Source organism: Polyodon spathula, chromosome 23, assembly GCF_017654505.1.
Source record: "Polyodon spathula isolate WHYD16114869_AA chromosome 23, ASM1765450v1, whole genome shotgun sequence".
Classification (NCBI taxonomy): Eukaryota; Metazoa; Chordata; class Actinopteri; order Acipenseriformes; family Polyodontidae; genus Polyodon; species Polyodon spathula.
The window spans coordinates 23,590,298-23,651,245 of NC_054556.1; the positions used below are offsets into that span (position 1 = coordinate 23,590,298).

Below are 60,948 nucleotides of genomic sequence, written 5' to 3' on the forward strand. Positions count from 1 at the left end.
TATATATATATATATATATATATATATATATATATATATATATATTTGCTAATGATTCTGGTGTTTTATTTTTGCAGAGATGTGTGATCACTTTTGGCTGTAGTGTTTTCATATTTTAATTTGTTATTTGGAATTCATTTTGTCTTTCGTGAAAGCATTGGGAGCTTGGGAGATCATCCAGGACTATTAAACACTCAATCGAATTTAGGCTTCTTTTAGTATATATGTAATGAGCAATGGGATAAAAATCCTTTGCCTTTAAAGGAACGACAATCTGAAAGTCCCCACATGTTCTCTTCCCTGGCTTCAGTCTCCATGCTGTCTGTCCTTGGCTTTGTATTTCTAAAACTGCCTGTCCAAGTGTGCCAAATCGTGCTGTGATAAGGGCTCACTCGAGGGTAAACTGAGACCACCAGATTGTGACTAAAAAACTAAATTCGAATCAACATAAAAAATAATAGGCATAGCAAAGGGAAAGTAAAGTGCCCAAGTACAACAAAGGTAGATTTGTATTGTGTTTTATAGAGCCTTCTTATTACTGACTTATTGACAGGATACCATCAATCACTGTGTCACAGAGTACCTGAGTCTGTGCACTAAGGCAGACATCAGCACTCCTTTATGAGTTTTTAACAGTCATGCAAACCCACACATACCCCCACACACACTTTCACTGTTTCAATGGTAAAATTAAACAGAACAGAAGAGCTTTACAAATTTGAACCCACACTGATGCAGAATAATTCTGAACCAGACTGAACACATGTTATTCTTGTGGCTGCTGTAGCCACCAATGCAGAATTATTGCAGGTGGCAAGAGAAGGCAGAGGCACAGGACTGATTACGCCTTACAGAAGTGTACATGCTTTAACCATGTCTCACTGTTTCTATCATAAATCTTTAGTCTCTAGAGATTCAAAAAATTGGGTTAATTTGCAAAAAAAGTGGCTATCATTTCCAAACACTGGGCTGCTTTCCTGAAAGGAAATAAAACAGCTGTGTTTGTGTTTGTTCCTAGATCTTCATTTGGTGTCATTTTCCCATCAGATATACTTGAGAAAGTGTCTCCATGCAGCAGGAAGCCTGTCCACTATCACAGGGCTCTTGTTACTATCTAGGGGTAGTATTAGGATCTTGATAGTGCATCTGAGCCTGAGAATTCATGTAAGATTTAAACACAAAAGCACCGCAGAGAAGGTGGTTTAGGGGCAATTCAGCCAGTCTTTAAAATGGGGCTTTTTCCTTTTAAATAACTGAATGGAAAACCACAAAGGACAGACAGAGCTGCAGTGTGAGGGGAGAGACTGCTGAGCAGTACTGTTAGAATCAGCAGAGTAAGGGACTGGCGCAGCTTTGTAGTTCACGTTGGTGTCGTATTAACAGTCCATTTAGGTTAACTGGATTGTGAATGGACAGGACAAGGACAGGTGGCAGCTGTATGCCTGATATGTATCACATTACCCAGATATCTTGTTTAAACCATATTAGATCACTGTGCAATCATCAACTGAAAGCAATCAACCCTTATTTGGCTTGCCTTTACCATAGTTAACCATAAACGGATGGTTCCTGAGACTGTATATGGCACCAGAGCCAAAACTAGGTTGAAGCATTTTCATTGTCGGACAAGACTTTCAGTAAATGCTGGTAGAACACAACCAGTTAAGTGACTTTCGTAGTCCGATTTCGTGGTACCGTTTGGCTATTGTCATAGACCCAGGGCTGATATGAAAAGCACAGCAGAGGCTTGACATGCCTGCCTTTCAAATGAGCTCTTGTTGAGTAAGTGGAATATTTTCTTAGTAATATTATCCCACTACAGCGGAAGGGGATCTCATCCCAAGGATCCAAGCCAGCCCTGCAGACTTTCTCCTGTTTCAGCTGGAAAATCAAAACATTACTCACCTGCCATCTAGTGCTTTACACAGAACTGCTGCTCAACCAGAAAGGTTATCATTTAAAAGCATGCGTATTGATTTGCCAGTAGGACAAACAGAAAACATGGTGGTTTGCACAAAAAAATAAATAACCTGAGCTTCATTACACCTTAAACTGTCCTGTCAAAGAAAAAGCAGGGGCTGCAGAAAGCCTTCCCTGCAATGTTCAATGTGGCATCTAAACGAAACTGAGGTCTCATGGGAGGAACGTGGCTGTATCTCAAATCAAGGCAACCCCAGACTACTGCTATCTTGTGTTAAGGCAGAATATGTTAAACTGGTGCACTTCAATTTTTGCACACACAGAAATCCTGACTAGAGGGCACATAAGCTAATCACAGATTGATTGTGATTATTATTCCCGCTATAAACTCTTATCAAAGTTCCACAGTGCCATGTGACCTTTAATTAAGCTTTGTCATTGGTGATGTTTGTTTGTTTGTTTTAGTAGCTTTAGTGCCACTTTCTCTGCTCCTCTCAAGTATTTGTTACCAGCAGTTAGTTTTATTATTTTCTTTCATGTCTCTTTCTTTAACCTGGCAACTAAATGTTTTGGCTGGGTCTTTTTTTTACAACACATTAGTCGCTGTTGGCTCTTTTAATTGATGATAGGATCCCACTTAGTAAATCCAGCTCCTGTATCCTCTTCTAGACAGAATCTGTGTACGCCTGGCACATCAATTGCAGAAGCCAAGGTCAGGCGGAGAGGTTTCAGAATTAGGTGTCAGAGCTGTTTTGAGCGGGGGTACAATTATGTGAGGGCCGGGTTTCAGCGGCCATTCATTTGTGGCGAGGACGGGAGGGGGTGAGGGATCAGCGTTAGCAGCTCTGAACCGCGTGGAGGGATTAAGTGCTGAGCAAGAGGGGGAAGCCACAAGTGCTCCGAAATGTAATTCCCTCCACAGCCTCCCTTCTCCACTTCCTGCATTTCCCCTGGTCTGGAGTTAAATGCTGCTCTCAGAAACCCGATACACCAGGCCACTTACTTGAGACGCACACACATCAACAAAATTCAAATCTGTCACCCTACACTCGCTCCCTGACAGGCTGCCCCTTTGATTAAGATGATATTATTATTATTATTATTATTATTATTATTATTATTATTATTATTATTATTATTATTATTGCTTTAAAGTGTCCATCTCAAATACAATTTGCAGCACTACGAAGATATAATTGAATTTTTAACCTAGAAGTAAAATTGAAATCAGTGCTTTTGTTATACCATAATATTTTTGATATACTAATAACAAAAGTAATTGGATCTAAATATTCAACTCATCCATAATAACACTGAAATTTTTTGTTTTTTTGTTTTTTTTCTAAACTGACCATATGAGGCACTGCAACTGAAATCCAGCTGTGTTTTGCTTCTGTTTGTGGATTCGGGGATCAGTGTTACTTATTGCTATTAAACGCATGGCAAGTATTGCAAATGTTCTTTTGCCAGCTTCCAAGCTTGTGTATCTCTTTAAAGACAATAAAAAAAATCTATTGTATTAGAGTCTTGCTGGTACCACCAGCAGAGCCAATACAAACACCCATTGCAATCTAAAAAAAGCCTCAAGCATCTAAACTGACTGGTAGAGGGAAATACGGGTAATGTTTGAATTGCCCCACTAGGTTTGTAGACATATAAAGAGAAATATAAATGTTTAAAAAATGGTTATTTTTATTAGATGAATTGCATCATTAAATAACATTATAAAAACTAAAAATGCCCCATTAATTTCCCCAAAACAGCAGTAAATACATCTCTCTCTCCCCGTCCCTGCCTTCAATTTAATTTTTGCCCCGGGGGCTGATATTTCCAAACCCATTGGATCCCATTATGCAAACGACGCAATTGAGAAAGATAGATGTATCCATATATATTGGGGGCTTGCACATTTGTAATGCGAAAATAAATGGGTTTCTAATTGTCTATAGCAAAATAAAATGTTAGACTCAAATCGACCAAGCAAGAATACACATGGTGTCCTGTAAATTTGAATAAAAAATTTAAACCCTGTCAACTGGATTCTTTTCTCTTTTTCTTTTTTTTTTTCTGCGCTGAATAATTTTGTTTGTGCTGAAGAATTATCGGATCCTCACCAAAATCGAAGGCGTATCTACAGTATCTATCGCCCGGACTTTACTTCCCTTTAATGACACAATAACACTGTGGCACCACATTGATTAATAATTACAAGGGGTGGGATTTGCACTAATAAATAAAACATAAAATAAATAGATGTAATATAATAGTACAATATAACATGCAATATGAATAATTAAAAAAGGAAAGTTTGACCTGAGCTGAAAATTCTTGAATTGTATGCCTTGATTTATTTTTGGAATGGGAAATCAGTATTAATTACCCAACTGCAGAGTGGAAATGGTTTTTCCTGTACCTGTCCTATCAGGGTGATCCCCTTATGAAGGTGCATACCTCGTGGAATAGTCTGGGTTAGGTAAAGCACAATAAATGCATAGATTAAGCATGTATCACTGCTAGGGCTTTTATGTTTGCCACTATAGAAGTGTAATGATTAAGTGATCTGGGTGTTTCACTGTATGTGATAAAGGTATATGAAGTGCACCCCAGCATGAAGTTTATACAGCATGCAAGTGTCGCTGCTTAGTCAAGTCATTAACACAATCAGGAAATAATAGCACAGAGGTTAGTCCTTCCATAGCCCTTTGTTCTGCCCCTCTCCTGCGGACTGACAGGGACCTGATTTGATAAAAAAAGAAAATGTGTCCGCTAACATGTAGATATGTAGTGAAAGCAGCATGAACTTAACGTGCTGTGAAAATGAATGCTAATGCAGGAGCTCTCAGTGCTGTAATTGCTCTGGGAATTTAAAGAGACACACTTATTTACTGGCGACGGGGGAAATGCAGGTAATAAATGATTGCTATTATTGCCCTAAGTAAGTGTCTGACAGTGACAGACTGGGAGCACAGTTCATGGGTTCCTGTGTTTTGTGATTCTGTATAGTCAAGACAGGAGACGGCACCTTGAGAAGGGGATATTATTATTATTATTATTATTATTATTATTATTATTATTATTATTATTACTGCTGCCGCTATTTTAAAGTATTATTAGTTTAACTGTTGTATTTATGATTTACAGTTGTATAATTCTAAGTATTTGTCGTTTTTTGATTCTCTGCCTTTGTAACTACCTGGAATCTTCTGGCATTCCCTTGCACCAGAGGTTTACGTCAATTATGTATTTATTTATTTTGCTCTGTGTTTGTTTTTATGGAAAGCATTTGAAACAATTTGTTAAATGATACTCACGTTAACTACATTTATAATAGCCCTGCCTGGAAAACAAAGGTCAAAGGTCATCAACATGGGCATTTTCGCAAACTGCAGATATATTTGCACATCCCTCCTTTTGCATGCACACGACACCTGGCCTGGATCCCTTTTAACATCAGTTAAACGCATGAATTTGGTTCACTTGAGTAGGAATGATAAATACTATCAAACTTTGTTCTGTCTAAAAGGAGAGACTGCATTTATTTATTTGGACCTTGAATTCGACATCACCGTAGTTCATTTTAAAAATGCATCTCTACCAGTAGTCAAACACGCTCACTTACTTGTTTGTCAAATCAGCCATTACAGGGCGTCGCAAAGACAAAGTCAAAGATGGTCAGTTAAGAAGCTATAGCCTGCACACTCTGTGACTATCACTGTCTCAGCAGGATTTAGGATCCTTTTCAGACCATTACCAAACACAAGCCAATGACTGTCATGATGAGCAGATTTATTGCATTGACCTTTTGCTCCTGGTTCTTCACCAGATTGTGGTGCTTAACTTGCTTGAGCTATGCTGCTGGGATTACTGCACTGATATGGTGTGGAGTGGCTTTCTGAAATATATATATTCTCATGGCGGTCACTTGCTAAGTGTACTGCTGTGTCCACTTTCGGAATGACCCTGTGCTGACCGCTACAGAAAATGTCTGTCTTTAAATTAGGGTAACTTGGGCTTGACTATTGAACTGAATTTATCCCTGGGCTTCCATTGCTTGTTGTAAACAGTTTATTATATAAAAAAAAGTAACAAAGCATTTAATTCCAACATCATTTTTTGTTTTTGCTTTGCTTGTATGTATGTAAACCGCATTTATGTGTAAACTGAAAATGAATAACCACTTTCATTCATCTTGTGGTCTTCCTATTGTTATAGTCAAAGTACAAAAAAAAAAAAGAAAAAACGCTTTTGGAATTTCGATATATTTCTATTCACAGTGTATGACATCAGGACCACAGTACAGAAAAGCTGTATTTAAAACCTGTGCTGGTCCACTGCAGAGCAACAAGGAGAAAACACCAGTGAAACTTATTGCTCCCAGATTCTAAACTTAACTTGAGCTAATCAGTCTGATCTCAGAGCCAGATCTCTGAAGGCTGAGTTGTACCATCTGTAGGTGACTTGAAAGGGGTGCTCTGTCCTCCAGGCTAGTATGCAGTCAGTATCCCTGCACTGGGGGGCACTTCTCTCTCTTGGAGCAGAAGCCACACTAAGGTCCTGTCTGACATTAAAGATACCATTGCCCTGGTGAGTAGTAGAGGAGTGCTGTTGATTCCTGAATACATTAAATTCATGCTAAGAAAAAATATCCTTCCTTCCTTCATACTGCCCTGACTCTTCCAGGTGTTCAAAAGCCTTTTGCCAGCCAGGACCTTGTTACCTTGTTGAGATGAATCCAGTAACCAACCATGCAAGGCATCCTGCACCCAGACTCTCCTACCTACTCCTGTCCCTGAATAGCATCTCTTCATTCTTTTGACAGCTCCCTCATTTCTCAGTTACAAATTGCCGGAGACTCCCCTCGGCATGCATCACGGTGCGAGGCACTGGCCCCATCACCGCATCCCTGTCGCTCTCATTTATTACCCAGTTTGTTTGCACTCTTATCCATGGCCTTGTGCAGCCTCCTCATCCATCATTGGCACATCTGCTGCCTGGGCACGCTCTCTCCACTGTCCCAGCTTGTCTTGACTGCTCCCCCAACAACCAGGTCTGTAAGGACCCCTTCCTTCACTCCACCAGCATGCCATTGTGCAAACCCTCAAAATAAGCAAAACATATAAGTATTCCATTTTTTAATGGAACATTTTTCACAGTAATTAGGGAAGGAAAATGTATTGCTTATCCATACATATATATTATAGTACCCATACTGTAGTTTGTATGCTGGGCTTTCTATACAAATCTGATCAGGTTATAAAATTGATCCATTGCAGATACATTGAAAGAAGGCGAGTCATAGGGATAGCAGGTATTGGTTATTGATTCATGGAGGAATTTCAATAGCTGCTCAGATCTTAAATTCTTGTAAATTGCTGCTTTCCCATGGCTCAAGGGCTTCCAGCATCTTTACAATGGGTAAGATCATTTGTGCAGTCACCTCAAGCATAAAATAAACAAGACAGGCACATCTTTGACTCCTTAGATTAACCTTACACCTTTTACTTGTTTTATAAGTTTTTGTTTTACTGTAAAAAAAAAAAAAAAAAAAAATTGAAATGAAATGAAAGAAATTTCATTTTGGTGTAAAGACCTTGAGGAATCTGTCCCACTGCATTCTGAATGTTTGCTACCCCTTGTATAACCACAGTCCGTTCAGCCAATCAGAGGTTTACATGGTAGCATTTTCAATGAACAGCTTTTTTTTACCCCAGTATGTTTTCTAATGTATTTATCCACCTGCAGGCAATCACATTAGTGCTGTCACCTCACAAGATATTCTCACAATGGTGTTCAATATCCCTAACATTGTCATTTGTATAGCATGTTGTCCTTTACTTTGAGATCCAGAACCAGGATTAATATAAATAACTAATTGTGTATCAATAATGAATATTAACATACAGCTTTAATTGTAATTACGATGTTGTTACTTTGTAATTACACAAAATTACACGTAAATAATAACCAGAATTTCTAAATTCATCTGTAGATGTCCTACCTAGAATTATTTATTAGATTTTTTTTTTCAAGTCTGTACTAAATAATACATATTCTTAAAGACAACAGTGGTAGACGTGCATTGCTTTTTATTGAACTGAGCCTATTGTGTTTATGGTTCTGCCTTGGGCTACAGCTGAACCTGGATTGTAAGAGCGATGAAAAACCCTCCCTCCAGATTCAATTGTTATAGTGCTGTCTGAGTGACAAGTATACCGATAGAGTAAGTATTTATTTCCGGACTGGTTTGTTCTGTTTTCCTGCGATGACGTATGTTTCTCTTATAAATCCATCTCCGGCCTTTAAACCATAAACAATATTTCTTTTGCTGAAGACTCCTTGTGCAGCAGTCTTGAGGAACCTTGAAATTTCCTCCCCTTGATTTAATAGCCCATAATTCTTGAAAGGCAATCCTTCTTCAGGCCTGGCCTGCACACCCTGGGGCCATTTAGAGCCTAAAGTGTGCAACACTGCCCTGAGGAGTCTGAGCCCAAACTCACTGGCAAAACAACACTAAGCATCGTCTTTACAAATACCTTTAAAAAGGTTTGCACATTCATTAGCTCAAGATTCAGTGTGTGTTGCATTGAGGAGTTCTTATTTGTTTTGACAGCTCTAAATAATTGCGTAACGATGTAACATTAAAACAAAACATTACTAGGGACCCCATTTAGTAATGTTTTAAATGAGTAATGTTTAAAGTAAATTTGACATTAGTGTAATATTTTTCTTGTGCGACCATCCTGAGATTTTCCTTATGACTGGCTTGCCTAATTTTCTTGTAGTACTCCTCTCCGTGCGGTCTATAAATTATTAAAAGTGCATAATCTTAGTATTCAAGAATGCTGTACTGTATATATCACCTGCCACATCTCCTCTCATTATCTACAACAATCCGTTTGGATTTGAAAACTGTTCTGTTTGTTGTTGGACAAAAATACATTAAAGAACTAAAATGTTGGCTGTAAGTGGTAGTGATTCTCAAAAAAATGTTAATTTTGTTAGACAACAAGGTGACTAATCCATCGAGTTTAGCTTCAACACATTTTTCATGCAAGAGGGTCAGTTCACTTTCCCAGGGTTCCACATTGGCTCAGTTGGGGTTCAGACCTGAGATCTCCTGGTTCTTGGTAGTCTACTGCAGCACAATTGATTCCATTGCTTCCAATTAAGAGAAATTGGGTAGTGGGTGCATGCAAATATATAATCCCTCACTTCCAATTTGTAAGCTCTCCAAAGATAACTGCAGCAAATGAAGCTAAACAGCATTTATTTATTTATGTATCTAATGGTGTTTTAGCAGGATAAAGTCCTGTGAAGCTGTAAGAGCAGATCTCCTAGGAGAGGCACTAAAGTAGAGGGATTACAGACAGACACAGATACAGTCAATAAGATAGGAACAGTTGAAAAGGAATGCGTACAGATAAGAGACTTAAGTAATCAGACAATGGCTTGCTCTTCAAAACACTGACAGGAGATTATATGTCACCTCGGCTAAACAATGGTTTTGTTTGTTTTTTTCGCCTGACAAAAATGCTTGTGGTCATAACAGCGTAACAACACAGATTTAAATGATGTATTTATTTAAACTAGGTGCAGTGCTTGATTCCAGATTTACACACAAATATTCATTTACAGAGGGGCTCTTTTGGTAGCTTTTAATGTCTCCTGATTTATGTGTGATTTCATCCTAATGTCTCATTAAACCTCTGGATCGACAACATAACAGAGAACAAAAAGAGACTGGCTTGCAAAGGTTTCCAGAATCTCACAACTGGCCCTGATGGTTGTAAAAAGTCTACTGGGTCAGGAACCCACTCACCAATAGACAATAAGCAACATTTATGTTCACACTGCCCCCCCCCCAACATTTAAATGAGTTTAACAGCACATTTTGCTGTACACACAAGTGATTGCACAGTATCTCCTTAACCAGCGTGGCCATCTGCTTTGTTCTGATCATCGCTGGAATTTCTACAGTACTAGGGGTAAAGTGTGTTCATCTCATTACTTTGAGAACCTGAACCACTGAAACCACCTACTCAAACCATGCTGGCATAAGACTCTGCAGACAGTGGTACTTTAACACAATCAGAAAACAAAAAACATTCCCAGATCAAGTGATATTTTCATCATCCTCTATTGCGTATCTAGATGTGAATCTCCAATTGATACTAAGTGCATCAAGCCTGTAGTTTAGTAAGAATGCATATTGTTATTGGCTGAAGGTATTAGTAATGTCAGTAGTGGATCCAGACTTTCTAATAATGCTCTCTGCTTGGAAAGTAGTGCAAGGTTGTGATGTGCTCTATAGCAGTGCTCTGAAGGTGCTTCTCAGTGAGCATCACGCTTTTGCTAATTTTAAATAGGCAATAAATACATCCAGTGGCCAAAGAAAAACTAAATCGTTAGCTCTGTATCTCTAATTGTTTTCTTTTCCCCTGCATAAGCGGGAGTCTTTTACACTTGCACTCATTAACAATGCATGAATTAATTAGTAGCTCTATAGGATTTCTGCAAGCTGAAGCCATGAGATAAAAAGCATCCCGCTAATTACATAGAACAACAAAACCTGATTGCAATGTAATCTACTCAATGGGTTTTCCAATAGGACAGAGACATATTTAAATTGCCTTTCTTACATAATCTATCACTCAACATACAGGTATGCAAGGGAAACATCTTTTACCTAACTACCAGTAAACACAATTGTTTGTCATCAGTGTAATTATGTCATTTCTAATTCTTAAATCAGAACTGATCTGCTTGGCATCTCCTTACATTGTGACAGCCCTTTATAAGCGCAAGGTAACACGAGTGAGTCAGTACTATTTCCAGCTTCTTTTTTAATGTATAACTGTAGTTATGTGGTAATGAGTTGGTGTTAGACAGATATCTCACACTTTTAAGATGACATGGGCTGCTGGAGATAAAGGCTGAGCATGGCGTTCTACATGAGATAATGGGGATTAGCACTCTTCTAGTGCATCAGAGAGTGTGTGCAGTGTTGTGTGTTTCACTCCAAGATGTCGGTGAAGTTGATCACACTAATCCTCAAATGGATTTGGGCAACTGGTTCAGTTGTTATAAACAAAACAGTCCCTTTAGAATTAACGTGACTAACCGCTCTCTGACACAACCTAAAGCCCTGCACACTATGTGTAAAGCTTTGGAAAATGGTCTCCAATCTTCTCAGAACTTCCAACATTTTGTAGACTCAGTGCCCAGGCATGGACAAGGCCCTAGGGGGCCCAACTTGCTACCAGTAATGACTACTGGGGTGCTGATAAATGCTGTTAAGCAGATAGGGATCATGGTAGAGAGACAGAATACAGTCCAGGCGTGTCCACGTCTCTCCCAGTCAAAGCTCTCGTCAACCAAGTATCTTACAAAGCAAATCTATCAAGTCTCATTCCTTCTCTGTATCCCCCCCTCCTCCATCCAGCTCCCTAACGCACCGAAAGGTCTAACCGCTAATAAAACTATTAGCAGAAATTAATCTCTCCGATGTGTTAATGTGCTTTTAATTCCTGTTAGCAAATTTCATCCCCCAGCAGTTTGCTGCAGCTAATGAGAAATAAAACTGTGAGTGTTCAGCGGGGGCACGTCGGGAGGCTGCCAGGCCCCTTCTCTCTCCCAGTCACTGGTGCTGTTATTCACGGGCGCAATTTCATTTCCAGTCGTGTGCTTCTGATGGGTTAATTAGAAAGTGAACTTCCATCTGTTCTCCTGGGCGGCAGTTATAAACGCTTTTCTCTTCTTCTTTAATTCATCTCCATGGGAGTGTGTTAGAACTTAGCAGGGCTGAGCGGCACAGCTGGTTTGCAAACAGGCAAGTCTAGTTCATCTTTATTGTTCCCAGGTAAAACAAATAATTGAAACAACGGGGCAGGTTTACTCAGCTTTTCATGTAGTGCAAATCCAACACCTCTTTTTATCCATGACTTGTACCCCAAATCACAAAATGAGAAAAAGTGTTTGTCAAAATTTGGCACAATAAATATTGGTCTAGTGGAAGAGTCCGACAAAATATGAAGGGCTTGAAGGGAGTCCAATATTTCATAAGAAAGAGAATTATTTATTTCGTCATCAGCCAAATTCACGCCCCCCTCACCCTTATGTCTGAACAATCTCAATATATGTGGCTCCAGTATATTGAAACGGTAGCAGCAGAGAGACCTGCCGATGTACTCCGACACCCCCCCATTACCTATAGCTGTTTTGCTGGCCTGCACTAAGTACCGTGCATGGAGAGCAACATTCTATTACCAAACTGAGCCTTTTAATCAATAAAGAGATAAAAGATATTTTAATCAAAGACATGTGCACTTGTTTGTGTGATGGCTGCATGCACGCAATCTTTAAACCCTGAAAACGATGCATAATGCACTCCCAAAGAGCCACTCATCCATATAAACAAAAAAATAAGGCAGTCAGCAGAAAATAACACCCGGAGCACAGACACGCCGCAGCCACCAAATTGCATTAGGACGTTTATATTAAAGAAAACTGCATCCTGTAAACTCGGATAATATCCTCTATTTGCCTCCGCTGATTAGGTCCCGGGCTATTTGTCCAATACACAAGCAGCCGCTTGGAACAGCGATGGTTCGCAATGAGATTAGCTCGAAACCTGACCTGCTTTGGCTCTGGGCTGCAGAGTTCACTCACTTGATAACGAGCTGTATATCGGGGAGGATAAGGTTTCCTTCTTTGGTTTAAAAGGCTCTTGACACCAGGAGGCAAGGAGAGTTGTTTTGTTGTTTTTATATTGTTGTTGTTCTTGTTAGATATATAGTAATGAGATACTATACACAACCAGTACAGGGACAGAAGAACGAATGCAGAATAAGTGGTATTCAGATATGCAAAAGATTTGAATGATCAAGCCATCTCACAGCTACTGCTGTTGTCTGTAGGCTTGGCACACTTTGAGAGGGAGGCACAGTCTTCCAGTTTAGTTTATTGGAAGCACATTCTGAGTGGAGATGCTCTTTTTTCAGATCACCAGGGGCCAAGGAAGTTGGGAAGAAAGGCATAGAAGCCAGGTTTTACAAAAATAGTCAGGGAGGATGGAATCAACTGAGAAAAGGGTGCTATTTCTGAGAACCTGGTCCTAGAATCCTATTTTATTTTAATTAGACCTTTCTACTACGGTGCAATCTGGCACCTATGTCAGTCACTCTTCGATTGAGGTCTTAGATTGAATAACATCATGTTGGCACAGCTTTAGAGTGAATCATATATTGCTCCAAATATAAAAAATAAAATAAAAAATAAAAACTCATAAAACAGCACAATGCTTGTGCCCTGTAAGTTAACACTGCATCACAGAGAGCTCTATCCATAAGCTTGCTCCTTGGTAACTTGCAGATTGTTTGCGGTTAACAGGCCAGCCTTTTATTAATGCAGAGGAAGCGTGAGCGAGCGAGCATCACGCCTCAGAAAGGAAACAGCAGGCCTCTAATAGTGATTCATGCTCTTCGTCAGCCTCTGGGACAGACCGGGTTCGATCCCTGTTCACAGCGCTGTAACGCGATCCCGGAGAACATCATAATTGCATGTTGGTGGTGTTTGGGCGCTGACATATTGATCTGCTCTCAGTTAAGAGATTTGATAGATTATGCTGTGCGAGGGATTGAAAAACAAAAACTTAAGGGAAGAAGCAGCGGGAACTCCATTCCGGAGTCTGCCACAGACACAGTGAAAGTAGAGCAGTGGCTCCTATACTTGACTCGCAGGAGCATGGTGACAAGATTAAATTTTGAATAGGGGTTAACCATGACCTGCTTGATTGACTAGGACTATAGTACAGTAAGGGGCAGGGGTGGTGTTTAGTTCTGTTTTGTATCTGAACACAGATCTGTTCCATCACCCATGGTGTAGCAATGGTATGTTCAGGCATAGTCTATTTGTCTAGCAATGTCATTTATGTATTACTTGCTACTAATGGACAAAGTGTGTCTTTTTTTGGTATATCACGGTTTATAAAGGCATACTTATATGGTCCAAGGCTGTCGATTAATGGACTTAAAAGACCCCAGTGTAACCCTCAAATGCTCTTTTTATAGTTTTCCTTTTGCATTGGAGCTAAAGCCTAGAAGCTTGGTGCCAGTAGAAAAGCCTCCGTTGTGTGTTCTTTGACCACTGCTTCTCAGCTGTAAGGCAGTAGCTAGTTAAGGCTTTTTGGGGGCTGCTGGGACGTCCCAATGGGGAAAGCCTGGGAGCGAGGGAAACGCTCGCACTAACTATGGAAGAAACGGCAGCGATCAGGGCTTAGCTATTGTTCTGCCAGCCCCTGACAGGAGATGATTTAGCACCAGAGGGGCACAACGCTTGGGTCACAGTCCTGCTGTGGGCCCTGAACTACCCGTCCGTAAGAAAGCAGTAGTATGAATCATGCCCGACTGGGCACCAGCGATCCCGCGCAGATGTGACAAATCAGGTATTTATTTATTTACATTTAAAAGCTGAGAGAGGTGTTGTTTGTAAGAAAAAAAAAAAGTCAGCAAAATCAATAGGAAGAGCAATGGCTTGTACATTTTTACGGTGCTTTTTTTTTTCTTTTTTTTTTTTTTTTAAAAGGATTACAGCTCAGCAAATGTACAGCACCTGATCTTTCCCCTGCAGGGAATTCAAACAGTCCAGGGTTAGCTGGGTTTTCTGGTGGTGCAATAGCTGTGAATTGAAGGACATATTTGCTGGTCACATATCAGTGCTGAGTTGGTTTATTTAACAGGGCAGAGGCTGGGCACAAACCAGACATCCACACCATCTTAACCACAAGAGCCGACCTCGTGTGCATTCGTGTTTTTTAAGAGTTTAAACCACATCTCATCTCACCGACAGGGGGCAGTGCATCACACAACACTGCACGTTACACTTGCCTTCCCGTGTAGGTGTATTATTGAAGACTTCATGCGCGTGGAAGTCACAGCCTAGCCTTGCTCTGCTTTGAAAGAACACTATGGCATCAGCATTTACTTCTATTGCTGTAAACCTGCATCAAGGAAGGTAGGCCCTCGACTTGAAGTCATTGATGCCATGAAGACCTGCACTGAGCTGTCTCCAAAGCCTCTAAATATACATCTTTCACTAGAGAAACCTCTAAATAGGTCGCACAACAAAGTACTGGCATATTTTGTATTTCATGAAATTTAGCCTCTGAATAGGGCTCTACAGAAGGGGCAAGGTGGGCACAGAAAGTCTGGGGACATAGGTGAACTATTAACCCTGTCAGAAGGACCAGATATTGTTGGTAACTTAAATGAGTTATAGGGAGGTGAGAAAAGCACATGTGTAGATCGTTAAGGTGTTTCTCAGCACCCTTGTCCCTCGCTCTTGCTTGGCACCGGAGATTGCTATCAGCAACAATCTAAGAATAGAAAAAAGTGTTAACGGAGATGAGGAGGACAAAGGGGCACTTTTCATTTTATATCACTGCAAGCAAGGGGCCGAGGATAAAAAAAAAAATGCTGGAAAATTGAAGCAATGCTAAACCATTTTCCGCCCAAGAGCCCCCAGCATCAGGAAGACAAATGGGTCCCTGGCGATGACAGAGTGCCTGGCCCACAAATCACTGCCCGCTGCCCCATCCAGTCCTCCCCCTGTTTGCCCCTCTCCATTAGTCATCAGCTGGGACAGAGCGCCAGCCGGGATCAGTAATTAGACAAGGACAAATAGCCAGGCACAGATACGAATGGCTCTCTCCGCTAAATAAAGGGCTGTTACCATACCGACCAGTGGGCAGCGCACTGGGATGGGAGAGAGAAGCATTGCCCGTGCGCTGGCAACTCATTTGTTATCCGGCCTCTGGCTCACCCGCTCGGACATGCCGATTCCACGCCTAGAGATGAGCAGCCATGACAAGTTTTATTTCTAGTTGTGTCCGTCCACATGTGAGGTCACTATGCATGAAAGTGTTCAATAAGGAGTGACGTCCACTCTACCTTTTATAATTAAAAAAAAGCTAGGGGGACTTTCCAAAGTGGTATATGGAGCAGGACTGGAGGACTCCGACATATTGATTCTTTTCATTTATAATTATCTTTATTGGATTTCATAATAAAAAAAAAACACTAACCGGGCAAGAATTTCATTCACATAAATAGATTTTAAAACGTATAGGAATAGGTATTAAAAATAATGAAACAAATACACAGAAACCACATTGAGAAGCTAGGCATTGCAGAAGAGTATATCTCTATTGTACTACTCGATATTGTAGTTTTTCCCCGTTTATCCAAAGGACACTTTTTTCAGAGAGGACTTTAACATAAGCAATGGTATAAAACTAGCAAGTTGTAGGAAAGAAGTCGCTTTATCTTGTTATATACAGTAACAATGACTATTCTGAGCTGATGGAAACCCATTCGGCCTCTGCTTGACATCACAAGCGTCCTCCTATTTGTGGTATTGTGCGTATTATTGCTGCCTTTAAAATATCTTCTGGAGAACAGCCAGGGAGACTAATTTACTGGTTGTATTTGCAGTCAGGCAATCTCTATAGAGCCCCTTCCAAGCTCTTGGAAATCTTTGCTACAGTAAACTAACAGCTAACTTCTTCAGGTTCTAATAGACTGTCCTGTTCCTAATAGTTCCTAATAAAGTGTACGTTTAAGCCGTCACAGGCATTCATCAACAGAGGCAGCGTGTCAGGGGCTAACCAGATGATCTGGGTTCAATTGCAGCGTTGTAGTGCTGACCCCAGAGCAGAATTCCCTTCACCTTCGTTTCACACCTGATCAAGAGCTGGATTTAATCTCGAGAAGCCTGTGCAATTCCTCACTGTCAGCCCGACGAAAGTCTTGCTCTTTTTTTTTTGTTTGCTGAAAATCTTTAACAGTCGTGTGTGTGTGTGTGTGTGTGTGTGTGTGTGTGTGTGTGTGTGTGCGTGCGTGCGTGCGTGCGTGCGTGCGTGTCACTGCCTTGAATGGCTTTGCTGGCAAATGTGTGTTGAGTGATTTCAGCAGGTGCAGGGTTGAAGCTCAGTCGAACTGCTTGTATTTTCTTCCATTACAGACAGAGAGTAGGGGATCACAGCAAATTAGGCATCAGTTCAAGGGAAAAGAAGATCAACGGACCATTAAGGCACTAAAGCTTAGCAGCCGGGAAAATAAAACAAGCTCACACATCTTTAAGAGGCTGGCTAGGTATGAAAGATGGAACTGAAGAAAGTGAGAGAGACAACACAATGGGCTGCATGCACAATTATTAAACTGAGCTGATTCACCAAGAAGAGCCATTGAGGTTGAAACCATACGGAACATGGAACCTGTTACTTACTGTTCCTTGTGCTTTTTTATTTTCTTTGTTCAAGATATTTTGGCTTTGGGATATTTCTATGTTGCAGGCCTGTGGAAACGCTCACATCTGAGGGGGAAGGGAGGGGCTGCATGGCATGGCATTGCCCTGGTCTGAATTTGACCCAAAGTAACTTCTAAATTGCTGACGTTTAACTGGGCTGAATGAAAAGCCTTATACAGTGTGGCCAATGGCCCTGAAAGCTGGCAGGAACACTATAGCATTTGAAATGTGAGGAACCAGTGAAGATGTTTTGGCCTTGATCGTGGACTGGATCGATCTGGCTGATTCTCTCTCAGATGCGTCTTAGTTTATTAGTAGCTTCAGCCTTGCGCGGACCCATTCCAGTGTGATCAATACTGCCACTCGGACGCGCAGTATTTCTCTCACTTTTAGTGCCTTAACACTGTTTAACCGTGTCACCTGATAAACGGCGCGCCCTTACGAAACGCTGATTTCTTATCGATTTCTGCTTGGCTTCACCATTTCTTGCCTTGTCAGACTCGCACTGTTTTATCTCCACTTACTCCCCTCCAGCAGCTTAAAGAGATAGGGCGCCCCCCTCCTCCCTCCCAGTCCCTGCCTCACCAGGGACCATCTCTTCTGTAGCAGGGCTGTGTAGCTGAACCCACAACCTCTTCAAATCAAGGTATGTGTGGTAGAGGCTTTGGACTGATTCCAAATGCAACTACCCTCAAGCAGCAGCACCAGCCATATGGAGCATCCTCTACTTAAGTCTTACATCACAGCACAAGACCACTGTATAATATTACGCAAGTTGGTTTCTGTTCAAAATCACAGAATCTTATGATTAGACTTCCATGATTTGTGACTCAACGGCCCAAACTCAAGCAACTGTATTTTTTGTAATACAGAATTAAACTGGCTACCTCTTCAACTTCAGCTTGAGTACATAATCACTTATTGATCGTTTTTCTCGTTAACATAAGTTTTTCATCTTGCTACCTTAATGGCATTGTATCCTGTGCCTTATCATGGCGTGATTTAAGAAGTGTCCACCTCAAATTGCAGTTTCTCCAATCCCAGAATTAGCTGTCACCAAGGGGCTGTGTCTCTTCTGTGGAATCAGCGGCCAGACCTTAACAACTTCAATGCAGGAACCACAGCTTTTTTAAAGACAATCTTTTTGCCAGGTGGCTGGTGATAAATGACTGGATCCTAACAGATAATGATCCGAAGTGAGAAGGAGAAAGGGAAAGTTGGCAGCTGTGTTAAAGTGAGGTATGGAGTGGTATAGAATGAGGGAGAGTTCATGATATTATATATATATATACACACACACACACACACACACACACACACACACACACACACACACACACACACACACACACACACACACACACACTCTAGCCGGTCAAAAGTTTTAGAACACCTCCATTTTTCCAGTTTTTATTGAAATTATTTAATGTCTCAATGTACTTTGAAATTAAAGCATAGAACAGATAAAAAAGAAATCATGGAATCGTTTTGTTTAACAAATTTAATCAAAATTTTTGACTCAAAGTAGCCACCTTTTGCAGATATAACAGCCGAACACACTCGTGGCATTCTTTCTGCAATGGAAATCAAATATTGTTCAGAAAGTTCTTCCCAACACTGTTGCAGAAGTTCCCACAAATGTGTTGCACTTGTAGGTTGCTTTGCTTTCACCCTTCTGTCCAGTTCATCCCAAACCAGCTCGATGGGGTTTAAGTCTGGAGACTGTGCTGGCCATTCCATGATTTGAAGCCTACCGTCTTGTTCTTTTCTTCTAAGGTAGTTCTGACATAGCCTGGAGGTATGTTTTGGGTCATTATCTTGCTGTAGGATGAACCCCTGACCAACTAGGCGTATACCAGAGGGCATTGCATTGCGCTGCAAAATGCTGTGGTAGCCGTTTTGGTTCAGGGTGCCACTCACTCTGTGCAAGTCGCCGACTCTGGATCCAGCAAAAGAGCCCCAGACAATCACGCTTCCTCCTCCATGTTTGATAGTTGGTGTCACACACCGAGAAACCATCCTTTCGCCTACTCAACGGCGTACAAAAACCCTGCGTGATGAACCGAACATTTCAAATTTTGATTCATCGGTCCATAAGACCTTCTTCCAGTCTTCAGTAGTCCACTGGTGGTGCTTCATGGCCCAGGCAAGCCTCTTTTTCTTATTTTGCCATCTTAGCAATGGCTTTCTTACTGCCACTCGACCTGTCAAACCTGCAGCTCGAAGTCTTCTCTTCACAGTTGAAACTGAGACTTGCTTACTTCGTCCAGTGTTAAGCTGTGCTTGAAGCTGTTGTCCTGTGAGCCGCCTATCACGCAAGCTGTTGACTCTCAGAAACTTGTCTTCTGGTTTTGTTGTGGCTTTGGATCTGCTAGACCTCTTCCTGTCAGTTTCCTCCAGTTTCCAAGTGCCTTTTGATGTTGTAGGAAACTGTACTCACTGACACCTTGGCTTTCTTTGCAATTTCTCTAAAGGAAAGACCTACACTTTTAAGGGTTATAATGGTCTGTCTGTCTTCCTTTAATTGCCTTTTTCTCGCCATTATGATAGCAATATACTACTTCCTGCAGTACAATACTGTCCAAATAATCAGGGTGTAGTAACACAGTCTATTCCAACACTGCTTTTATACAGACAGAGGGTTTGTAAGTACTCAACAAAAGTTGGGACACCTGTAGGAATTGTTAGCATCAACTTCAAGGCTTAACTTGCTTCCATTGCTGCAGAACAGCTGTAAGTTGTTAACCCATTACTTGTTCCCTGAAAAAGGCCTTTTTGTGTGAAATGTACATTATTTTTCACTTTTTGATAACCTAAACTTTTTTTTTTAAACCTCTGGCAGTTTACCGCTTACCTTTGTACAATTTCAGGTTATTCATTGGACTTGCTTAAATTTCAATAAAAACTGGAAAAATTGGGGTGTTCTAAAACTTTTGACCAGTAGTGTGTGTGTGCGTATACAGCAATGGCCAGCATTTCGTGTTAGATTTCAAAATGTCACATTTTTCAATTTGTCAGTTTTTTGTTAAGTATATGGAAAACTACAAAGCGGTTTGTAATTTAATTAGTTAACCTAATATTATTCAGCAGGTTTTTATAAAGCAAAATATATTTCGCCAATATAGATATCTATTCCCGAGTCACGTTGACATATGGATTGCTGGCGCCACCTTGTGGAGGGGTCCTGCATTCACATAGCCAGACGCATTAATCAAAGCCAAGGGAGTGTAAAATACAATCAGGTTCTTTTATCCATTTCAAGTCGCAGTCTGAAGGCCGGCCTTGTGAGCCTGAAAAAAAGCACCCTCCACTTCATCAGAACCCCTACTTATAACAAATGGAGTGTCTCTTTCATGGAGTTCTGCCATCAGAAAAGAGCGTTGTCTCTATCCATTTAATTCCAGCACCAATGGAAGGGTCAGGGCAGGTGCACCTAGCTACATTGACTCCCCGGCGCTTCCCAGTCGTGCAGTAAACTACCTTTTAGGAATTGTTTCTCAATAAGAAATGATCAGTCCATTTATCTGAACCTGCTGGGCTGTCTCTGGCAAGACCTCCAATATTTTTCGTTTGACCTGATCTGGGTTATAAACTAGACTGAGGCACCTTCAATTTGTCACCCGCGCAGGGAGCGTCAACAACTGATTGCATCTCCAAATGTAAAAATTCCTCCCGCTTCAATTTCTATTCTTTAGTACTTATCGTTTCCACTCCTCCCTGCAAACTGTTTTTCAATCTGCTTGAAACACCCAGCCTGCAAAGAAGTGCCATGCGGCACAGCGAAGGCACCCGGCCATGGCTACTAAGAAAGGAATGTGGTGTTTACTCAGATTTAGTACTAGTATGTGCCCAGGATTTAAAGTGGTCAGTGTATATTGAGTGAGGCTCACACAAGTGTATTTCCTGATAATATAACCAGTCCAAACTGTGGCTCTAGTAGGGATGTTTAAGTACTTGTGAAAAGTAACTTAAAACTCAAGTCCTGTTTGTTTCCAGAGCCATAGTCCTGCCCTAAAGGGGCCATGTCCACCTAACTCTAGCCTCTCTCAGAAATGACCATCCGAAATTACTTGAAATCCACAGTTAATTACTGCAGGTATCGTTCATTTTGGTGCCTTGTTTTTGTAGTTCAAAATGTGTTCCCACGGCTTGTATTTTGAAATGGTGCATCTTTGGATTTTAGACTTGTACTTTTACTAATTAGCATCCTTCGCTGTCTTTTAAAAATCAACAAGTTGTTATTCCTTAAAACTCTACAAACTTTGTATTGCATCTAAATCTTAGTCAATCTGAAAAGTGTAACGGGGTTGTAAGGCGTAGTTAACTAGTTAAAATGTCCCTACAAAAGAAAGGCGTATTAAGTAATTATTAAAAAGCCTACATAACTTCTAGGGCCCTTGTGAGAAAAGTGCCGTAATCTTTTTCTTGTCACATATTTACTCCTAATCATCTCCTGGCTGTAGGCTTCCCAGAGCCTCTCATTTGAAGTCACACACACATTCCTCCCTGGCTGAAGGAAGCGTGCAGCCACACCTGCAAATACCAAGAGATGGAGATGCTTTTAAAATGGTTTTTAAAAAAGCTATGGCTGCTTTAATTATAAAAGGACAAATTCGTGAAATCCTGAACTTCCAGCAACTATAGTGCTATGTGGGATATAACTGGGCCAGTCTAATCTGCCAGCAGTCTCACTTGGACACCCCCTGCCCAGCCCACTCCGCACGACGCTCTCCTGGAAGGTAATTGAAACTCTGATACACTCTCCCGTGCTCCGCTTCTGTGTTCTATTTCCCAGGGGGGCTATGAAGATGCGCTTTCCGCTGCTCAGACCGATTGGAGAGTTAAGTGAGGAAGTCAGCCAAGCTATTTCATACAGCCAGGGGAAGTGTATTTACATTTCCCCTCAACGCTTCGATCAATAGGCTCACAGTAACCCTACACCCAGCGTTACAAGCGCACTATCTTTTTCAAAAGTCCACTTTAACCCTCACTTAACGATGCAGGAAAAATGGGCTTGCCCTTTAAGAGATATGGAAATTATCTTTAAAAAATAATCAAACAGCTGCAATATGAAAAATGTTACAAAATCTTAGAGACGTGGTTAAATTAGTTCAGACGGCAAGCCCAGATTAAAAAGCTCAACTGGACAGAGAAACTCCAGGCTATCTGTTGGGGTAGGGTGTCCCAACTACTGCTGTGCAGAGACAGAAAAGCTTCTTCACACAATACCAACTATTTCAAATGTCACTGTTTATTAGCAAAGGAACACACTACATATTGTCTTTGCTAAAGGGTACACTTCAGACACCTTACAAATATTAAACTAGCACCCTTTAGTAAAACAGCGCCAGGAACTGGAATTAACAGAAAACAATACTAGAAATGAACAAGATTATATAAACGTTCAGGTTTTTAACTGAACCAGTTCGAAACATTGCATTCATTCTATCAAATTTATTTCACACCATAAGGTACATCTTTATTGAGTTCAGAAGTATCAGTATTGCACTTTCCATACCTGCAGGTTTTTTTAATCTTTTTTTTTTTTTTTTTTTTAATGTAACCTCCCGATATAAATTAAACCTTTGACTTGCAAACTATGAAAAAAAGGCAGAGCTAAAAATGATCCGTTTTTTGGGGAATTCTGCAATGTGGACAAAATGCATTTGGTTTTATTTATTTTGCTGCCAGGGTAGAACTCCTGGGAACAGTCTAAAGTGCAAAACAGCTGTTTCAGTCCTAATACAGGTGAAACACGAATAGCGAAGGTTTTACTGCCGATGTATCCAAACCTCCCAGAAATCCCACACTTGTCCAGGTTTTAATGTTTTGTTTCTTTTGCATTTATTGAAATGTGTTTAGTGTCTATGAAAGATACTGGATCGAAGTGAAACGCTGTCCAGAAATCGTGCTTCGGCCCTGGAACAAACATGCTTTGAGGAGGCGAGTTCAGACTCAGGGACAGGCTGTCTGATAAAGTGCCCATTAGTGACGAGGGATGTGTGCTCTGCACTAGGAACTGGTCAGAAACCACCTCAGCTTATTTCACTCAAAACTCAAAAGTAACAAGATGGAAATGGCTTTCGATCACTGCTAGCCTCGACTAGATTGGAATCTGGGACCTGGTGGTGAAGGGAAGACTCACACTCCACTGCAATTCCAATGAGTTACCCTGCCCTCCTCAGCCCTGCTTTCGAGCTCTTCAGAACTGGTGGCTGTGGTTTGGATTAGTTGATAATGCTGGCTCAGGTGCCTCCTCTGCTGGTTTCAGAAAGAGGAGTCAAGACAAACCGATTACATGCCTCTGAATGTAAACCACTGTTCAATAATGTAACTTTAAGCAGTAGCTTCCCAATCTCTACATTGACTAACAAAATACACAACCAGAAGATCAAATCATCTCTGATGCATTGAATTTTTGTATCATACCAAAACTTCAGCAATAAAAAAAAAAAGTGAATTGGGAAATAACAAGTCTGCCATCTGCTGGTGTCTGGAGGCACTGTTTAAAAAAATGGTTTACATGGACAGCCTTACCCACAGGTCTGTGAAACCAGTTTTACTATTACTTCATATTAATCTATCTCTTGTTTAAGACTGTTTGGTCAGGTTATCATTAAGAATATTCACCTTTCCCTCCAGAACAGTTCAAACATTTGTTTACATTTCTATAAATGCCCATGGACAGCTTTGCCGTCAGGCTGAAAAACTTATGTACTGTACCTCAATTGTTTTCAGTTCAGTTTTTCGTTTTATGAAAATTAACTGCTCAGATTATGGGAGTAAAAGAGACCTGTTAAATTGACGGGTCGCTCTTCTTTTTCGCGGTGCGAGTTCGCTGGTGTGACTTAAGGTGTGACAGCTGTGTGAACCCTTGGCCGCAGTCAGTGCAGTGATATGGGGTCTGGCCTGTGTGAATGCGCTCGTGTCTTCTAAGGGTCCCCGACTGGCTGAAACTCTTCCCACACACAGTGCAGGAGTAGGGCGTCTCAGCTGTGTGAACCCGCTGGTGTGCTTTAAGTCCTGCTAAGTGGCTGAAGCGCTTGTCGCAGGCCGTACAGTGGTACGGTTTCTCTCCTGTGTGTATCCGGTGGTGGACCTTAAAGGTGTCCATCCTGCTGAATCTCTTCCCACACACAGTGCAGCCGTACGGAGTCTCTCCCGTGTGGATTCGCTGGTGTTTCTGTAGGTGACCCGACTGGCTGAAGCTCTTTCCACAGTCAGTACAGTGATAGGGTGTCTCTCCTGTGTGGGTGCGCTGGTGTTTCTGTAGGTGACCCGACTGAGTGAATTTCTTTCCACAGTCAGTACAGTGATAGGGAGTCTCGCCTGTGTGAATGCGCAGGTGTTTTTTAAGGTCCCCTGACTGGTTGAAGCTCTTCTCGCACACAATACAGCGATAGGCAGACTGTCCGTTGTGAATCCGCCAGTGCTCTCTGAGGTACCAGTACTGACTGAAGCTCTTCCCACATTGCGTGCAGATGTGCACCTGCGTCTTGTGCTTTGTGTGAGCTCTCGGGTGTTTTTTTAAGCTCCCGGGGCGAATTAAGCTCTCTTTGCATTCTGAACACTGGTAGGGGGTGTTTGTGCTGTGTGTCTGCTTGTGAACGTCAAGCATTGCTAATTCACAGAAACTCTTGCCACAGCCATTACAGACATACTGGGTCTCCTCCACGTCGTCGTCTTCGTCGTTTTCTTCTTTAATTTTGACCAGTTCATACTCGGGGACCTCGTCTTTAGTGTGCACGCATTCCAGTTCAGAACCCTGCCCTACAGATTCCATCTTTCAACCTTGAGTTTCCTCATTCGTCCCTGTGACAAAAACAAAAGTCTTTCAGGCTCCTGCAGGTCATATATAACAGGATGTATATTATTTAAAGAGCAAGTAGCTTCAAAAATACTTTTCTTTTACTGTTCAGGAAACTTGATCCAAAGTGGCATGAAGCTTGATGATTCTGGCTCCTACTTCCAAAAAGACACTTTAAACTAGTCACATATAACAAAAAACTGACTATTAAAAAATGTGACATGAAATTTTGTACTACTATTACGGCTTCCAGTGGACTTTTGTGATATCACTTTGTAGTTTATTTTGCTTACATGACATTAAATAAAAATTATGTTCAGATAGTGTTGTTTTTTGTTTGTTTGTTTTTTTTTTAAATTATGTATCAATACTAAAATTACACGTGATGCAAAACTTTTGTCCACAGCTGCATGTATATATCGATACAGAGATCTATATAGCAGGCAACTACAGCGGGAGACTAAACTGTCGGTAAAGTATCTTAGCACACATTTACCACGAATACAAAACAAACAGTATTCGAGAAATCCCATTAAAATCAGACTGCTGTAGTGTGAACAACTAAGAACATGACATTATTGTCTGTACTGTGTTGACATTAGAACATGTATGACATCTCATATATATATATATATATATATATATATATATATATATATATATATATATATATATATATATATATAACTTCATTGATTTTAACATTAATTTAATATTAAGAAGCAACACTTAAATAATAAACGCGTTTACAAAAACACGATCCATTTGATATTGGTAAACATGGCAAGGTGTGCTGCTAAGCAACCCCCAGACAAACACTTAAACATATATTATTAGCACAGTCCCATCAAACCCTTTACTGTGGTACCAATGTTTACATACTGCATGGGAGCTCTGTAGAAAGTGATATCAATCTGCTCAACCGCTAAATCACAGCACTTGTCTTACCTTGGTGCATGTCTTCTATCGCAGAAGGACTGGCTTCTTGTTCGTTCGTACGCCTTGCAATGTATTTTTGTAATACCAGTTTTTTCATTTATGCTCATCAAGCAAATGAATGTGAAACGCTACAACCCACAATGTATCACTCCTGCATTTTTTTTAAAAAAGTCTAAAAGCGTTAGTTTTTTTGGTTGAAAGCCTTTTTTTTCTGCTTTGTAATAAACGTTCTTTTCCTGTGCAGGCCTGTGACAGCAGTGCATACTGGGAGATGTAGTTTCCACTGTGTAGGTTCCTTTTTGGGTTTCTGAAAGAGGAAGTAGTCAGAGCTGCAAAGTGCAATTTGTGTTTCCTTGCCTGTTAATGAATTGCCATTGGACAGCGGTTGTTACTAACAATTTGAAAATAAATGTTAAAAAAACAAACAAACGGGAGAACAACCTGCAACCCTGTACAGAAAACTTTGAATTGTGAATGATTTCTCTAGTTCCAGGTTATTCAGGACAGTATTTTTTCCAAGAGGTTTCTCCGTGTCTCGATTCTTCTTGGCCTTACAGACTTTTCATTGTCATGACCCAAGTTATTTATTGTTTTTGCTGAATTGTTGTATTTTTATTTATTTTGATGTAAATCTGTTATTGACAATATGACAATAATCTAATCTAGTCTCTTCGCCACACAAAGCAGTATAGTGGATCCTATAACATACATTTCCATTAACTGCAAAATATAGCATTTTACTTTTTCTCATTTTTTTTTTTTTTTTTGACCAGTCACTATTTACATTAGACATGCAAAAAAAAATCTGATCTATTACAGTACTGCATGTTTAAGCTTACTCTCTTAAGTAGATGTGCCTTTCACACTAGTTTTTTGTTCTACTTATCTTTTTCCCCCCCCTAAAGGTGGACAACAGAAGAGATCCAGGGAAGTTATTCTGCCATTTACCAGCTTTTGTAAGTTATTAGCTATGTACATCTAGTACACAAACATGTTTTTACCTTATACATCAATTAAAAGTTATGGAAGAGTAGACATGGGTTAGCAGTTTTGGTGACCTTGGTACCTATGCAGTTGTTTTCTAGTCTAATAAATAACCCTGCAGTAATTCAGCTACAAATAAAGGTTAAAGGATAACCTTACTGACATGACAGTGGTTTGTGGGTATTTATTGAGTTACTACATATTTTTTTACATGACATACAGAGCATGTTTCTTCATGGAAGAATTAAATGACATTTACTGGCACACCACTAGATCTAATGGAGCATGTAGACGATGCTGACATCCTCATTCTAAAGACTGTAACAGAAGCGTCGGGGCTGGTTGCTTTTTTTTTTTTGCTCACAGAGTGACCTAATAGCAAGCAGGTTTCAGAGGTGACAACTCGTGTCTCTCTAATTAAACACACTGGCCAGTCAACACATTCTGAAAATGGAAGAATATATAGAGCAATACCCAGAGGGTAAGCAAGGGCAGCAGCACAGTGTTAAGGTTCTCCCTTGACTCGCCTGTCAGGGAAGCAGTTCTCCGCTTGCTGTTTTCAAACATCTCCATGCCAGTGTAGATCACGCTTAATACAGGTGAATGAGCACAACTTCATCAAGTGCTTCCCTGACATGGAGTACAGGGAGAACCTAGCGGTTTTTTTTTTAACATGGTGTTCACTCTTTGGTTCCCCTGGCCCGGGTCCCCTCTCCAAGTCCCATCCTGCTACAGTAGTGACCTGTATGGGCCAGGCATTCTCAGTCTTTGTTCAAACTACTTTTGTTCTCTTTGAACCCGATGAATGCTATAAAAAAAAAAGGAGGGTTACATGTTAGTTTCGACAAAGGGGTTCGCATTTGCTAGAGTCTACAGAAAAATAAAAAACAGTAAAAGAGTGGCTGTCCTCACCGTTCCCCTCCGGTAAAAATGAGGGGCCAGTTCCACCAGCCAAGAGGACTCTATTGCAGACACGTCCCGCAGGAAGTGCCTGGATGTCTGCATCACCTCATTGTACACTACCCTGCAGAGGAAATTGGAAATCCTGTCATTCCTGACAATCAGAGCCACACTTTCCAGCTGTAATCATTTATATATAGTATAAGTGGGTGTGTGTGACAGAAATATAATGAGTTCTGGTTATAAATCTCCCCCCCGACCTGTGAGGGCGCTAAGTAGTGAAAGAAGTCGTCTTTGGACGGGCTGGCCTGACAGTTCATTTCCAGGGTCGGAAAGTTGGTCTGCATGGAAGAAGGCGAGACTCCGTTGCAGCAACGTATTGACCCGGAAGGTAAACGAGGTAGCAGCTGCAGGCAATAAAGACAGCTGCAATCGCTTACCAAGGGGTCATGCGTGATAGCATAAAAAGGGCCGGAGAATTGTAAATCTTCTCCTTCGCTTGGTTTGTATTGAGAAACTGGAAGGACCGTGAGAGACGCAGAGAAAGCGTTGTAATAGTATTTGTGAGTGTTTGTTTGTTTTTCGTGTTGTTAGTAATTGTCTTGTTTGTATCATTAGGCCGGCTAAACACGAATCCGGAGCTGTCGCCAAGGGCCAGCACAAAACTGGATCAACACTGCACTAGTCACGATTAACATTTGTTATCACTAATTGTACTGCACCACAAGCACCAAGAGCACTCAAGTTAGACGTTGTGATCGTGTGTGTGTCTAATTATGTGTGTTAACATACTGTGCTTATTTACGGATCTACAACCCTGTTTTCATTGCGCAATACACACTGTTGTGTATGGCAAAGCTTTACTATTTATTGGCTGGTCATCAGACCATTGGATTATAAAACAAATAAAACAATGTATTTCACCCGTACTTTGTTGTCTGTTTGTTCTTTGGATTACTGCTACTAATTGCCACTTTGCCACAGGGTGGGACAAAGGTCTTGCAGCCTACCATTTAGGTGGCTTCTCCGCGTAGAGCACAGAGGTGGGATGAATATGCAGCTCATGATCATCTCGAAGCGTCCTGGAAGACAAGAGGGTATTTTACATACTGCAGATACAAATATACCAAACACAGGCCTCACTTGAAACTTAAATAAATGTATTTAAAAAAATAAATATAAATAAATAAATAAAAGTGACAATAAATTTTATTTATTAAATAATATTTACAATTATAAATATATGTGTATATATATATATATATATATATATATATATATATATATATATATATATATATATATTTTTTTTTTTAACTGTTTTTAAACTGCACAATGAAGTAATAAAAGGGCATTCTCGCTCGTACCTGTACGCCCCTGAATGGTGAAGCCTGGCCGCGTTGGCAAAGAACCCCGAGACGATGCAGCGCAGAATAACCTCCGGGTCACCTGAGAATCAGACACCACAGCATATTACAACCAACTTTCACTTGGCTGCAAGTTTTAATAAGTTTAAACAGCCAGAGAGGGCATTCCCAAGTAAACCAGGGACTCCAGCAACCACCATTCCAACATTTAAAAAAAATAAATAAATAAAAATTTAGAAGGGAATTTAAATGTCTTTTCTTTACCAGAAACATTTTCAATGTAATGGCTCATTTAATCATACGGTTGGCAAAATTACCTAAAGCTTGATTATTATCTAGAGAGATACCCCAGGGATGGAACTCAGACTCCTGTTGCATAGCTGTTTGAGCCATTCCTGGTTTTAAGACACACCTGAGCATTTTTACTTATACACTGTGGCTAATCAAGCTCACAGTAAAACCAAAAACCAAAAGGAGTCTTACTTCCATCCCTGCACCCCAAAAGGCTGGAATATACTGTTATTTTTATTAGGGAGAAACAAAAGCTCAAAAATGGGTGAAACACTATACTGCAGTGGACTCGCCTTCGCTGGACTTCTTGGGTACTCTGAACTTGCTCAGCAGTCTCCAGAGCTGCTCCCTCACAGCTGCGGCTCTCTGCAGCCCTTTGTAGTTGAGGAAGTGCTCCTGGCACCACTGCGAGCTCCTGTGATTCTGCCAGAGAAAAGGGCACACAAGTGTATCACGTTTGTGTTTACTCACTTGACTGCAGTTATGTAGGGATTTTGCCCATTCTCTTTTGAGACCATATTAAAAATCCCTAGCACTCTTCTAAAACAGCCTTAGTGTGAACCTGCCCATCCCCATTTAAAACAAGACGCTGTGTGTGTCAGTGCATTAGCCTTGAACGAGACCTTCAGTTTAAAAATGTGGCTCTTACCTTAACAAAGGCTTCATAAACATTCAGCATGGTCAGATGGTCCCCTTCTGCTACGGCAAACTTCCTGTGCTTCCTGGCCTGTAGAACGGGATAAGGAAACAGCTGAAACATGGAAGAAAATCCAACCAACAGAAACACCTGATAATAGGAAGAACTAAGAAACGCCTTCAAAATAATGTATTGTCTATGTCAACAGACAGTTGTACAAATACTGTATGTTATGTTCTTATATTAAGAGCATTGCCCGGCCATTGTGACCCAGGTTTTTGATCTTCATCTGCACTGTTAATATGACGCCTGTGCAAGGAATAGCCTGTGAATGGAAACCTGTGTAGAAATCGTTTCACTTACAGCTGGCTTCTTCTGGCTGGGAGGAGACACGAACACGTTCTGGATCTGCATCATGGCTGCGATGGTCACAATCTCTTCAGAGCAGCCGAAACTCCCTGCAACACCACATTCAAACAGCCATCCAATGACGTTTATTACAGTGCACAAAGTGCAAAACTCTATCAACCGATAATCCATGGAACACAGTAATGCACAGAACTGAAAGCGGAGTATCAAATCCACATTTTTAGCACACTCAGTCCGCACACTAAATAACTGGCTGAAATCGGAGAATTGATGCTTGAATTGATACAAAAGTGTTTCCTTACTCACCCGATTCCAGCAACATCTTCGCAAACATGGGAATGAGGGGGAATTCAGCCATCCGCATTCCCAGTGGCTCAGTCAGTCGGCCGTGCTCATCTAACCCTGCAGCAAACAGGTACCAACCCATCACCATGGTGAAAGCTACTCCTGTATTGATTCTGGATTGACCTTTACAGTGGCTTTGAGGCCACTATCTCTCCTAACCAGTGTCAACATAAATATAGACTGGTTCAAAAATATATCTAAAGTATGCAGCCTGCAAAAACTCTATTGTAGTCTCTTGTTCTCTGTGGCTTCCCATTTTGACCTCTTTGAGAATGTGAGGTGTTGCTGGAAATCAGAGTAAAGCAGATGCAGGCTTAAAAACCTGATGAATAAGGGAACTGCAATGACTCATCAGTGAGTGCTTTTTTTTCAGTGTTCTGTTTTAGAACACATTGATCGCAGTCCTGGTCAACAGTGGGAATCCAGAAAGTCAATTCATGTTCCACCATGCCTTAGGAGCTACAGTACGTGTGTGATGAGCAAAGCAAAGCAGGAGATGCTGTGGAGGAGCCCCACCTATCCAAACAGCAGCCATCTCCTGAAGGTTCTGTTCATTTCGTAATAGAATATTGTTTCTCACAGTGTTCTCACCTCCAAGTGCAAGCAGCAGTTCCAGAGCCTGTACCATGGACTGGGCAGGGGGAGGCTGTAAAACAAAACAAAAAAAAAAAAAAAAAAAAAAAAAGGGGGGGGGGGGGGGGGGGGGGGGGGGGGAGCGTCACAAGCAGGGTTAACATCTGCTTCATGATCCACTCTCTCAATCATGGAGGAAATACACTTTGATTCATTATGCCAAAAGCGAGTGAAAGTGACTTACAGACAAGAAGCTGAACCTCAGAACGTTGTCTATCCCCAGGGCTTTCAGCTGCAGGATCACAGGGGCCAAGTTAGTGCGCTGCATCTCAGGCACTGTCGATGGGGGTAACTTTTCAAAGTCTTCTTCTACAAGGAAAAATGAAAAAAAACAGTAGTAGCACTTTTACAGGGCAGCACATGCACAAAAATACCAAATTCCTGTTTGAAAGGTATTACAAAGATTAGAAATGATTTGCTGGAGATTCTGACTTAATAAAGAGCTTGGAAGTGTAAAATAACATCCCCTCTGAAGTGTTATCGTTCATATATATTATTCTGATGAGAATCGTACTATGAACTTGGTGCCACCCAGTGGCCACATAACAAAATCACACTTTCAGAGAATCATTGTTTTCCTGGCAGGGGACGGGGGACGGGACAGGGGATGTCCCCCCTGTGCAAGCGGTATGAAATGAAACCCTGTAAGTTTTATAAAATAAAACCCCGGTACCTGTGTAGAGCCGGTAGCACTTCCCAGCCCGGATTCTGCCGCCTCTTCCTGCTCTCTGACTGGCCGACGCCTGGGAGACAGGAGCCACTACCAGGGACTCGATGGCTGTTTTGGGGTTGTAGGCTCTCAGCTTCACAAACCCGCAGTCAATGACGAACACCACGCCGTTTATAGTGATGGAGGTCTCTGCAATGTTGGTCGCAACAACCACCTGGAGAAGAAGATGACTCGGTTCAAATACAACATTTTTATTTGTATCTTTTAATAAAAGAGGACGGGCAATTCACCTTGCGCACAGTATGGGGCACCCTCTCAAAAACCTTCATCTGCTCAGAGTAGGGCAGGCCTGCGTACATGGGAAGAGCTCGTAGGTGCTTCTTCATCCCTGAACGGGACAGGGCCCGGGACTGCTCTACCAGCATGGACACCACTCTCTCCACCTCCTCCTGCAAACACAACACAGCTTCACTCCTCTCACACACATTTTATGGAAGTTCTAATTTCAGCATGGGTCTGACAGGGAAAGCCACAGGGCCTCAAATGCTCCTGGGTAGTATGATGTACCTGTCCGGTGAGGAATGCTAGGACATCCCCATCTCCTTCAGACTCGTGGATCTTCATCACTGTCTCCACTGTGGCCTTCACATAGTCAGGAACTGGGCTGAATTGGCAAACAGTTAGTAAAATCAAGCTGCACGCTGGGCCCTCTTCACAATGCTTACAATACTAAAATGACTATCACTCATCCAAACACAAACAAAAGAATATGTTTTAATAGCTAACAGGGTATCATTTGTAACTCCCATTGCATAACAGTCTGAGTCATTCCAGCTTTTTTTGACACAGCTTGCAGCTTTTGTACAGGTAACTTACAATGTAAGCCTCACAAATCAACCTGGAATGAACTAAACTACTATACAATGGCAGTCTTAAACTCCTGATTTAAGTTTGCAGACAGGCCCCATTGTTTCCAAGTGTGCATAACACTACTGATGCATGGTTTCACCCATGTGTACTGCATTATTTTCTATCACTTTATTTTGTCAGCTAACAAACAATACATACAGGATTACAATTACCCAAGTACACAGTTTAACAACCTTTCATTATCACTCAAGTAATAGGAATGTCAATGCGTGGTCCCCTCACTAGCAGTGTGCAGTCCCCGGCTTACCTCATTGTATAGAAGACATCCACAGGGAATGTCCTCCCCTCCACTGTTAGAATACCACAGGTATCCTTACTGGGATTTCCAGACTCATTCAGGTTAAAGAAATCCCGAAATTGCTACAGGAAAAAAAAAAAAAAAAAAAAAAAAACACACACACGTTCTGAACTGGTCATTTTAGGTCATGTTTCACATATATTGCAATGCAGCGTCCGTCAATGTATTTTTGATTTATGAATGGTTACAATTTCAGCTCAGATCATAAGAAAGCTGACTTTTTTCTTCTGGAATGCTGACGGTTTCATTCCAGTATTCCCGTGAAAAAAAAAAAAAAAAACACTTTACTTTAAAATTAGCCTGAAGGAACAGAAGATTATTTCATTTTATTTCACTTGTTTGCAGCACATCTGGCAGTGACTCGGAGGCAGAGCGATAGCTTGTTCAGACTTGGTTAAAGTATGTACAGTATAGCAGGTCGAGTCACTGAACATACATGCACTCTACAGGATGTTTGATTAAGCATTACAAATCAATACTGCCACTTAAACATCATCCCTGGACCCCAGCTGACTTCTCAAACACACTAACAGATTTCTTAACTGAGAAACACATTCCTTGCCCTTTAAGATCATTGCAGCTTTGATCATTTTTATAAATTCTGAGCCTGTACTTTCACCAAGACAGTATTCTAAAGCAAGAAAAAACAACTACCTCGGCATTTAGAGTAGCTGACGCCACAATCAGTCGCAGATCTCCGCGCTTCTTCTGAATCTGATGAGAGGCATGAAAAACAAGGCTGGTGAATCCTTAGGTACCTGTCACTTTAAAGCACTATTTCTTCCATTGGTTAAGGTAGAGTTTCTGTTAAGCGATTACAAGAACTTTCCTCTACTCCACCAGCACAGAGAGCATGTAAATCTTATATAAAAAGTGTCCGTCACCCAAATCAGACGTGCTTCAAAATTAAATGACACAAGCTGTTTTTACACAGAACCAACGCCAGGTTTCAAACACAGTGTAAACGGTTAGAAGTAGTGTTTTATTTAAAAAGGGAACCTTGTTGGTTTTGAAGTGATAAAAAAAAAAAAAAGTCAATCTGAACCATGAAGTAAAAGGTGAACTGTGATGGAGGGGGCTAACCTTCTTGAGAAGTCCGATAGCGATGTCTGTGTAGAGGGTTCGTTCATGAGCCTCGTCAAGCATCAGGACACTGTGGAGACAGCCAATATCGTCACATTCACATGTGTATTTACACTGGGATCTGTCTCTCTGATAAAACGCTGGGTGAGACAGAGGAACACAAAGCAGCCACTCAACAGTTCTGTCACTGAATGTGCGAGCGAGAAGAAGGTCTTATAATATAAGAGACAGGGACAGCTGTATTGTACACATTACAAAACAAGGACCACGAAAAGTAGATTTTCTAAAAAGCTATAATTTTATTTTGGGTAGTGTTTAATTTGCAGCCAGTATGGTCTGTTTCCAGCTTTCACATTCACAATGAGTTTGCTGGAATGTTTTAAGTGTTTTTTAATATAGTAATTCATGTCCAGGTACAGGTTTAACCAAACCTGGGAGATATCATGCCTTCTACATATAGCATGCCTCTCACTAATGTTTTTCTGACTGGCATAAAAATAAGTAAAACAACTGAACAGTCAGCTGCGAGGGGTTATGAACAAAGGGAATAGATTTTAAAAGGAACAAACACTTGGTGTTTAATAGTGTAGAAGGGAGTGATCGTTTGCCAGTACCTGTATTTCTTTAATAAAGGATCCGCCATCATTTCTCTCACCAGCATTCCATCGGTCAAGAACTGAAACAAACAAGGAACACACATAAACTTCCCTCTAACACTCCCATACATTTTCCATCAACCAAATAAGGCACAGCTAAACTTAAACAAAGGGGTGGATTTTTACTATGTTTAAAAGGACTGCTACCCAAGGTTTTATAACCCATGCTGTTCATGTATTATCAGCACTAGAAGCAATTATTTCACTGGATCCACCTTTTTTTCACAAATATTTTCTTCTTTATTATATTCAGGTATTTCGTAGATCATGCTATGAAAAGATGCTTCCTGAGACCTAATCAATTCTGGTGTCGTTGTTCAAATTTTTTAAATGTGGCAGAAAGAAAATACTGGTATAAAATTATCAAGAAATAATCCACAGTCACTTGAACTGATATTACCTGCACCCGAAGAGCTTTCATGCTCGTTTTATAACTATGTATTTATTGATTTTACTATTCAGTTAATAACTGTGGTACTGGTGCAAAGACTTAGGTTTGTTTCTGTTCAACTTTAATATTTCTATTACCTTGATGCGTGTGGCATGGGCATCAGAACAGTCATCAAACCGTATTGTGTATCCAACCTCATGGCCCAGCAATGCCCCTCTCTCCTCAGCTACACGGCCAGCCACCTGATCAGGGAGTGAAGAAGAGGGGAGGGGTCAAGCCATGGTGGTCAAGGCAAACTCTTAAAACACCCAGGAATACTTACACAGCTCATTAGTAACCTCTTCTGCTGTTGGTGTTTTTAGGCAATGGTGTACCAGTAATTTATTTTAGAAGCTAAATATTGAAACAGCTACACTACATGTTCAGAACATCTCTAATTCCACAGTTTTTGACTAGTTACGACAAAGACCTTGGTTTTAGATTTGTAACTTCACATTCAAGGAAGAAATGTTAAGAATTTGCCCTCAGGAAGGTTGTGGCTAACACTAGCTGGTATGCAAATAAATATACAGTGTGACATTCTACAGCTCCAAACACAAAGCAGCATAGCCCCCCCTGTCCCCCCACCTTTTACCATGAGGCCAACGTGCACAAAGAAACTCACCGAGACTGCAGCCACCCTTCGTGGCTGGGTCACTCCCACCACTTTCCCCTCTGCAGCCCATCCAGCCTCCAGGAGATACTGAGAACCAGAGAGCAATCAAGATGTTATTTCTGTAGGGCACAGTGTGTGGATTCTCCCACACTCAAGATATGGTGCACTTTTGAAACCCAATACTTTGCAACACATCTAAATTTGCCTTTACAATTCATTATTGGTACAGTACAATGAATCAAACCATCAGCAAAGGAGTGTTAAATGATACATTTTTATCTAGTTGATCATTTTAAAAGACAGAGTGTCTAAGGTTATGCCAAACACCAGTCCTAAAATCCTAATATTACACATCTGAAATTATTATACTGTTCCACAATTGATGTAAATGATGGTGGATCTAAACGCTGCCATAGTGTATATCATTAAAATAGAACTCTTGCTTGCATTGTACACACAGTAATACACTAAATAAACAGCACTGTTAGGCATTTAGATTTTTAGAACCTTGGTACACACAAGTCTCTGTTTTAATTATATAAACTGTGAGTATTTGATCAGTTCCTGATTAAATCAATTGAATAGATCCTGTGCTCTTATTTAAAGTACATTTTTGTTTTGTATTCCTGTTTTTGCTCAAACATAACTTGCCCTTTAAAAAAAAAAAAAAAAAGTATTTACCTGAGGAATCTGAGTGCTTTTCCCACACCCTGTTTCTCCAACGATCACTACAGTTTGATAGTTCTCCAACAGATACAGGATATAGTTTCTGTGCTGAAAAACCAGAAATATAAACCCAAGAATTATTACCTGACATTCAAGATAACTATCTGTGTAGTTTCTGTTATTATAAAACATATTATACCAGTTGCAACATATCTTTAAAGCATTGCTCATATAAACTTCACCTGGTCCACGACAAACTACACAGGCAATTAATTATAAAAGTATGATTTCTCTGAAGGACAGTATAATACATTCTGCAATGTGAATCACTCATTCTTTGTAGTGATCACCTCCCTAAGGAAAAACATTACAGGGTTACAGGGATGGCAAGAAGACTCTTTAATAAGACAGGCTTTACTGGTTACACTTAAGAGAATGTGACTTTGTAAAGCTGGGGTGCAACTAATTAGTCTCAACCTGTGTAAAGCATGAAAAGGCTCAAATTGCTAAGCAGGAATCTTACTGCAATGCCTGTATCCCATAGCATTTTTACTACAAGACTGGGTGAACCGCAGTTCCCCGCGACTATGCGTCATTCACCCCATTGCGGATACCTTGAACACGGGAAGCTTCTGCCTCTGTTTCTCGATGGACAATGAGGCATGAGGGTTGTAGACGACAGAGCCGCCGACCTCTGCAGCCCCCTCGCGTTCCTCATTGAGACCGAGACCTGGACCCTCCGTTCCTGGAAAATTGCATTTTAAAAAATCCTTTACAATCGTTCTCCGTTATTTTCTTTAATTATGTCAGCCGCTAAAACAAACTATTCAAGGCAATAGTAGACGGAGAAAGAGTGTAAACAATCTATGACATTAAAACCACGTCTGCTTTCTTTTCAGGACTCGTAGTAAACAAAAACAAAGAATACGGCAATTAAATTGAATCTGGTGAAGATACATTATACTGGCCATGGAAGCAGCTGCTGTCTCTAAACACCGCAGATCATTATGCAAATATCTCCCGTCAGTGTTTACTGTGCGGTTTGTTTTATGTAATTATACAGGTCGAAGAAGGTCAAAAGCAATTGTATTGATGCACTGCGCTGTTTTCATTTCACAATAAACGGATAAGGAGAATCAGATTCAAGCACAGACAAGTCCCCCGTATCAGAAATGCACCGTTACTAGGGTTCATGTTTTGCAAAAACAAGGTGACAGCGCCGGCCAAACAAAATGCAAGATAAACCGTAACATGTCACTGTGTATACAACCACAGGCATTCAAATGAAGAAAAAACACACAAATAAGACAGTTATCCGATGCACTGATCATTTTACCGACTCTCGTAATTTTCTTAATTAGCTTACCAGGTTTCCAGAACTTCATTGCGGACCAGGGCGCCGCCATTTTCGGTCGAAGGCTACGTCACAAAAACTTTATTTAAAACCAAAATTGCAGGGGAGGCACAGTATGGCAAACTGTTTAAACGTGTAACCCTCAATTTCTGATATCGACCGGTCTATTACCGATATCAGTAATGTGTTTTGATATAACATTTTAAAAAAATAACACGAAAATACAACTACTGATGTACAAAAATCGGAGGATTATAGAACGGCTTGACATAGGCAGTTGTATCGTAAAGTGCAAGAAAACAAACACACATGGCAGGTTAACCAGTCACTATACAGTAGCTCAGTAAACGGATTTTTAAAGTATTCATAGCAGGATTGGGAACATTGCGTAGCTCCCTAAAATTAAAACCATTCGGAGCGTGTAAAATAAACGGGGTACTTCATTTTACCACGGAAAGAATGCATACACAGCCAGGAGTCGTGCTTGTTGAGAAATGTGTTGGCAATACATTCCTACAATTACAAATGCACGGCGAGTCAAAGTTACACGTTCCACTGGATCTGTCTAGGTGGTATATCTTCAAGTTATGACTTCGGAAACAAACTAAATAAAAAAAAATAATAATAAAATAAACAGATCACATCGCTTTTTTGTCGTACTTAAATTATTTTACAGGAAACAATTGAGCATATAAGCAAGTCTGAAAATCTCACACTAAAACTTGGAAGGACTCAAACCAGGATACAATGGGGTGTTTTATTACCATTCCTGGACATTCAAATTATACCCCCGAGAACTGATCCTCAGTTGTAGTTGCCCACCATTAATATTTATATATATATATATATATATATATATATATATATATATATATAAAAATAACAGGCTAGATCAGCCAGTGTCTTTCTAGAAATGGCAGCACGATCTTGTGAAATGCCATGTTAGAACACGCGTCCTTTCTTGCAATAAACAATGCAGAATATGAATTAAGACAGATCCTTGTCTGTATAAACATGCATGCAACCAATAAATTTGAGCCTAAAATGGCAAGTCCATAATGGATAGTGGCTATACTGTAGACTATAGCAGTGTGCAATGTATCAGTTTGTTACCCTTACTCTATTTTTGGACTTTGGAAACTTGAAGTTAATATCCAAACTCCCTCAGCTGACAAGAAAGGAGCAAACATTCTGTTCATTTATTTTATTTATTTTTTGTTTAAATTATTGCTACAGATAAGTGACAAACAGTTACCTTTATTACTTATCAGAACAAGAATTGCACAATACAAAAAGAAAATTCCAGGTATTTTGGAATAAGACCAACACATACCCCAGCCACACAACATGAATACAGTTAGAAGCACAGGAAACACAATTCAAGTTTAAAATAGACTAGTGTTTACTTTCAAGTACTGAAGTGTTTCAGAAATCTCAGCCAAACAAAAGCAAACCCTATTACAAGTGTCAGATCAATGTGTACCAGACCTGCCTGTATTCAGTTCACAGTAACTCGGCACTAGTTTTGGTTCTACAGTGGTAGAAAGAGAAATCATGTTACTTCCATTTTAGATTTAAAAATGTTGTCTTTACAGTTGTGTACATAAACCTGTTTACACACTAGTTTCTTTTGAAATGTTTATTTTAATGATGTTTAAAATGCATTGTGATAATGACTGCCGGCTGTGGTTGTTGGTATGAGTAACCCTGGCAGTTCTAGTATTAAAACAGTTCATAAATGTAAATTTTGTGTGTGTGTTTTGTACAGCCTTTCTGCTGGAGATTACAAGATATTAAACCAGAATAACGGGATCTTGACTGCTCAAATCTCGCGAGCCACAAGCACGATTCCTGCTCCGGTTTACATGGGTTTTTACAGGTATTTTTGATCATGAGAAAGCGATTGACCCTTCCGTTAAAGTCGCGCTGCCAAAAGAAGAAAAAAAATAAAATGAAACACCATTTACCAAGAATAAAAGGTAAGGCACATACAATTCAATTTTATATTAAATAAATTCAGTGTAATGCTAGTTCTACCTTTTCACCCTAACCAAGTACCTCTAAAATGAATTTCTATAGAAGATTGTCATGGCAAATGACAGGAGGTTTGTATTCACTACCTATTATCTTACATTCCTCTTTAGCTGGTTGCTTTATACCCAGTTTCAATGCTGGTTGTTCAAATTGAATAGCAAAATGCAAAATGACAGTAAATAAAGCCCCTTTCCATGGTAGTTCATCAGTAACTTTAAACACATGTCCATTAGATATACAATACTTGTAACATTACTGATGACTTCTGAATGATCTTTGAAAAGTCATTCAGAGCAGTTCATTGGTAGTGCTCCAATCCCAACATAGTAAAAGTTGTCTACCTAAAAAGGAGCAACCTGGGTAAGAAAAGGGACTGCAAAAACAAGAAAAATAGTTTGGGTGTGGCATTTCATACGCATTCCAAGTTGCTCTTCAAATGTCAGGTTTTCATTTGAGTCTATTTGGAACGGTCAGAGACGGCATTGCCGCACCACCTCGAAATCTCAAAGCATGGGGGTTGTGCTCCTGCATCTTCCTGTGGTTGTAGCTCCTAGGGTTAAAGGTCAGGCCAACCAGCTCCCGGCGATGGGAGAGAAGAGAGACCATGTGGTCGAGCTTGGCGCGGATTGTGGAGTAATGGTACTGGCGCTCTTTGCTCAGCTTCAGGAAGCAGACCCTCAGCGAGCCATCGGGAGACTGGGAGGAGTCCGGGTTTTTCAGGGGAGAGCATTTCAAGGCATCGGTCTTGCGAGGAGAAGCTTGAGACGAGGGGACAGGTGCTGCAGAGTTCTCCTGGCTGTTGGTTTGAGTCGATGAGCCTGTAGAGGATGTCATTGATGACTGAGTGTACTCCTTGGAGAGCACATCAGTTTGGGCATCACAATCCACTGTCAGGACATTGGTTTGGGTGAAAGCATGACACGTTGTGGTGGGTTCCTCGGCAGCCTTCTCTGTTTGAGTACACCCAGGCGCCCCAACAGCAGCCGCAGTTGGAGCATCGGCAGTGACAGCTGGATGGCCCCCCTCCACAGGATCGGGGTCCTGTAGCCAATCTTCCATCTTGGGTGGTTCCTCTCCGATAGTGGAAGCTTCGGACACTCTGCTGTCTTTCAGGCGCTCGCTGTCTTCACCCCCAGGAGGCACAATGGCAGGCTTGGCCCTGTTGGGCGTGCTCGACAGCCTGCACGGCTCCACTCCCAGCAGGTTGGCCAGTGGTACCTCATGGACTGCAGGCAGCTTAGTGGTGAGGTGGTCATAGACACCGCTGTTCCAGCAGCTGGAGGGGGCCTTGGGGTTGAGCGGCTTGGACTGAGCGTACAGTATCCGGAACTGCTCGTCAAAGTGCTCAGAGACCTGGCCTGACAGCTCCAACAGGTTACTGCTGTTCAGTCTGCCATCTGTCCAGGTAAACCTGTGAGAGAAACAAGTATAATGAAGTCAGGTGGAAAGTGCCAGCTGGCCGTCTAACCCGAGCCACTCCCCTGCCTTCCCTTCTCATTACCTGTAGGAGCCTGTGGCCACCCTGTTGCCGTCAATCAGCATGAACCGCTCGTGAACCTTCCCCACAATCTTGGCCCCTGATCGTGTGAAATAAGTGACTCCAGTTATGGTCCGCACCCGCATTTGCTTAAGAAAAAAAAAAAAAAAAAAAAAAAAAAAAATTTTTTTAAAGAATGACAAAAGCATCAATTGCATATCTGATAAGGCACATTTCTGTATCTGCACACATGATATGCACTTCAAGCATATATTCTAGCATCTTTAACCTATCAGTGCAGTTTAATGAAAACAAAACTACAAAAAAAAAAAAAAAAAAAAAAAAAAAAAAAACAGGCTTTAGACAGACGAAGTGTGCCATAAAGCAGTGTTACATAGTATTTATTAGTGAAAGAAAATCAGGCCTTATAACCACAAATACAATACTCAAAAACTAACACAGTACCTGGTTACAATATCTACAATACTGTAAAGTTTATTCAGCACATGCCTACAGTATCTAGGAGAGGCTGCCATCTCTCTTGCATCAGTGGTGGAATTTTGGCTATCAATCAGCTCTTGCAGCCTTTTTGCCCAAACTTCATTCTTGGCAGTCATACTGGCAGAGAAGTGAAGGGATTCGTACTTGCAGTTCGTCAAGTCGCACGTTGAGGCTCTTGCACATCTGTAGGAAGGAGGGGAGGCAGGACTGGTCCAGCAGGATGTAGACTGGGACTCTACGCTTTGTACATGCTTCCTGGAGATCCTTAAAGATGTCCAAGTCTGTCAGAGAGTCCATTACCAAGGCAATAACCTGCAACATGCAGCACTTTACAAGTAGAGGGCTTGACAAGTCTACCCAGGTATGTAATAGATTGGCAGTGGCCACAGGCAGGTTTTGTCCACCCCCACAGGAACAGCTCTATTAATGTGCATTATGCATGTCAACGTTATGAATGAATAAGACTTGCTAGTACCTACTTGCAAATAGATCTGGCTAGCCTAGAGCCAATGTTATGCAGGTGCGCACAAATGAATATACTTTGGTGTCAGGAATCAAGCTTAGCCACAATTCCGGCATAAGCCAAAGCTTTTGTGCCTTTGTATTTTATTTCTGAAAAATGCAAATCAGGTCAGCAACTCTTACTCCAAAGTGCAACCAAAGGCATGCTGGGCCATTGTATGCGCCCATCTCGTTCATGTTAATAATGCTATGGTCAATCATTTACTGACCATTTGCTCTTATCCATCATTAAAGCAGAACAATTACGCGCATTGTGACACATATCGTCTAATGCATATCGTTATGTGCTCTATCGCGAGATTAATGTATCATGATGACACCTTTAACTGACAGGATTTAGGTCTATTGTTTCCCATTGACCATTTTCACTGTACTTGGACAACTTCAAACCCTGAAAATTATAGTAAGTTTCCCTTCCAGCTGTACACGTGCTCACATCTACGTTCCAGCCAACTTGCCACTTGGCTTGAAGCCGAATATTTTCCAGCATTATCCTTGAATCAAAAGACAGGCAAAACTATTCACTAACCACCAGTAAAACCACTTCTAGTAAACACAAAAATAGATCTGTTTAAGAGCAACTATATAAAACTCTGAAACCCTAATGCCATTTTATAAAGAAGCGTTACGCGAGAATAAAACAGTTCAAAGCATTTCTTACACTGTGCACTGCCTTCTAATTCCTATTTTTTTGTACTGAATAAGCAGTACATTTGTGATAGTGATATTGCTAGGATTTTTTTTAATGATGTGTATAAAAATACACACATATAATATATAAATAATCACATAACTTAATATATACATAGGTCTTGTAGAGATATCAGACGTTCACCGAGCAGTATGGACTTCGGACAAAGTGTGTGTGCTGTAATAACACAGTACCATAGCGACCAGACTTGTTAGGTTACTAGTATCGATGCTACATTAACCGCCAGTTACAGTACGTGAATGAAAACAAAAGTGACATTACCTCTTTCGCACTTTTTATCATTCTCCTCGCCGCCTCCTTGCAGCTGTAAATGCACTCCCCGTAGCTGGGCTGAAAGTGAGCGACTGCCCGGGTGACTCCCCTGTAGGAATTGCTTGTGAAAGCAGGCCACCCTATCTCCAGGTGGGGCGGTTCTGTGTCCGAGACCTCGGGGAAGTAGGTGACGGAGGAGCAGTCAAGCGAGCTGGTTATCGACTGTTCCAGGACCCCCCCGTCACCGGCGAGAGACACCCGTTTGGGTTCATTAGCAGAGTGGACTATCCGTCTTATTTCATCGTCGGAAAGAAAATTAGGGATCTTCTCCTTTTTTAAAAACTCTAAAAAGCCATCTCTTCCACCAGATATCAGTTCTTCCAGCGCAAGCCTATGCGCTTCGTTGTAAAGCCCCTGTGGGTTAGGGTCATTCTTAAATTGGTACATTCTGTCGACCGGGCCTGGGAAATCATCTAAGCACTGGGACAGATCCATGATACACGGTATCAAGCGTGCTGTTGCTGCTAATTTGCAGGCCTACGCATTTATAAGGCTTTCAAATTCACAGAGACCAAGCCCACCGCTGCCCGTATTGGTTAAACAACCTCATGTTGTTAAACTTGTCTACCACTCAGCAAAGCCAGCTCACGCTGATTGGCTCACAAGTTTGAATTTGTAACCAAACACGACTCCCATTAACTGCCGTCCTGCAACGTTTCTCCCTGAGGTGCCAACAATCATTCAAATCGTACCGGAGGGCGGTCCAGACTGTGTGGAACTGGGGAGGGAGCCGTGCAGGTGCTGGGAAACCTTTTTTTTTTTTTTTTTTTTTTGCTTTTGCTTGTCTCACACTAATTATATCATTCGTGTATAAACATGTAATAATACAGAATTCAAACTTAACAAGTTCTACTTACCCAACCCACAATCTTATTTTCAACGTTTAGGTATTAGATCAATCACCTGTATTGATCAGAAGAGCTTGAGTTAAAGTTAGCTGTATTTACTTAAGGCATACTGTGAGATTTATTGTGAGGAGTGGGGTAAATCCACAAGAGGCTGTAATGGGCTGAAACGTTGTGCTAGATGGTTCAGAGCACTAGAATAGTCCCTGCTGGTTCAGGTTACCATGATAATCATGCATCTGTTTTCAGACTCCGCTTAACACTGCTTAATGTAACGCTGGGTAAGGGAGTGCATGATTAGTGCTAATCAGGGTCTGTGTGCTTTCACTGTGTCGTGTGTTTTACTGCAGAAACACACATGCCATTATGAACCAACCATCAAGTCATGTCACTTATTTCAGCAATGTTATCAAATAAAACACTTTACAAGAAAAAAAAAAGTCAAGACATACAAATCAAAGTTTAATAAGTATTGTTTAAACAAACATTTCAGATATTTTACACAGTCCATTAAAAATGCCTCAGATGACTTTAAAACTATTGGTTTTGATCAGGCTACCATATTGGAAGAAAAAAAATCTAGTTAGTTGAACTGCTGTTGCTTCAAGACATCGCTATTCATCCATGGCTTTTTTTTTTTGGAAAATTGTCAAGAAATATGATGCATAAACTCAGCCTGAGGGTGGTGGTTGTTATCTCTGGAACAGCCCCAATCAGCACTTCCCCCTGCTCCCCTCTGTGGTCCTGTGATACTGGTAAAAAAAAAAAGATGACTTCTGACATTCCAAACTCTACGTTTTCTACATTTTAAATCATTTAAAACGTTCCATTCTTTCCATGATAAAAAGATCTTTGCTATCTTCAGTCATAGTGGAGGGCAGTGTACAGGATTATCCATACAACCTAGTAAAAAAGGAGACAGACACAAATACAAAACTGTTATTGAAATACGAACTATATTTCAGTTGCAGAACCCCTGCTTGGAGTTTCTGTATGCTGGTCACATTCTTCTAGGAGGAGAGATTATTCCACATTTCTACAGATTCATAAATCTAGAAAAAACACACATCAGTAAGAAAATAGTAGACAAAAGCTTTTTCAATATCTCCACCCCTTTCCTATCTCCAGTACAGTGTGGGAAAGAGGATTATTCATGCTGCCGTATTTCCTCCACCACATTCAAAAATAGCCATAAGATTATGTTGAAACGATTGTTAAAAGTTGTATTATACAAGTAATGTATTTTTTAGAAATTGAATTAGGGCAAGAGATATGTTGAATGTAAGCAGGACTACGCTGCCAGGGTATACTTTAGTAAGAGTATCACACCTCTAACGCTGGCTGAGTCCTACTTCAGAGGAGACAGCGTGCACCTTACTGAGCTGCATATGGTTTAGCTCGGTATATTGCTCGCAGACAACTAGGTCAAAACCGACCTGGCTTAGCTTTCGAGATCTTGACACAATTCATCATGGCAAGGCTGCACTGACGAGGCAATTGTGTCTCAACTAAGAAAACACTCATACCAGGAACAATGCAAAGGATGTCATGAAGCCCTCTTTGGTTAGTTCCCACAGTCCTCCATACTCCTCTTCATCTATTTGCTGGAAGCTGCTGAAGTACAGGTACAGGACTCCGGCATTGATTGCACAGAATCTGCAAACACAACAGCAAGCATTAATCCAAATCGCAAAATATATATATACTGCATCACTTTGGTGATGGCTTCAATTTTAGTGCAATTTTAGGGTCGGAGGCAAGACTTACATTGCAATTCCTAAAAACCCTTTCAGCGGTGCGATTCCCCAAACGACTCCCAAAATAATAGCAATGATCTGCCGAATCCAGTATATCACATCTAGAAATTCATCCTGCAAAACAAAAGGAGAAATAAACCGGGGGTTATTTGCTGATCTTAGACAACATGCACAAATGGGATGGAAATAAAACTTCTATTGCCTAGATCTTTGATTATTATTATTTTAAATAAAGAGCTTGCATACACTTAAGAACCTCGGGAGCCTCTATTTACTGGCAGCGTATGTTAGGGTTGTAACAATTAATAGATATCGTATTGCAATAGGGACTACAACACAGCTCATTGTAGTTCACCAAGTGGTTCTTGAATAAAGTGTGTTTTATACTTGGTATGAATACACTCTCTCTCTAACCCATTTCATTTTTGCCTTTTAACAAAAGTCATTAAATTATTATTTAATCTTATTAAGCATTATAAATGTAGTCCATCAGGATCACATGTATCATGATATGTATCATATCTTTACATGCATATAGTGATACCTATCATATGGTGATATCACACACCCATACTGTATGTAGATGTTCTGTACAGCACACTAATCCATAATCTCCAGTACTGGTTAATGACACAAGCACAGGTAGGCTATGCCTCCCGAATCCCCGGTTTACCCAATCGTGCCATGCAGGTCTCCTCCTAACAAGAACAGATTACAGTATGGTACTATACTATCTAAACATGCAATACACATATTTCCAAAGTTGCTCTGTCCAGGATTTACAGAACCGTCGTCTCGTATTCCTGACATAAATAAAAGTATCAAAGTGCACAGGCTGTTCTTTATCTTTGTTGAAACTCCAGGTTTGTACTTTTATCTACAGTGAATACCAAGACTGTAAAACTACAGCAGTGTAAAGCCAAGGCAACATGCTGACTTTCAAATCAGCGTCAAACGCTGTGGACAACGATCTCAAATGAACCTGATGGAAGCGATCGCCCTTGTCCCAACCTTTAAGGCGATGATTTCAGGTTTGAGAAACCGTACACATTGGACGATCGACAAATCTAACCTTAGCGGGTTTGCATTAACGTAGCATCCTGCCTCAGTCCCAGTTCACTAAATTGGTCGCGTCCCACTATGGTGTCGCATCAGTAGTCGCAAAACTGTAGTCTTGACTTAATACGTGCGGCACACAGGCCCTGGCCCCTTATAACACAATGGTACCCCTCGACAACACCAGCCCGAGTTATACTTTTTTTTTTAAAACGATGAAAACACAGACCTTGTCTTCCCACGTGGCGTTCCTGATAAAAGCTTTGCTCCATGGGGATACCTTCAACCCCCCATTGGCGACATGCGAGTCTTCTTTCCTTTTAGCACTATTCGTCATTCTCCGGGTCAGCTACAGAATGAGGCGCGGGGGGGACTTTGATCGGTGCCGCCGACCTACGTTTTTAATAACAACTTCGTTTTTTTTTTTTTTACAGCACATAAATAAAAAGAATAAACGTGAGTGTCACAGTCGCTCGCTCTGATTGCAAATTGATTCAACCCAAACCGTGCTGACGCTACACAACGTTACTCTCCGCAGGGTCACTGCGCAGGCGTGTTGGGCAAATGTTAGTGAGCCAATCAGAAGAGGAAACGCGAGAGTCAAGCGGACGGGGGAAGATGTTGAGACTTTTATTTGAATTAAATCCATTTTAAAACTAACTTGTTAGTGTTATTATGGTCATTGTAATTACACTATTTCTGCATTGGTATTCATGGGTTCCAGTTCGTAGACGTTCTCTTATTTGTGGGAAAGCTGTCACTTGTTCAAATTAGATGTTTTGAACTGTAACTTTGTATTGCCCTGTAGCACGTGTAAAGTCGCCTTATTCTGCCAAATAAACTAATACGTATGAGTCTATACACTAAATGCGTGGGACAATCTAAAAATAGCATTTATATTTTCATGTTAGTGTACATTTGTTCGGGTTACTATGCTTAGTTACCATGTATTCCCTGTTAAGTACGTTAGATTTTTTTAAATGCTTTACATATCTGTGGTTTACCCTGTGCTTTGCTTTGCGCAACACTTTACTCTGCTTTAAATTTTAAAAAGAAGAGAATGAAGAAATGTGCCTACAGTAGAACACCGAATGAAATAAATAAAATGCCATTCTGTAATACTACGTCGATACTTTGTTTAACCACTAGATGGAGCATCGATGTTTTTTTCATGTTGTCAGTTCTCTTCTCAGAACACAGAGCTTGTACCCAAGACGCTGTTAGAAAAACGCATTAGACATACAAAGTTGAGTTAAACAGTAAACAAATAACGCTTTTTATGTTATTTAAGGGAACAATGTTAAAGTACAAGTGGATTGAGTACAATACAAACGGTGTTGGAGATCGCTCCTGTTCACAGATTCATTTACGATACATATATATTCAATTAAATTAATCATACACATGTAACTCTGGAAACGCACTGTAGTTTTATTTTGTTTAGCTCGAAGTACAATCAAGCTAAAATCTGCATTTGGTCATAAATAGACCCATATATATATATATATATAATATATATATATATATATATATATATTATATAATATATATATATATATTATATATATATATCCCTGATCGTTAGATCGAACGACTCATTAATATATTTTCTTGGAACCACAGTCAGGGTCGAGCGTCATAGGGAATTCCCAGAGGGAGAGAGGTCTTTCTAAGGGTTTCCTATTTCCTCAGGAACCCGGAGTGTTTTTTTTTTCAGTTTTAATTCCAAATGATATGAACATTGACAAACTACATTTTGATTGATGTTAGTTTCAATATATTGTTATAGCAAAGGGACCAGTAGTGGTTAAAATGAACGTAAAAGGTGCAGTAGGTTTTATTTGAATGGGACCCAGCGATTGCAATGTGCAGCGACGATAACCCGTTAGGCAGAGCGGATGGGAGTTGATTCTGGCAAGTTTAATAACAACAGCCCAAAAATAAAATAAATAAATACAATCCGAAACAAAGTCGTTTGTTCTGAGCCCCAGTCAAATCCAAATCAGAAGGGGGAGGGGGTAGAGCTGAGAAGAGAATTGTCTTCTTTAACTCATTTCACACGTCTTACAACGTCAGACCACACAAAACTGCCGAGCAAGTCGCTGTGACGAATTCACCTTTCGACGATTGAAGTCAACGGTTGTGCACTGGAATATGCAGTACCATAGTGCTGCATTATATTGCATATACGGTAATAATCACAACAAGATTGCTTTACAAGCATATCGTGTGCTGCCGGGCTATCCAAGTGATAGCAGCATATCATCATACAATAAACAGCACACAGTTTAAACTAGAAAGCTATGCATTGTTTTGCATAGCATCACATTCATATATTATATCACTGTGCAAAAATATTTAGAAAACTTTAGTTTTTCTCTAAACTTTGATTTTTTTTTTTTTTTTTTTTTTTTTTTTCTCTCTCTGGGGGGGGGGGGGGGAGCACAGTGTTGACCGAGTAACGCAAGTCTCTCAGCGCTAAGTGGGTTTTTGCTGGTGGTGACGCTGCGAGATCGCGTGTTCCTGGGTACGTCGTATTTTCTTATCCCTTGTTCTCTACCTCTGCTCGGATCCATTCGCAATTAAACTATATCGACTCCATTCCCACGACGACATTTTGAAAGCTGTAGCTTTCCGTGGGCGTGTTGTTGAAGGGGCGGACTTGTCCAACAGCCTGCGCAGGTTGGTGGGGGGGGGGGGGGGGGAAGGGAACCCTCCCTTCATGACCGACGTCTGGCTGCAGCCGAGATCCCCCCCCCACCGGGTGGTTGAATGACTATTAATTTATTTATTTATTTATTTATTTATCTATCTATCTATTTTCATTTCCATTTTTCATGAAATTGGTTCCACCCGCAGCAGTTGCAAGGTAAGCTTGTTTCAATCTGTTGTTTTAGTCCACATTCTGTGTAAACCGTACCAGTTTTTTTTTTTTAACCCCTTCAGAGTTGCAGTGTTGTGCTTGTATTTACCTGCGCTGCAGTTTAACTAAACTCGCCGCCAGCAGTACTGATTAAAATGGCGACAAAATGTGGGGGGCGACGAGTTTGGATTCCACCCCCCCCCTCCTCTTTACAATCCCCCTTCACTGTCTATCTGAATAAATAACCGATTTACCAGTATGTGCAAGTGTGTTTAATTAAACAACAAAGTAGAATAATTATGAGACGTTGTTCTCGTTATGAAGTCGTAATGTTAAGTTGTATGAGTAAGCTAGAACGTATACACTGTTATTTTCGCTGTGATTTATTTATTTGTTTATTTTTTTTATAAACGAGCCGTTAACAACAACAAAAAATGTACACAGATGTCTATGAGTGTATGACTAATATGATGTTCTGAGTTGTGGTCAAAAAACTATTACTGGTATGTGTTGCGTGTGTGTGTAACTTATTATGTTTTGGAGTTTTGTAATGTTTATTTCACTTGTGTTATTTGATTCCATGACTGAGATTCGATTTTATTTTGTCCTGCAGTTAAAAAAAAAAAAAAAAACGTGTTTATAATTGAATTCGTAATGTATTTGTAAACAGTATATATTTACGTCGTGTTTGTTTATATTTGTAGTTTTTAATCTAATATCAATTGATTAAAATACGGTAACAGTGAAGGTGATTTGAAAGAACAACTGTTACTAATATATAATATAAGGAGTTTGAAACTACTGTCAAAACTCTATACAGTGGAATTCCACAACGTAATACAAACATTTGGTAATGGCGTTTTTTGTGTCAATAAAAAAAAAAAAAACCGTTAGATACTGTAATGTAACTTTCCCTTTTAACGTAATAAGACTAAACACTAAGGGCTGGTTTCACAGACTGATTAGCACAAATATTGGACCTCTTAATGTTAATTTAGGTAGGCCACTGTTAAGATATTCGGAGTTGTGAAACCAGCCCTAAGACTTGGCATTACCTCCTGTAAGATTTCAGTTTAAAGTTACATCCCACTTCTGTGGTGTATTATAAACGATAGAGTTGGGATTTTGAAAGGTTACGAAATAAGAATTGCACTAATTGAAATATATTGTACAAATGCATACAGTATTTCTGAATTTCTATAGAATTTTTGCTAGACACTCTGCTTCACTGTGCTCTGTTTTAAACATGAGGCCTAACAGACTCACATTTCTGGGCTTTAACCACTAGCCCACATTGCCTCCCAGCTCATCTGTTGACTCTAACCTCTATCCCACACTGTCTCCCAGTCCTGCAGCTCTAACCTCAAGGTTCCACACCACCCCCTAGTCCCTCAGCTCTAACCTTTATGCCACACTGTCTCCCAGTCCCTTAACTCTTACCACTAGGCCACGCTGCTTCCCAGTCCCTCAGCTCAAAAAGGCAACACTTCCCTCTAACCTCCAGGTCACACAGACAATAGCTGTATACCACTATTCAGTCTTGAGCCTGTAATTCAGTGTCACCTAGTCCTAATTTTGAAGTAAAAGTAAATTTGACTTTTAAATACAATGTTAATAATCAACATTGTTGGCAGATTTTCTACATTGAACAGAATGCCCATTGCTGCTTATTTTCATTTACAGTAAACTCTCAATTAATGGTAATGTTCTTAATGATTGACTTTGCTTTGTAACATTCTTAACACAATGTTTAAATTATTATCCAACTCCAAATTTTGCAAAACACTGGTGCAATACCTCCTGTTTTTATCATCAGCGGACTACCAACTGTGGAGTTTGGCAAATAAACAGCGTATTTGAGGGCCTCTAGAAACTTGTTTGAGCGGGTAAATGCCTCCTACCCCCCATCCCCAAGAGTGCTAGAAGATCACACTCCTACAGTACTTGCTAATAAATAAGGAATGGGGGACTTTAAGAAAACAGCCCTAACTGTACAGTGTGGTTTACTCACACTGTTGCTGTTATGGCATAATCAAGGACCAGCTTAGTAAAGGTGCACCTGCTTGGGGCGGCAGGAAAGGAGTTTGTTAAGACCTAGTGTATACTGAGAGGTTGGAGGATAGTTACAGAGATTGAAATGCTGCAGATGTGTTAGCCTGGCTTGTCTTCAGAGTTACAAGAATGCATCATTGCTTTTAAGAAATAATATATATATATATATATATATATTATATATATATATATATATATATATATATATATATATATATATATATATATATATATATATATAAATAAATAACATGTTAAGGTTATTTTTTAATCATTCAACTGTATATTATGCAATGCCTGCATAGCGCCATTTTTGATGTGCTGTCATTGTATTTGATTACAGAACCCACACTTATCAATATTGAAATGAAAGAACTGGCTCTACCATGCTAGACAGGCAGTCACTGTGTTTATCTTCACACCCTTTAAAACACTGTGTCCATTTTCATGAAGAATTTCTTCTTTAAAGCGTCTTAACATCAGTATTTTCTTTGTTAAAGACGTCAGTAACGTAGCATGGCGGTAAATGCTTTGTCGGTGTGGCCAGGGCACTTCTCTGCTTCACCGCCAGGAAAACTATAGTTCCATCATTTTGCATTGTTTCATGCTTTTAGCCTTAATTGATTGATCTCATTAATAAACAATTGCATGGCTGACACAGCCTTGGTTTTTTCTACGGTCGATGGGACTGAGTTTGTACAGGAACTGCGTTGACTGGACTGGTGTTTAGCGTGGTTTGCTGTATTAATTAGCTTTCCGAAGTCTAAGTGATGGCGCAGTATTTATTTCCAAACAAGGTGATCTCACCAAAAAGGCAGGGCTGTCGTGAACATCAGCCCCTGGGAGACCCATGAAACATTGTACAGGATAATTAACTCCAAACAGATCTACAGTTCAGAACCTGGGATTGATGGGTCCTTTTTTTACTGTAATAGCGTGTTTCAATTGAACCCGTAATTAGCTTTGTAATGCCCAAGCATTGTTGAAATGAGAAAATCTACTTTATGTAACCGTTTCATGGGGGAAAAAAAAACACACTCCCCCCCCCCCCCCCCCCCCCCCCCCCCCACCAATCTAGCAACACATAATGTACAGCAGATGAAAAATTTAGACTCGTGAGGCTGGATTTCAAAAATAATAATCTAGAAGGGTGAATAAGCACGTTATCATATGTGAAGCAGAAATGGGCATTACAGGCTTAACAGGGGTTGCCATAGCAACTTTAGCACATCAGTGCCCTTGTAGGCACCTCCCCCCCCCCCCCCCCAGTGGACTGACCCTTACATAGGCTAGGATATTGATGAACCATCAATACATTGGGTGTACTGTACACCAATCTCTGCCCTCTTGCAAAGGTGCATAGTGCCATTTGCTTCACAATGTGAGTTTACAAAAATGCCATGTGGTATAGAAACATCAGTGATTACTTGTGCTATACAGTAGAAGCAGAAGAAATGCTTCTGGTTGTCTCTTGTTACTGTTTATTAGGATGAAAATGAAATACTAGTAGTGGCTCAACGTGTAGACATCGCTAATAGTGCTATGACTAAGTAGCATGATTCCTCCCCTGCAGAACCATGTGGTGCACTGGACCCCCACTCCCGTGAGTCATGTGACCCTGGAATCTTGGCAGGCCAGTGCCCTCTCATGCGGAACGGAGCCCAGCCTTGCAAGCGAGGCTGCACTCGGAACATTCTGTTCTCTCTGCTGGCTCACAGTCCACCTCCCTTGCTGTTAACCCTGTACAGCGCTTAAGCGAGGTGCCATTTTGTTTTCTGGAATCGCCTAGTCTGCATTTTGATGCACGCTCAAGTCTTTACTGCAAGTCATTTCTTTTGTACTACAGCAAAAAAAGCTCATAAAATCCTGTACAACACACTGAAATGGAGTTGTTTTTAATGAACTTGGAGGTTCATGGAGGTGTGGAATTTACTGGATTTTAGCCACTCTGGTTAGTGCCACCCCAGTCTTGCTTTTTAAAATTCCTCGCTCTCCTCTCAAGGCTGCCTAACAACATGCTGGGGGGGTGGTGATTTTGTGCCAACAATATTCTGCGGAGGTCTCTCACCTAGGTTAGTTTCTTTAATCAAAAGTGGTACAGCCACAGCCAACCTCTTGTATAAATACTCCAGTAATGTCGTAATGGCCTATAATTGTTGATGATCACATTTTCCATGGTGGTGTGTTTTAAACAAATGACCTGGAAATCCATATACACCCTGGAGGGTGTCCAAAGCAGACCTGCGGTCAATTATAATTACGCTTACAGCAGAGTTTGATGAAATTGCAATTACAAATGCATTGCTATTTTGTTTAATTACAATTATGCTGCAGTAATTCCAATTCCAATTACACTAGAAATAACATAAACAACTCCACAAATGAACATGTGTGTTTAGTCCTAATAACCAAGCAATAATCACAGGTACAATTACAGAAGCATACTATGTAACTTTCTTTTTTTTTAAACAGATGGGGTCACCACAAATGGATGAAAATAGAAGAATAACGATAGGCTGAGTTTGAACTGTAATGGATTCAATTATGTGGTATGATTACAACCACAATTACACAGGTGTGCCAAGGCTCAACTTCAATTGCAATGTAGTTGCATTCAATTCTGAATTGCACAATTCCAATTGGAATTGAACCCCAGGTCTGCTCCAAAGTGGTCTTGCCTTCACAGAGCAGCGGTAGCTCCAGCCCCGATCCTCGCCCCGTCCCTTAGAGGGTTAACAGCTCTCAGGCTAAACGTACTGTGACCTTTCTGCTGGCAGAATGAATGTGTTTGAATACAGTGAACTGGGATTAGGAAGTAAGATGGCGCTGACCTACATTTTACTGGGAAACAGCTGAGAGGCAGCACTAAAAAGGCACTTGTGTTTGTGAAGGGAATGTGTGTTTTTTGCATGGGTGTGCGCGCAGTGAATTATTATTATTATTATTATTATTTATTATTATTATTATTATTATTATTATTATTATTTCTTAGCAGATTTCCTTACCCAGGGCGACTTCCAGCTGTAAACAAAAAATACATATCAATAATTGCAGTACAAGTATATTCTGTAGATCTTGGTGGGCTCATACTGTATGTGGGGGTAGAATGTTGAGTCAGCTAATTGTATATTCCATTTTTCTATTTTTATTTCTTGACCTACTGCTGAAGGAGTTAAAGTAGCTGATCCTCCACGCGACACAGCAGATCAGTTAAGTGCCCGGTCTTGGGAATGCCAGTATAGTTTTTTTTTTTTTTTTTTGTATGACTTTCTTTGGAAGACAAACTACGTTGCACAATAGTTCTAGTCAGCTTGTCTTTCTGCAGATTTACTCAGTCGTGAAAAAGTTTCTTTTTTTTTTTTTTATAGCATTTATTACACACTTTGTAATGTATAGTGTTTCTGCTAGCCAGGACATGTCTATTTAATTTGCCTTAAGAACATTTTTAAAGCTTTGAAAATGTTGTGGTATGCAGTACACAATGTATTACCACTCAATATGCAAATGCATGGAAATACTGAGTAAAGCCCTATTGAGTTATTTTAAGATTTGCTTTTTCCATGAAACTGTTCTAGAATAACGTACAACAGGCTTTTACAACTGTGTGAACAGGGCCCATAATTCCGAAACATGCTGTAAAATGTGTTAGTGAACAAAGAATGTCAAATGTATTCCTTTTGTTGAAACACAATTTCAAAACGCAGAGATACACTTTGAAATATCTGGCAGTAAATTTAGTTTTATTTTTGTATTTTTAGTTAGTGTTCAAGGTTTCTTTATTAGAAGCAGATATAGGTGGATAGATCTCTTTTAACATTACCAAAAACAACGTTCAGGGACCTGATGCTGGCAATCAGAGTGCCTCTGTCAGTTAGTCTCCCAGAGGGGAGAGGGTGGCATGAGATCAGCTTAGCCACAGCTTAATGGAGAGAGACCGGCCAGCACCGAGCCTGCATTTCTTCCAGCCTCTTGCATCACCCAATATATGTGTGTATATATATATATGTGTGTGTGTGTGTGTGTATATGTATATATATATATATATATATATATATACATACATATACATACACACACACTGTGGCGCCGATCATGTCAAGCCTGTAGTAACCTTCAGAAGATGAAATAATTTTTAGTAGTTTTAAAGATAGATTGTTTCTGATATTAATATTTTCCACTGCTTTGTTTTTTTACAGGTAGGTAATCGCAGTCATCCTCTTGCCTTTTCTAACCTAGCAGATGAGGTCCGGGAGGTCATGAGCCAGCGTTCAGCCTGCTGTAGGGCGTGCCCAAGGCACTGAGAAACCAGACCCTGCCCCGCTTGCTTGTAACGCACTGCTGTGCAGCACTGTCCTTGTATCAGCAGCAGCCATGGCGAGCAAAAGGAAATCCACCACGCCATGCATGATTCCACTCAAAACCATGAACCTGCACGAGGACCAAGAGGCAGATGCTGAGGAACCGAAAAGCAGACCCCGGTCTGCACTGGACCTCTTCCTTCCTGGAGACGAGGGGGGCCTGGACACCCAGGATGGCGGTGAGTCATCTGGAGAGGGGAGCGAACTGCACAGAGGAGAGGGCACCTTCACATGCCAGCCCTGTTACTTTGACTCCCAAGATCTCAATCTCTTCCTGGATCACATGTACTCCCAGCACCCTGACTTCCGAGCAGAGCCCAGCTTCTCGTGTCTGGATTGCAGATTGTCTACCAAGAGCTATGAAAGCCTGGCCTTGCACAATGCCCGGGTGCACTCCAACCTGGGAGCAAGGGGCGGTTTCTCAGAAGGGATGGCCTGGCAGGTGGGCAGGAAAGTCGGGCGGACGGTTGTGGAGCAGAGCCTGGTAACAACTGACGGCTTGGAGGGAGGGAGGGAGTCGGAGATATCGATCACTAAGACTCCAATCATGAAGATGCTAAAAGGGAAGTCAGAATCTAAGAGGATCTTGGTATCCCATTCAGGAGATGAGCCTGATGCCAGCAGCCGCAGCAGTGAACCTGAGAAGAAGGAAATTGTGGTAACAACAGCAGCGACAACGGTTGTTCCTAATGGAGCTGCCTCTAAGGTTTCCCATCCAACAATGGTGCACATAGTCAACAGTTCAAGTACAATACCAGTCTTGAAGACAGCCATCACACAAGTAGTATCTGTTCTCCAGAACCGGAGCCTTCAGCAGCAGGCACCTACGGTGCCAAAGTCTTCAAGTCACCTCCCCAAAGTTATGATCCCACTGAGTAGCATTCCTACTTACAACGCCGCAATGGATACCAACTGTTTCCTCAAGACCTCCTTCAGTAAGTTTTCCTACCCCACAAAGGCCGAGCTTTGCTACTTGACTGTGGTCACCAAGTACCGAGAGGAGCAAATCAAGATCTGGTTCACAGCCCAGAGGCTTAAGCAAGGCATCAGCTGGTCACCAGAGGAAATCGAGGATGCCCGCAGGAAGATGTTCAGCACCATCATTCAGTCGCCCCCCCGACAGTCCCAGCAGCAGCAGCAGACCATCACTGTTTTGCCCGCTTCTCTGGGCTCCAATGGCATGCACCACATCCTCCAGGGCAGCTTGCTGGGGCAAACAGGGGTGATTGTCACTCAGCCTGTGATGGCAAATGGCATCCAGGTCAGCAGATCTCCCATGGCCCTGGCCGTCACCCCAAAGCCTCAGGTGGCGACCAGACCTCAAATGGCAGTCAGGCCTACTGCCGCCCTTGTGGCTGATAAAGGAGCAGCCATGATTGTTAGTACCCCCAGCAGCAGCAGCAGCAGCATCAACAGCAGCGGTAGCAGCAGCAGCATCAAAGTGGTGGGATCATTGCCTCCCGTTGTGAATGTCACCCCCAGCACCCGTACCCTCCCCAGCAGCATTCTGGACCCCAGCTTCTACAAGAACAAGAAATCACAGGAGCAGCTGACAGCCCTCAAGCAGAGCTTCTTCCGCAACCAGTTCCCCCAGCAGGAAGAGGTGGAGCGGCTCACCAGAATCACAGGGCTGTCCACCCGCGAGGTGCGCAAGTGGTTCAGTGACCGACGCTACCATTACCGGAATCTGAAGGGCACACGTTCCTTCATGGGGAGTGTGATCAGCGGGGGTGTTGGAGGAGCCTCCCTACTAGACAGTGTGGATAGCTCACCCTCTTTAGCAAGCCACTCTCCTTCTCAGCAGCATCACCACAACACCCACCACCACCAGAAGCAGCAGCAGCAAGCACCATCCACTCCTTCCCGACGGGCAACCTGGCACCAGACCCCAGATTTTACAGCCATCCGCTACAAGGAACGGGACCCGCAGCAGGTGCGTGCCCTGGAAGCCAGCTTCATTGCAAACCATGAACCCTCTGGGGATGAAGTGGACAGGCTACGTGTCGAGACTAAGATGACCCGCCGGGAGATCGATGGCTGGTTCTCAGAGCGCCGGAAGAAAGCTGCTGCTGATAAGGAGAAGCAAGAGAAGGAGGAGGATGAGGACTACGGAGAGGAGGAGTTCTCGGGAGAAAAGGCAAGAGCTCAGAGACGAGAGGGAGATGACTGGCAGAAGGAGTCGTCTGCAACCGAGCTCAAGGTCAGCCCCATCAAGATCAACCTAAAGATGCTGAAGGTGACAGAGTCCGTCAACGGCAAGCATGGCCCTCACAACACGGAGGTAAGCCCACCTGCACAAACAGAGAGCCCCAAGGTATCCCCAGGCATGTCTTCCCGCAGTAAGAAGACCCCAGAGCAGCTCCATGTACTCAAGCAGCTGTTTGCCCGCACACAGTGGCCCTCCAATGTCCAGTATGACCAGCTATCTTCCCAGACCAGCCTCCTTCGGTCGGAGGTGGTTCGCTGGTTTGGGGACAGTCGCTATGTCTTCAAGAATGGGCAACTGAGGTGGTTAGAAGAGTATCAGCGACTAACTGATGAGCAGGAGAAGGGGGACATAGGAGTGCTGGAGGACCACCAGACCATCCCTAAGACACTGCAGGAGAAGGAGCTAGTGGAAACGAGCAGGCTTAAAGAAGAGGTCCAGGGATGGTCCTCCAAGCACACTACTGAAGAGGGGGAAACCAAAGGAAGTGTCGAGGAGACTGCAGATGGAAAGGGGGTCCAGAAGCTGAGGGATGTGGACGAGAGGTCAGAGAACTCTGAGAACAGTGGAGGTGGCTGTGAGTCGGAGATCTCAAAGGAAGACAGAACATCACAGGAACCTGAACTGTCATATTCTCTGAACTCGGCTGCAATCAAGTTAGGTAAGCTGTAAGCTAAAGGCTTTTTATTTTTTTATACAGTGTGATAATATATAGTGTTAGCCCTGCAAGGTATGTACTGGAAGGACTGATCTGTTGGTTAAATGATACTTTTGAGCAAGATCCCACTAGCATTTTACATATTTATTGCTTTTATCCCAAACGCAGTTTATAAAGCAGTCTCTTTGGAAACCAACCATTACCATGGCAACCATGAGCCAGTAAAGCTTCAGTTGTGTGTGTTTATTCAGCTTGCCCACCTTGTCGCTATACTGTATTACACTGTTATGTGTCCTTATATTGAAGTGTGTTTTGTGTTTACAGAAGCAGACTGACAATCAGGTACACAGAGTGGTGGTTTAACAACAATAAGACTGGGATTGTAGGACTGGACTGCATGTGACCGCTATGGAATTGGAGAGAGAACTGGACTGTGCCTTAGGAGGGGCACTGTAAGCCCCCAGCAGTGCCAGAGGGACCAGGACAGGGCGCCAACTAGGCCGGCAGAATGAACCAGATTGCTGCCTGTTCATTTAGTCAGGGTGAGAGGGACAGGCATTCCCTGACTGCATCTGGAGATAAATAAAAAGGAACAAAACTGTTGTAAGGTTAATCAAGCCTGTCTTAAAAGAAAAGATAAACATCTTTCCGCAGAATTTGCAAAATGTGGATTGACTGACCGACCGTTTTATTTAGTTTTTGGTTTTTTTTAATGTTTTTTAATGATGGGGTGAGGGGAGTTATGCATTGATCACTTTTAAATGTATCACACAGAGGATTTCAAGAAAGTGGACTGGGAGATTTGATTTCCCAGATCTGACGTAACATTGGATTTTGGCAATCATTTTGACCATTTTTACATTTTACTAATCCTCATCTTAATAACAAAAGACGAAGAAACTGTTTCCAATAGAGACGTGGAAAATAAACAGAGGTACATACCATGGGCTCTGGTGGTTGTGTTTTGATTCTATATCAGTGCCTCCCTATGGGATGTAAGTGTAACTCCTTTGAAAATAATTAGAAACGTCTGCAGACGTTTAAGTACACCCACCCCTCGTTATATATTGCCCCCACGCTATACTGCGGATTCAGATATATCTTGGTCCTGGATTGGGCTCTCCATTTTTACTGTCTAACTGCATATGCCTACACTGCAATATACATAGGCACTTAGAATTACTGTTTATTTCGTACTGCAATATACAAAGCATTAATATTGTACTGCTATCATATACGCGTGCATTGCACAATAACACAAATCAAATTAAATTCTTACTTGCTGAAACGGTTTTTATTAGCCAATGAGATGCTCACGTGTGGCAGCAATGCACTAGCAAAAGCTACAAGACAGTGACGTCAGCTCTCTAGCAACAAGCCTCCTATGTTGGGAATGG

The 60,948-nt window shown here is 41.2% G+C and overlaps 5 protein-coding genes across 10 annotated transcripts; 1 reads left to right on the forward strand and 4 right to left on the reverse strand.

Annotated features, from left to right (window-relative positions):
* Nucleotides 1-20,219: 20,219 nt before the first annotated feature.
* LOC121298192 (gastrula zinc finger protein XlCGF7.1-like) lies at nucleotides 20,220-26,246 on the reverse strand. Its single transcript, XM_041225130.1, has 2 exons — nucleotides 25,979-26,246; nucleotides 20,220-25,035 (listed from the first exon to the last, which is right to left on the reverse strand). The coding sequence occupies exon 2, from the start codon at nucleotides 25,004-25,006 to the stop codon at nucleotides 24,020-24,022; it is 987 nt and encodes a 328-aa protein (XP_041081064.1). The 5' UTR covers nucleotides 25,007-25,035; nucleotides 25,979-26,246; the 3' UTR covers nucleotides 20,220-24,019.
* An 876-nt stretch (nucleotides 26,247-27,122) lies between these two features.
* On the reverse strand, nucleotides 27,123-38,301 carry LOC121298191 (probable ATP-dependent RNA helicase DHX35). Of its 2 annotated transcripts, XM_041225129.1 has the most exons (22): nucleotides 38,211-38,300; nucleotides 37,459-37,589; nucleotides 36,860-36,952; nucleotides 36,188-36,265; nucleotides 35,661-35,765; nucleotides 35,091-35,152; nucleotides 34,477-34,546; nucleotides 34,048-34,107; nucleotides 33,343-33,455; nucleotides 32,733-32,829; nucleotides 32,456-32,614; nucleotides 32,169-32,379; nucleotides 31,680-31,804; nucleotides 31,454-31,508; nucleotides 30,824-30,919; nucleotides 30,512-30,606; nucleotides 30,161-30,238; nucleotides 29,805-29,934; nucleotides 29,221-29,302; nucleotides 28,864-28,935; nucleotides 27,866-27,977; nucleotides 27,123-27,761 (listed from the first exon to the last, which is right to left on the reverse strand). In XM_041225129.1, the coding sequence occupies exons 1-22, from the start codon at nucleotides 38,248-38,250 to the stop codon at nucleotides 27,726-27,728; spliced, it is 2,100 nt and encodes a 699-aa protein (XP_041081063.1). In that variant the 5' UTR covers nucleotides 38,251-38,300; the 3' UTR covers nucleotides 27,123-27,725. The 2 variants fall into 2 exon arrangements, 1 of the variants encoding a protein (XP_041081063.1); XR_005947264.1 differs by lacking the exon at nucleotides 27,123-27,761 and having other exon boundaries at nucleotides 27,889-27,977; nucleotides 28,784-28,935; nucleotides 38,211-38,301.
* A 1,778-nt stretch (nucleotides 38,302-40,079) lies between these two features.
* Nucleotides 40,080-44,202, reverse strand: fam83d (family with sequence similarity 83 member D). 2 transcript variants are annotated; one of them, XM_041224096.1, is made up of 4 exons: nucleotides 43,706-44,202; nucleotides 42,355-42,474; nucleotides 41,734-41,858; nucleotides 40,080-41,643 (listed from the first exon to the last, which is right to left on the reverse strand). In XM_041224096.1, the coding sequence occupies exons 1-4, from the start codon at nucleotides 44,189-44,191 to the stop codon at nucleotides 40,680-40,682; spliced, it is 1,695 nt and encodes a 564-aa protein (XP_041080030.1). In that variant the 5' UTR covers nucleotides 44,192-44,202; the 3' UTR covers nucleotides 40,080-40,679. The 2 variants fall into 2 exon arrangements, with proteins under 2 accessions (XP_041080030.1, XP_041080029.1); XM_041224095.1 differs by having other exon boundaries at nucleotides 42,355-42,522.
* Nucleotides 44,203-45,050: 848 nt separating this feature from the next.
* Nucleotides 45,051-47,961, reverse strand: rab5if (RAB5 interacting factor). The gene is made up of 4 exons (XM_041224226.1): nucleotides 47,644-47,961; nucleotides 46,369-46,472; nucleotides 46,128-46,257; nucleotides 45,051-45,504 (listed from the first exon to the last, which is right to left on the reverse strand). The coding sequence occupies exons 1-4, from the start codon at nucleotides 47,749-47,751 to the stop codon at nucleotides 45,463-45,465; spliced, it is 384 nt and encodes a 127-aa protein (XP_041080160.1). The 5' UTR covers nucleotides 47,752-47,961; the 3' UTR covers nucleotides 45,051-45,462.
* A 1,903-nt stretch (nucleotides 47,962-49,864) lies between these two features.
* Nucleotides 49,865-60,495, forward strand: zhx3 (zinc fingers and homeoboxes 3). 4 transcript variants are annotated; one of them, XM_041224830.1, is made up of 5 exons: nucleotides 50,221-50,283; nucleotides 54,802-54,904; nucleotides 55,499-55,538; nucleotides 56,526-59,554; nucleotides 59,876-60,495. In XM_041224830.1, the coding sequence occupies exons 4-5, from the start codon at nucleotides 56,701-56,703 to the stop codon at nucleotides 59,884-59,886; spliced, it is 2,865 nt and encodes a 954-aa protein (XP_041080764.1). In that variant the 5' UTR covers nucleotides 50,221-50,283; nucleotides 54,802-54,904; nucleotides 55,499-55,538; nucleotides 56,526-56,700; the 3' UTR covers nucleotides 59,887-60,495. The 4 variants fall into 4 exon arrangements, with proteins under 4 accessions (XP_041080766.1, XP_041080762.1, XP_041080764.1 ...); XM_041224831.1 differs by lacking the exon at nucleotides 55,499-55,538; XM_041224832.1 differs by lacking the exons at nucleotides 50,221-50,283; nucleotides 54,802-54,904; nucleotides 55,499-55,538 and adding an exon at nucleotides 49,865-49,941.
* Nucleotides 60,496-60,948: the final 453 nt, after the last annotated feature.

Coding starts and splice junctions, on each gene's coding strand:
- LOC121298192 (XM_041225130.1), bottom strand. CDS start 25,006: ATGGAATCTGTAGGGCAGGGTTCTGAACTGGAATGCGTGCACACTAAA.
- LOC121298191 (XM_041225129.1), bottom strand. CDS start 38,250: ATGGCGGCGCCCTGGTCCGCAATGAAGTTCTGGAAACCTG. Junction 29,935..30,160: donor TTTATGAAGCCTTTGTTAAG/GTAAGAGCCACA, acceptor TTTCTCTGGCAG/AATCACAGGAGCTCGCAGTG. Junction 27,978..28,863: donor GCGGAGAAGCCACCTAAATG/GTAGGCTGCAAG, acceptor TTTCCTCTGCAG/GGTAGTGTACAATGAGGTGA.
- fam83d (XM_041224095.1), bottom strand. CDS start 44,191: ATGGATCTGTCCCAGTGCTTAGATGATTTCCCAGGCCCGGTCGACAGA. Junction 42,523..43,705: donor TGATAAAAAGTGCGAAAGAG/GTAATGTCACTT, acceptor TGCATGTTGCAG/GTTATTGCCTTGGTAATGGA. Junction 41,859..42,354: donor TGCGACTTGACGAACTGCAA/GTACGAATCCCT, acceptor TTTTTTCTTAAG/CAAATGCGGGTGCGGACCAT.
- rab5if (XM_041224226.1), bottom strand. CDS start 47,751: ATGACGAATAGTGCTAAAAGGAAAGAAGACTCGCATGTCGCCAATGGG. Junction 46,473..47,643: donor ACGCCACGTGGGAAGACAAG/GTCTGTGTTTTC, acceptor TTTGTTTTGCAG/GATGAATTTCTAGATGTGAT. Junction 46,258..46,368: donor GGGTTTTTAGGAATTGCAAT/GTAAGTCTTGCC, acceptor TTGTGTTTGCAG/ATTCTGTGCAATCAATGCCG.
- zhx3 (XM_041224832.1), top strand. CDS start 56,701: ATGGCGAGCAAAAGGAAATCCACCACGCCATGCATGATTCCACTCAAA.